The sequence below is a fragment of the Daucus carota genome, chromosome 9 (genome assembly GCF_001625215.2).
Source record: "Daucus carota subsp. sativus chromosome 9, DH1 v3.0, whole genome shotgun sequence".
NCBI classification, from domain to species: Eukaryota; Viridiplantae; Streptophyta; class Magnoliopsida; order Apiales; family Apiaceae; genus Daucus; species Daucus carota.
Window position 1 is genome coordinate 3626302 of NC_030389.2, and position 70332 is coordinate 3696633.

The 70332-nt window shown below is 34.9% G+C and overlaps 10 protein-coding genes and 1 pseudogene across 14 annotated transcripts in view; 5 read left to right on the forward strand and 6 right to left on the reverse strand.

Moving 5' to 3' along the window:
• The window catches only part of LOC108201824 (early nodule-specific protein 2), a 2681-nt gene extending 2178 nt beyond the window's left edge, over positions 1-503 (reverse strand). Inside the window, exon 1 of the mRNA XM_017370132.2 lies at positions 1-503. This exon is cut by the window's left edge and continues 1558 nt beyond it. Within this exon, the coding sequence (XP_017225621.1) occupies positions 1-356 (356 nt within the window). The 5' untranslated portion in view covers positions 357-503.
• A 3710-nt stretch (positions 504-4213) lies between these two features.
• LOC108201828 (pentatricopeptide repeat-containing protein At4g31850, chloroplastic-like) lies at positions 4214-17204 on the forward strand. Its single transcript, XM_064084499.1, has 7 exons — positions 4214-6171; positions 6399-6430; positions 8067-9993; positions 10505-11266; positions 15756-15794; positions 15893-16025; positions 16739-17204. The coding sequence occupies exons 1-3, from the start codon at positions 4324-4326 to the stop codon at positions 9973-9975; spliced, it is 3789 nt and encodes a 1262-aa protein (XP_063940569.1). The 5' UTR covers positions 4214-4323; the 3' UTR covers positions 9976-9993; positions 10505-11266; positions 15756-15794; positions 15893-16025; positions 16739-17204.
• Positions 11932-13438, reverse strand: LOC135149334 (uncharacterized). Its single transcript, XM_064084838.1, has 2 exons — positions 12293-13438; positions 11932-12214 (listed from the first exon to the last, which is right to left on the reverse strand). The coding sequence occupies exons 1-2, from the start codon at positions 12605-12607 to the stop codon at positions 12065-12067; spliced, it is 465 nt and encodes a 154-aa protein (XP_063940908.1). The 5' UTR covers positions 12608-13438; the 3' UTR covers positions 11932-12064.
• LOC135146729 (uncharacterized) lies at positions 12644-14174 on the reverse strand. The gene is made up of 2 exons (XM_064084501.1): positions 13521-14174; positions 12644-13426 (listed from the first exon to the last, which is right to left on the reverse strand). The coding sequence occupies exons 1-2, from the start codon at positions 14172-14174 to the stop codon at positions 12644-12646; spliced, it is 1437 nt and encodes a 478-aa protein (XP_063940571.1).
• On the reverse strand, positions 13526-15896 carry LOC108201832 (uncharacterized). Its single transcript, XM_064084839.1, has 2 exons — positions 14795-15896; positions 13526-14689 (listed from the first exon to the last, which is right to left on the reverse strand). The coding sequence occupies exons 1-2, from the start codon at positions 14797-14799 to the stop codon at positions 14293-14295; spliced, it is 402 nt and encodes a 133-aa protein (XP_063940909.1). The 5' UTR covers positions 14800-15896; the 3' UTR covers positions 13526-14292.
• A 1319-nt stretch (positions 17205-18523) lies between the features above and the next one.
• On the forward strand, positions 18524-26805 carry LOC108201058 (putative pentatricopeptide repeat-containing protein At1g12700, mitochondrial). Its single transcript, XM_064084502.1, has 6 exons — positions 18524-20486; positions 21371-22152; positions 22359-22450; positions 23502-23619; positions 25334-25998; positions 26455-26805. Exons 1-2 carry the CDS (start codon positions 18633-18635, stop codon positions 22124-22126), a joined length of 2610 nt encoding a protein of 869 aa, XP_063940572.1. The 5' UTR covers positions 18524-18632; the 3' UTR covers positions 22127-22152; positions 22359-22450; positions 23502-23619; positions 25334-25998; positions 26455-26805.
• A 1380-nt stretch (positions 26806-28185) lies between these two features.
• Positions 28186-39785, forward strand: LOC108201829 (pentatricopeptide repeat-containing protein At5g65560-like; annotated as a pseudogene).
• LOC108201833 (sulfate transporter 1.3-like) lies at positions 31521-32649 on the reverse strand. The gene is made up of 5 exons (XM_017370146.2): positions 32583-32649; positions 32301-32491; positions 32123-32208; positions 31929-32005; positions 31521-31813 (listed from the first exon to the last, which is right to left on the reverse strand). The coding sequence occupies exons 2-5, from the start codon at positions 32396-32398 to the stop codon at positions 31673-31675; spliced, it is 402 nt and encodes a 133-aa protein (XP_017225635.1). The 5' UTR covers positions 32399-32491; positions 32583-32649; the 3' UTR covers positions 31521-31672.
• Positions 39786-45663: 5878 nt separating the features above from the next.
• LOC108201827 (pentatricopeptide repeat-containing protein At1g63330-like) lies at positions 45664-53507 on the forward strand. 2 transcript variants are annotated; one of them, XM_017370134.2, is made up of 6 exons: positions 45664-47627; positions 48011-50007; positions 50723-50744; positions 50838-51078; positions 52681-52829; positions 53372-53507. In XM_017370134.2, exon 1 carries the CDS (start codon positions 45751-45753, stop codon positions 47599-47601), a length of 1851 nt encoding a protein of 616 aa, XP_017225623.2. In that variant the 5' UTR covers positions 45664-45750; the 3' UTR covers positions 47602-47627; positions 48011-50007; positions 50723-50744; positions 50838-51078; positions 52681-52829; positions 53372-53507. The 2 variants fall into 2 exon arrangements, with proteins under 2 accessions (XP_017225623.2, XP_063940332.1); XM_064084262.1 differs by lacking the exons at positions 50723-50744; positions 50838-51078; positions 52681-52829; positions 53372-53507 and having other exon boundaries at positions 45664-49521; positions 49892-50232.
• Positions 53508-56074: 2567 nt separating this feature from the next.
• LOC108201831 (pentatricopeptide repeat-containing protein At1g63080, mitochondrial-like) lies at positions 56075-59433 on the forward strand. Of its 2 annotated transcripts, none has more exons than XM_064084265.1 (2): positions 56075-56277; positions 57407-59433. In XM_064084265.1, exon 2 carries the CDS (start codon positions 57702-57704, stop codon positions 59289-59291), a length of 1590 nt encoding a protein of 529 aa, XP_063940335.1. In that variant the 5' UTR covers positions 56075-56277; positions 57407-57701; the 3' UTR covers positions 59292-59433. The 2 variants fall into 2 exon arrangements, with proteins under 2 accessions (XP_063940335.1, XP_063940334.1); XM_064084264.1 differs by having other exon boundaries at positions 57412-59433.
• Positions 59434-60072: 639 nt separating this feature from the next.
• Positions 60073-65235, reverse strand: LOC108200253 (sulfate transporter 1.3). Of its 3 annotated transcripts, XM_017368345.2 has the most exons (15): positions 64952-65235; positions 64653-64745; positions 63118-63463; positions 62992-63040; positions 62698-62905; positions 62372-62546; positions 62228-62293; positions 62017-62130; positions 61822-61938; positions 61592-61718; positions 61137-61423; positions 60855-61045; positions 60678-60763; positions 60484-60560; positions 60073-60368 (listed from the first exon to the last, which is right to left on the reverse strand). In XM_017368345.2, exons 3-15 carry the CDS (start codon positions 63451-63453, stop codon positions 60228-60230), a joined length of 1974 nt encoding a protein of 657 aa, XP_017223834.1. In that variant the 5' UTR covers positions 63454-63463; positions 64653-64745; positions 64952-65235; the 3' UTR covers positions 60073-60227. The 3 variants fall into 3 exon arrangements, with proteins under 3 accessions (XP_017223834.1, XP_017223835.1, XP_017223837.1); XM_017368346.2 differs by lacking the exons at positions 64653-64745; positions 64952-65235 and adding an exon at positions 63656-63757; XM_017368348.2 differs by lacking the exons at positions 64653-64745; positions 64952-65235 and adding an exon at positions 63558-63661.
• Between the last annotated feature and the right edge of the window lie 5097 nt (positions 65236-70332).

Genomic DNA, 70332 nt, shown 5'->3' on the forward strand with positions numbered 1-70332 from the left:
GCCAGAGGAGGTGAATAACCCGGTACTGATGCTTGCGGAGTCTGCTGAAATAGACAATTAGTATCCACAAAATGAAGTGACCCTGGCTGTTTTGTACCTCCTAGTAAAACATGCAGTTGTGCTTGTCCCTGATTCGGGGCTGCAGAAAATGGTTGTTGCTGATGATTCTGAATGTTAGGCATGACCCCTGTAATTTTGTTGCCAGGAGCTCCTTTCGAGTACTTTTCATTTTGGTTGGAACGGCTGTAGCCATAGCCGTTGATGCAACCACAAACCGGACATTCTACCACTTGTGCCTCATCAGACACTCTCAATTCTGAGTGGCAGAAATTACATTTCTTTGTTGTGATCGACATCTTATATATATATCAGTAGCTACAGGGGTTCGAGAGAGAGTGATAAGTTGGTAAGAGCTAGGGAGTCGAGTGGTTTGGTGAGGCTTAAGTTTGTTACTGGTGAGCATTTATAGAGAAATTGCTGGTAGTGGTTCCCCTATGGTGTACACTACTGGAGTCTGGGGAGATTTTTCAATATACTTATATACTCCATTATGTAAAATCTATAACTTTATTCCATTACTGGATAAGATTTTGGATGCTCCAAGGTAGAATCAGATTCACTTTTGAATGCAAGTACTTTCGGTGAGATAAATTCATTCAAATTTCAATCGAGATGATATGGCTTTCTGACTCATTTCGCGTATTTCATGCAGCTTCTGTTCTTTTCAGATTCTTTGTTATCAGTATATATTGGATGGTTGCTAAATATCAGAGAGCTGGCTGGCTTGTGGATAGTGTCGCCGAATATACCCTTGGAAGTTGGAAGGAACCTATATTCAGTTATCATTTCTACCTCTAAACAAGGTGATTAACTGTGATGATATCTTTTCTTGGATCAAACTAGAGTTATAGAGATGATATTGTTCCGAGCAATGCTACATGCACATAATCTGTTACAGAATTTTTATAGAGAATGACGTGGTAGAGCCCGCTCTGTCGACCACTCTAGTACACATGCTTTTTTTTTTCATCTTCTTATCTAAAAAATGAATTTGGTGTTCCGGTTCAGAGCGTCTCCAAGTGTTTGTTAGATAAAATGTTTACGTGTCCATCTATTATACATAATTCTTATCTAAACATTGAAATTGATGTTCCAGTTCACTTAGACCATCTCCAACGACATTAGACATTAAGTGTCTGTTAAGTAAAATGTCTACATGTTCATAAAAGACATTAAGTGTCTGTTAAGTAAAATGTCTACATGTTCATCTAGTATACCTGATATGTAAAATATGGACCACTCTAATGGAGGGTCCTGTTAAGTATAATTTTAGATAGCTATAAAAACGAATGCTACATTTGTAGATTGTTTTGCAATCATCTAATTTCTTTTCAAATTTAATAGCATTGCTTAGCTTAGAATTAACTTTGCTGCTTGGGTTTTAATTCCTCCCAACTTGCTTCAAGTCTCATGTTATATCTAGAATTTATTATTTTGTAATGTAATGTATTTTTACATCACTCTACAATGCATTTTTTCAAGCCTTGATCAACATCAGTTTTAGTAATTTGTTTACATCTGAGTTTACCTACACAAGCCTTGATACTCCACTATTCTATTTTGCTTAATTGCACTGAACTCCTGTGTTTTTATTTTTACTTGCATCAAGCTGACTTGCATTGTGCTGATGTTTTGTTAAATCCTGCGAGGCCATGTTTTAGTCATTGATTTTGCAAAGTGACCGTACAGGCACGAGTTTCGGGTTTCTAACAATTATTGATGTATATTTCGCTCAACATTCATCGCTTAATGTTTTTACTCCCTCGTTATTTTTTGACACGCATTCTAGACTTTTATAAAGTGTTTCATAATATTTTTTTTAAATTTTATTTTCTTGAATAAGATTTGACGCTTGAATTTATTCAATACAATCTTGAATTGGATGAAAAATAATATCAATCTGAGATAATTTGAGCGGCTTATGTTAATGTCATGCTCATGCATACATGTTTAACAATTTTGGCATAACACTATCCTTTTGTTTGGATGGTGTGATAGTATTATTGATGCATATGCTTTGTTTATCCGTTTTTTATGTAGATCTTAACTGACTTAAACTTTAAATAATTATTCATGTAATTTTGTAATATATAGATAATTAATATAATTATAAATATAATTAATTAGTATATAATAATTAGTTCATTTTTGTTTCGATTTTATTCTGAAACCAAAATGAAAGTTGGACTGGAACCAAATTTTAATAGATGATTCAATTTATCTATTTTTATTTGATTGCATTATAAACAATTTAATTTTATTATTTCGGACCTTTCATCCATCTCAAATTCTATGTAATCTGGGCTATACTATTAATATGTTTAGACTATGTTTTATTTTTGTTTTCCTGATAATATGTTTTATTATCTAAATGTCTCCGATCATCTCGCATGTTCTATAGTTGAATGATAAGATTTCTTGAATGAAAAGAACTACTCATTTAAGATCTTGTCGAGTTGAGATTTATTCACATTTTCAAAAAAAAAAAAAAAAACTTTTAGGACATTACCGATGCCCCAATTACTTTTATATATATGACCCGCTACTGGGAAAGAACTACAACAGACAGAGATACCGGTATAGTTTGAACCTAAAAAAAATGGAGAGGAAGCAACATCTCACACTACACTAAATTTTACTCTCTGTGTTTTCTTTAAAAGATCGTTTTAAAAAAACAATTTTTCTATGGTGTGCCCATGGGCACACACTAAGTGCTAAAATCTATGAATTTGGAAGCTTTTGATTGGTTTACACTCTTTAATAATGGTGGACCCTCTGCATTTACAACAACCACACCAATCAAAACCCTTCAAATACATAGATTTTAGTGCTTAGTATGTGCCCATGGGCACACACTGGACAAACTCTTAAAAAAATATTGTTTGTTTATAAATATAAATTGTTCTCTCTTTTCGAGAAGATTTGAGTTGTCAAATGACATTTATTATACTTATTTATACTATGAGTCAAGAAAAGGAAGAGAGATCATAAACATTATGTGGGGGGCAAAGATGGGGAAAAAAGCTAATAAATGTTTTTTTTATGTGATAATGAGTTTTCTTAATCCGTGGAAAAATCTTAAACAACTTATAAAAGAAAGAGCAATGCTAGGTACCCCAAAAGATTTTTCCAAAAATTGTTACCAAATGATGTGGCAAACAAGTGGAGAGTTACGATTGGGTGATGGATGAATCTACAAGGGGGCCTCATTATTTTGGGAGTAAATGCAACCAATCAAGATTAGACACCTCATTTGGGAAAAAAATTTGGGACAATTTTTTGGGGTCCCTAGCATTTTTCTAAAAGAAAACATAGGGCGTATAAATTAGGTATGACACACCAAATTATCTGTGTTAACATTAAAATTTTTAGTAATTAGTTACTAAAATTTTTAGTAAGTCATTATTAGAATTGATGAACCAAACACCTGGATCTAAATTTATGAATTAATTGCTCGTACAAGAATTAGATAAAATACTGTCTGATATTAATATATTGTTTATTATAGAACCCTCGCTCAATGAGAAAATGATTCCAATTATAAAGAATCAAACCTATGGGACTTGAGGAATATAAAAAGAGAGAGGAAAAATATTTATTAATAAAAAAAGTAAATACAGAATAATCCAGACTCTAAATGCACAAATTGAAATTTGAAAAGGATCTTTCTGATTCTCGAAGAATGAGAGAAAAAGCTTTACAATTACGAATTTTTTAGTTAATTTATTAAGGAAGAGTATATTTATTATATCTTTTCATTTTTCAATGTAGAATATATCTATGACACAATATATAATACTCACTCCGTCCCAAAATAGTCGTCACATTTGATTTTGTGCCGGTCAAATTGACTAAAGTTTGACTGAAATTTATTAATATTTTATCAATTGACAAAATAAAAAAAATATGTTATCGGAAATAACTTTTAATCTACTTTAAGATGTAATTTTCAGCTTTTTAAAATAATAAGTGATTGACGTATAATTTTTGGTCAAAAATTAGTCAATTTGACCAACAAAAATAGAATTATGACAACTATTTTGGGAATGAGGGGTAACTCATTTATTTTTTAACTTACAAAGTAATTATCAAATGTATAGATAAGTTTACATATTCTTTTGAATTGGAATCATAAATTTTAAATGCATTACCAGCAAATCAGCAACACAAAATGCAAAGGAGATGTTGTTTTAGAAGCAGCACTCTCCTTCAAGGAAACAACACTGGAGCAGAGTTTCTAAAAAAAAGGGCAAGCGCAAGACGATGAAGATGAAGATGATAATGAGGAGGGCTTTCACTAGTTGCTTCACTTCAAACACTCTCCTTCCATTCCCAAGACTAGGTAATACTATTACTTCTACTACTACTATTGCGTTGCTTCGATTGCATTCACTTTCTCAGCCATCCACTTACCCTAACCCTAATCACATACCCAATCATCTTACGAAATTTGAACAATTACTTTTGGAGAAATCTAGAGTTGGTTTTGATAAGCTCGACGATGCTCTTCGAGTGTTTGATAAAATGCTCCGGATGAAACCTCTGCCTACAGTCATCAATTTTAATGAACTCTTGGCCGCCCTTGTCAAGATGAAACATTACTCCGTGGCTGTCTCCGTCTTTTCAGATATGTGCTCTTTTAGCATTCCTGTTGACATAATTACTTATAACACCACCATCAACTGTTGTTGCCACTTAAATCGAGTTGATTATGGCTTTGCGCTCTTGGCTGCCATCTTTAAGCGAGGTTTTGTCCCGGATGTTGTTACCTACACAACTCTTCTCAGGGGACTCATTTCCCAGGACAAGTTTCTTGAGGCTGAGCTTCTCTTCAAGAACCTTCTCAAGCAAAATCAAGTTGAGCCCAATGCAGTTATCTTTAACACCATTATTAATGGCCAATGCAAAACAGGCAACACTTCCCAGGCTATGATGTTGCTTAGATACATGGAGAAGAAAGGTTGTATGCCGAACGTTGTAAATTATAGCACTATTATTGATAGTTTGTCCAAAGACAGATTAGTCGATGATGCTCTGGGTCTTCTTGCCGAAATGAGAGACAAAGGCATTCAACCAGATGTTGTAACCTACAGCTCGTTAATTCAAGGTCTGTGCAACCTTAACCGATGGGAAGATATAACACTATTGTTAAAAGATATGGACAGACACAAAATTTCTCTAAATAACCGTACCTATAATATATTGGTTGATGCACATGCCAGAGATGGAAAGGTCAAAGATGCTGAATATTTGATAGAGTTAATGATTCAAAGAGGCCAACATCCGGACGTAGTCACATATAGTACGCTAATGGATGGGTACAGCTTGCGGGGAGAATTGGATAAAGCGTTAGGTGTGCTTGAAATAATGAGAAATGAGGGGATTTTGCCAGGAGCTCATACCTATAATATATTAATCAATGGTTATTGTAAGAAAATGAAAGTAGACACAGCGATACATCTCTTAGAAGAAATGCCAAGGGCAGGTTTAACACCTACAGTTGAAACGTACAATACTATTTTGGATGGGTTATTTCGTACGCGTAGGCTTGATGAAGCACATAAGTTTTATAAGAAGATGCTAAAACAAGGTGTCAAACTAAATATAGTGACAAGCCGGATCTTGTTGTATGGACTTTGCTGGAATGGACTTCTTGTTGAAGCAATGTTCATGTTTCACAAGATGGAGTCATGTGGCTTAGTTCCTGACATATGCATTTATAATATTCTGATTAATGGGTTATTCAGGGACAACAAGGTTGACAAGGCAAGAAACCTTTATCATAATCTTCTTTTGAAGGGTTTACAGCCTACTGTCATAACCTACAACATTATGATACAAGGATATTGTCATCAAGGGTTGCTGGAAGAAGCACATAAAACACTTTTGGAAATGGAAGAAAACAATTGCTTGCCTAATGGAGTTACCTACAACACTCTTATCCGCGGCTGCTTTAAGAATAAGATGTATGATGGAGGTTGTGTGCTTATAGATGAGATGGTTGCTCATGGTTTTAAAGCAGATGCCTCTACCGCCTCCATGCTATTCGATTTGCTGCAATTAAAAGAGCAGGACCCTGCGCTCCTTGCTTTGCAGAAGAAGTTCATGCCTTGACTACATCAATGAGCGAGTTTATTAAGGTACAAAATACTTTTAAATTTCCAGAACTTTGTAATAATTTGCTATGATGTATAATGTCAATAGCAATTGTGATATTGGAGTTAATAATATGTAATTTTGTTGAATATCAAATTTCGAGATGGTGGTCATGTTGTATCTGCATCTTCTTATAAAATGAGAATTATGAAAATGCATGTGTTTTCTTTGACAAAATGCAGGAAGCTGGTTTCTCGGGAGATGCATACCACCTGTATATTACAGGACCTGCTATAAATAGGACACTGCTATGCTTGCTCTGTAAAAGTTTTTGTCATACATACTGGAATGGCACAGTGTGCAAACTTATTATTTACTTGCACTCTTGTAAGTTTCTTATCTATTCTCGTAATTAATTTGGATTGTTCTTTACTGTAAGCTTAGTTTAGAGTTGCATAAAGCAGTGTTCAGTGCCGCAAAAGTAAAGTACAAGAACCATTACAATTATTTCTTGATATATTAGTTCTTAATATATGTATTTTCCGTCATCTCTATGTAGTTTTGAACGTTCTTCTAAAGAAAGGGAATCCATCAGAACTACTATTCATATATTATTAAACTTGTTTTCTCTGCATACTTAAATATGATGATTCAGTCTGCAACATTATTATATACTTGCAGTCTCTTGTCAATTTGGTATCTTTTGTCGTAGTCCACTAGGACTTTTCATTACTGTAAGTTTAATTTAAATTTGCATAAAGTAGTGTTAAGTTCAGCAGACTTGAAGTACAATCGTTACTGTCATCACTTGATATTTTAGCTATTAATATTATGTATTCTACTCATTGACATTATGTATATTTTAACCGTTTTCTAAAAAAAGGTAAATTATCCCAACAACTATTCATTAATTATTAAACTTGTTTTATATTTCATTCGAGCTCTTTTCTCCACTGAATTTGAACCCTGATCCCAAACCCCCCCTATATTCCTCCTTCATTGACACCTCATCCGCTACCTGAACAGTTACTTTATAGGAAATAAGATCAGTTATAATAAGCTCCGTGTTGCTATTCTTGTGTTAGACAATGTGCTCCAAATGAGACCCGGTAGTCCGGTACCATGGTTATTAACCTCAATTAACTGTAATCCACCATTGTTAAAATGAAACAATAGTAGCTGTCTTTCTTTACTGTTGTGCTTTTACCGTTCCAGTTAAAGTATATGCCATTAATACTGTCATCAATTCTTCTTGTTACTTGAATAGAGTTGATTATGCTTTTTCATTGCTTTGTGGTATTGTGAAACTTTTTTTTTTGCAAATTACTGTTACCCACATCTCTCACTGTTTAGCTCCAAACACAAACCCCTTGAGGTTGAGTACTTATTTGGGAAGCTCGTCATAAATTGAACATGGTGCTTTTACATTGTCCAAATATATGGACAGGAAAGGTTGTAAACCCAATATAGTAACGTATGGAGTTACAAGTTACTATATGTGGACTTGTGACTCAATCTCTTAAGCAGAATCTCTTTTGGGGTTAGCTAAGGCTTTTTAGAGCTAAAAGTTAATGAGGTGAGAAATCTTTAAAATGATCTTTTAATGGCTTCTGGTCTAGTGTCATATATTATTCTACAACGTTATGATCTTTTTGTTGTATTTGCATAGAGTGGTCTCTAAAATGTAACTTCCTACTATTGCTCAATCGGTTCAGGGTATTTACATAGTGGCCGTACTTTTTTATCAATCAAATTAGACCCCTGTTTCTTGCCTCAACTTTGATCAAATATTTGCCACCCTGGTCAGAATCAAAAAGTGTTTCAATATAGTCACATACAATTCACTCGTGGATGGATACTGCTTGTGTGAAGAAGTTGATATAGCTTTAGCAGTGGTAGAAACCATAAAGAGTAAAAAATCACTATACTTACAACACATTTATTCGTGGCTGCTTTGAGAATAAGAAATATAATGAAGAATGTGTGGTTATAGACAAGATAGGTTCTTGTGGTTTCTCAGTGGGTGCCCCTACTACATTCATGCTGCTGCACTTACTTGAATTACTGATAGTCCTTGCTGTCATGTTATTGCATTCACTTTCTCAACCCTCCACTTACCCTAACCCTAATTACATACACACTCATCACACGGAACTTCAACAATTACTTAACGAGAAATGTAAGCTTGGTTTTGATAAGCTGGACGATGCTCTTGTTGTGTTTGATAAAATGCTCCGTATGAAGCCTCTTCCTACTTTCATCCACTTTACTCAACTCTTGTCCGCCCTTGTCAAGATGAAACATTACTCTGCGGCTGTCTCCGTCTTTTCAAAGATGTGCACTTTTAACATTGCTGTCGATATAATTACTTATAGTAGTGTCATCAACTGTTGTTGCCATTCGAAACGCGTTGATTATGGCTTTTCGCTGTTGGCTGCCATCTTTAAGCGTGGTTTTGTCCCTACTACCGTTACATACACAACTCTTGTTGGGGGACTCATTTCCCAGGACAAGTTTCTTGAGGCTGAGCTTCTCTTTAAGAACCTTCTCAAGCACAATCAAGTTGAGCCTGATGCAACTATCTTTAACACCATTATTAATGGCCAGTGCAAAACAGGCAACACTTCCCAGGCTATGATGTTGCTTAGATACATGGAGAAGAATGGTTGTATGCCGAGCCTAGTAACTTACGCCACTATTATTGATAGTTTGTCCAAAGACAGATTAGTCGATGATGCTTTGGGTCTTCTTGCGGAAATGAGTGACGGAGGCATTCAACCAGATGTTGTAACCTACAGCTCATTAATTCATGGTATGTGCAACCTTAACCGATGGGATGATATAACACAATTGTTTAAAGATATGGACAGACACAAAATTTCTCCAAATAAGCATACCTATAGTATATTGGTTGATGCACATGCAAGAGATGGAAAGGTCAAAGATGCTGAGTATCTGATAGAGTTAATGATTCGAAGAGGCCAACATCCAGATGTAGTCACATATAATTCAGTAATGGATGGATACTGCTCGCGGGAAGAATTGGATAAAGCGTTAGCGGTGCTCAGAACCATGACAAGCAAGGGGATTTTGCCCGACACTCGTACCTATACTATATTGATCAATGGTTATTGTAAGAAGAAGAAAGTAGACACAGCAACAACTCTCTTAGAAGAAATGCCCCTGAAAGGTTTAACACCTACAGTTGAAACATACAGTACTATTTTGGATGGCTTATTTCGCACGCGTAGGCTTGATGAAGCACATAAGTTTTATAGGAAGATGTTAAACCAAGGTGTCAGACTGGATATAGTGACATGTTGTACCTTGCTTCATGGACTTTGCTGGAATGGACTGGTTGTTGAAGCAATGTTCTTGTTTCACAAGATGGAGTCTTGTGGCTTAGTTCCTGATATACACATTTATAGTATTCTGATTCATGGATTGTTCAAGGACGGCAAGGTTGACAAGGCAAGGAACCTTTTTCATAATCTTCTTTTGAAGGGTTTACAGCCTAGTGTCAAAACCTACACCATTATGATCCATGGATTCTGCCAAGAAGGGTTGCTGGAAGAAGCATATAAGATACTTTTGGAAATGGAAGAACACAATTGCTTGCCTGATGAAGTTACCTACAACACTCTTATTCGTTGCTGCTTTAAGAATAAGATGTATGATGGAGGTTGTATGCTTATAGATGAGATGGTTGCTCATGGTTTCAAAGCAGATGCCTCTACCGCCTCGATGCTATTTAATTTGCTGCAATTAAAAGAGCAGGACCCTGCGCTCGTTGCTTTGCAGAAGAAGTTCATGCCTTGACTACGCGAGTTTATTAAGGTACAAAATACTTTTAAATTTCCAGAACTTTGTAATAATTTGCTACGATATATATTGCCAATAGCAATTGTGATATTGGAGTGAATAATATGTAATTTTGTTGAATATGTAATTTCCAGAACCATTACAATTATTTTTTGATATATTAGTTCTTAATATATGTTTTTTTTCTTCGTCTCTATGTAGTTTTGAACTTTCTTCCAAAGAAAGGGAATCCTTCAGAACTACTATTTATATATTATTAAACTTGTTTTCTCTGCATAAAAATTGTTTTGTCATGCATACTTAAATATGATGATTCAGTCTGCAACATTATTATTTACTTGCACTCTCTTGTCAGTTTGTTATCTTTTGTCGTAGTCCACTAGCACTTCTCTTTACTGCAAGGTTAGTTTAAATTAGTATAAAGTAGAGTTTAAGTGCAGCAGAGTTGAAGTTCAACCGTTAAAGTCATCAGTACCAAGATGCGACACTGGGGTCAGTCTATAATGTGTGCTAGTCCTTTATGTAGATTAAACTTATTGCGGCTACTTTGTGAATAAGAGAAACGACGAAGGATGTGTGCTTATAGACAAGATGGTTGCTCATGGTTGTCCTACTGCATGCCTCTAGAACCTCCATCTTGTTAGACTTGATCGAAGTAAAAGGACCGGCTCTCCTTGCTTTGCAGAAGAACTTTTTGCCCCTGAGAACGTTAAGGAGAGAGTTTGTTAAGGTACACAATACTTATAAACTGCCAACACTTCGTCAGAGTTTGCAGCAGATTTTGAAGGCAATAGAAACTTTGATATTGGAATTCATGATATGTAATGTTGTTAAATATCAAATTTTAAGATGGTGGTCATATTTTGTATTAGAGCATGTATTTTCTTTGACAATGCAGAAAAGCTGGTTCCTCAAGAGATGCAGATACCACCTCACAGGATATTGGAATTCATGATATGTAAATTGTAATGTGAAATGGATGTAGACATTGATATTATACTGGTTTCAATTTGGCAGCGGCACACATAATAATAGTAGGATAATTAGCTGGTCTGCTTTTGCAAAGGAGATCTCTTTGCAGGTTGGAGTCTTGGAGGTGCTTGTTTCCTAAAGTGATGTATCATGGAGGTTGTGTACTTATAGATGAGGTGTGTGCTCATGGTTTCAAAACAGATGCCTCTACCGCCTCCATGTTATTCGATTTGCTGCAATTGAAAGAGCAGTGCCCCGTGCTCCTTGCTTTGCAGAAGTTCATGCCTTGAGTACATCAAGGAGAGAGTTTGTTAAGGTACAAAATACTTTTAAATTGCCAAAACTTCGTAATAGTGTGCTACAAAATTTTTAATCAATAGCAATTATGATATTACAGATAATAGAATGAAATTGTTGAATATCAAATTTCGAACTGGTGGCCGTGTTGTATTTGCATTTTTTCACAAAACGAGAAGTGTGGTAGAGCATCTATTTTTCTTTAACAGAGAGCTGCTTTCTTAGGAGATGCATACCACCTGTATATTACCGGACCTTCTATTCTTGCTCTGCATGGTACATACTGGCATCTGTTGATTTGGTGTAAAAATTATTATTTACTTGCACCTTCGTGAAACTACTTTTGATATATTATTAAACTTGTTTTCAGACTGTAGTCACAAATTTGTTTTTAAAAAATGCCTCCAGTCAAGTTTGTTTATTCAGAAATATCCTATGCAACTACATATACACATATCGGCAGGGTAAAATGGCTAATTCATAACAAAGCTGCTTAAAAACTTGCAGTTTGGTCATGGAGTTAAAAAAGCTCACAGTCAACTAATGAAGTATTAAAAAACTTGCATATTAATAACTCCCGTTAACTCTGTTAATAACATAACGGAAATAAGCTCATTTTCAAATAGATCACTGGATGAAGAACAACACTGCAAATACATCATTCCAAACATAATAACCATCCACCCCCCTGCAGTTACAATAATAAAGAGAATTATCATCCCACCTTCAGTTACAGTCACAAAAAAACTAGCATATTACCAAGTTTACGGTGTCCAAAAAGCAAGATGTTCCCCACTAGCAAATTACAAATATTAAACTACAGTCCTGTTTTTCTTGGGACCTTGAATTTTCTCACAGGAAGCTTTGGCCTTCCTCTTTTGCTGGTCCCAGCCTCATGTGGTTGCAGCTTTGAAGGAGATGGAGTCCCACCTGTGCCATGTGTTGCTTGAACATTTGGTGTAAGCATCTGCATTTTAATGAAACAAACAATTAATACACTAGTTTGTGCATGAATTAAAGCAATTGAAAGGATAAAATAACTTACAAAAACCATTCTTTGGCTTCTTCTAGGTGTAGTTGGTGGTGGTGCACTAACCACATGCTCAGCCTCCAAAATCTCATCCATAAGTTCAGCTTCCCCTGTCTCCCTTTCCCTCCCAACCCTCTCACTTTCTGCAGCTCTTTCAGCTTCTTCTTCAGTCATCTGTCTCCTCTTTGGCATCCTTTTTCTGACTGGCTTCTCCACATAATCAGCAGGCTTGTTAGGGCATTTGCCTCTAGTATGCCATGTCTCTCTACAGATTGTGCAATGCATTACCCTCCCCATCCTAGAGAAGTTTAGTCTTTGGGATTGCTTCATCCTTCCTCTAGCCTCCTCCCACCCTTCCCTCCTCCTCTACCTTTTAGGCCTTCCCCTCAGCTGCTTCACAAATGGTGGTGGGAGAACTGTGTCTCCCATTGTCTCCTTCCAAAAGGGTTCCCCCCTCAGCACTTCCAAACAAAATGAGTAAGTCCTCATATATGTATCTTTCTTGAACCAATGTTCCACATAGTCAACTGGATCTTCTCTTATTTTTTGAATGGCACAAACAGAATGAGAGCAAGGTATGCCAGTTAACTCCCATACTCTACATGAACAAGTACTTTCTTTCAAATTAACACAAAAACCTACCCCCCTCCATTTCACTTGAAAGTTATCCTGACCATCCCACAACACACTGCACTCACTACTCTCCAAAACAGATCTGGCTTTAGGCACAAGCACACAATCTACATCCCTCATTGCATCTCTCTTTTTATGTATCCTCTCCATAAGCATATCATGAATTTCTGTAAGCATATCAGTTAAGGGCATGTACCTTGTCTTGAGGATCCAAGCATTGAAGCACTCAGAGATATTGTTGTCAGTGCTTGCACATTTGGAATGAGTTGCAAAGTATGCTTGAGACCATACTTTGGGATCCAGTTCATTCATCTTCTGAGCAGCCCTTTTGGAGTGCTTTTCAAGGTCCTTCATTGCAACCTTGAACTGAGCTGGATGTGTGGATGTACAAGCTCTCCAAAATGCCACTTTGACAGCTTCACCTGGATGCTTCTTAGACAAGTTGGAAGACAAATGTCTAGCACAAAATCTGTGCTCCACAAGAGGGAGAAATTCCCTCACTGCCTTATCCAAGCCCTACAACAAAGGTCATAAAACCAAAACAAAATTAGATTCACATAGAACACAAAAACAAAGCTGAAAAATTAGTTGTAAGGCAAGATATTAGCACCTTTTGTTGATCTGAAATTAGTGTATATCCAGTGCCATCTCCCAAGTCTAGATCTTCAATCAATAGGAGTAAGAACCAACTCCAAGAATCATAAGATTCAGACTCTACCACAACCATTGCAAATGGGAACATGCTGTCATTGCCATCGCTTCCAACTGCTGAAAGAAGCTGGCCACCACACACAGATTTGAGAAAGCAGCCATCCAGACCTATGATTGGTCTACATCCAGCCTTCCAACCCTTTTTCAGCTTGTCATAACAGACATAAAATCTCTGAAAATGAGGTGCATCTCCCTCATTCACCCTTGTTGTACAGATCTTCACTGTGTTGTCCTTATTTCTCCTCAAAATTTCACCCCCAAAGTTCCTAACCCAAGCATAGTGTTTTTTCATCTCTTCCTCAACTTGACTTAAGGCCCTCTGTCTCACCCTACAACACTTAGCTTCACCAACTTCAACCTTCAAAGTTGTCCTGAATTCTTCTTGCATTTCTTTAAGCTTCCAACTAGGATTTCTTCTTATCCTAGGACCATACAGATCTGCTAGGTACTTGACAGTCACAAGCTTATTTCTGTATTGGTAGATGCAGTTATGCTCATCATTAACTGTCTTCAGCTGCCAACATTTATTCTCCTTCAAGTATGAGAACCACATCTTAAAGGGACATCCTTTACTGCACACAACTTGGATCCTCTGTTGGTCATCCACACTGTACTTCAGTGGCCTCCCAGATGCAATAGAAAAGCTCCTAACTGCATCTTTGACTTGTGCTTTATCCTGCATCTTTGACTTGTGCTTCATCACCTATATCTTCTGCAGCCTCATTCTCACACAACTCATAATCTTCCCCATCCCCATTCACATGATAAAGGTGTAGCCTAATGACCCCAGCACCATAGGCTTTTGTTGCTACATGAACAATTTCCGGGATTTGATCATCACTCACAAGCAGTTTGTACCCACCCCTTAGACTAACACCATTACACAGATAATATAACTTATCAGATTCTCCAACGACAAAATCAAACATATTTCTTATATAGCTCACACTCAATTTCTCAACATCAACCCTAATCCTTTTCATTGTATCCCTACCCACATACTCTCTAACACCAGTTAAATTAGGAGTAACAAACCCACCATTATAAAACAACACAATTCGAACAGTCCTGTATACACACATAATATACATACGAATTTAGGGTTTATAGACACATGCATACAAAATATAGAGGGTTTACTGAATCAACAAGAGAATTAGAGAGGAAACTTACTCCATTATGCACGAAATCGAGAAATCGTCGCCGGTGAGTAGTTCAGTTCAATCGTCGCCTCCTCTTTCCCACTCAATCGCACTGCTGTCTGCTTAGATATGTAATAAAATGTGTTTTAAGTTTTATTATGCATATTTAGATGTAATTAGGCTTGGGTCGGGTCGGTGTAAGCTTGGGTCGGGTCGGGTTCACGGGTATTTTAGCGGAGACGTTAAAAGTCAAAGGCACTTTAACCTTTGTGTAAGTTTCTGTTAGCACGGTCGTTCGATTGAATTTTTTTTAAAACAAAGTTATGTGTTTGAGAGTTTTTTCAACTCCATGACCAAACTGCAAGTTTTTAAGCAGCTTTGTTATGAATTAGCCATTTTACCCCATATCTGCAACTATTATTGTAAAACTATAAGAACATCGTGGAGATGGTAGATTATGGCTGAAGAAAGTAGAAGACAATGAGCAAGGCTATCACTACTTCCATAAGATTAATCCACTCTCTCTTTTCTCCACTTAATCAGACCCCGATCCCGAAACCCCCTAAACTCCTTCATGGATACCTCATCCGCAACTTCAACAGTTACTTCATTAGAAAAATGGTCGGTTATATGAGTTCCGTGGTGCTATTCTTGTGTTAGACAAAATGCTCCAAGCGAGACCTCGTACTAGTGTTATCGACTTTAATTAACTGTTATCCACGATCATTACAATGAAACAATACTATGTTGCTGAATCTTTTTACTGATACTTATGCTTTTACCATTCCAGTTATTCTATATGCCAGTCATCGAAAGGTAAGCAGCTGCTACTAATCATCCATCTTCTGTCAAATTCCCCTACTTTTGCAATAGTAGTTTTGTTTTAATTTCTACATAAATTTTTTAGCGGCTTATTTATACTCCGATCATTCAGATTTGTACTGAAATATACACTGACCACTAATTTTTTTCATCCAATTTCATCATTCTAGTTTGACGATTGACGACTATGCACTCCAGCTATAGATCTGGTAAAAATAGTTACTTGTGTTACACTTACCGGCACAAGAGCGTATATGAGCATGGTTATGAACACCGTAATTATTTGTATAATATATATCAATGTCAGGCCTCACAATCACCGACGTCAAGAACCTCTTCAGGATGCCTAGCAGCTCAAGATCATCACCGAGACGATTAATGGATCCCATAAGTTTCTATCTGGAAAGGGAAGAATAAGCAGTCATTTTGTTTGATCTTTGGTGAGCTTTCTGTATAGACTTAAGTATAGCGACATGCTTTGTTTGCTGTTCATATTTTTATCATAATTCTTGTACTTTTACTCTTAATCGCCTAATGTTGTATTAAATTTACTCCAGAAAATTCATGGAAATTAAATAACATTCTTTTCACATGGATGATTGATTTTTCTCCTTCAAATGGAGGGTAGAATTTTAATGGAAATAGGGAAGAAAAAGATTAATTTTCTGTGCCATCAATTATGCTGTAGTCTGCACTTATATAACTTTGTTTCTTCAATGACTGGCTTACATTTGGAAGACGCTTTAAAATATAGTAGCCTTGTTTATTAGTATAAGTTTTTAACTAAAATTTTTCTTTCTAGTATTTATAATCTGGTAACAGGAGGAAAAGAGTCAATGTTGCTAATTGTGATAATATCTCAAACTATTTGCCGGTGGAAATCTAATATTCTTGCAGACTTCTATAACTGAAATGAGGTCTATGTAGGATACTGTCTTGGTTCCTGCTTCACCGGTGACAAATAAGAGTCTTCGGTAGTGTCTGAGGATTTATTTAGAGCACTGCAAGTTTTGGCATCAATGTTGTTTTCTATAATTATAGTAATAAATGTCGACGCCATCAATTTTTTATTTCTGTGATGCACATATTAAGTTCTGTTTCTTTTTTTGTGTTTCTTACTGTATATATTTAAACTCAACCACTTTTGCTGCAGATGGACCCTTGGCAATGGTAGCATTATAGGTCAATATTGGTAGCAGTTACATACAATTGTTTGCCTGATGAAACACTCTTATCCGCGGCTGCTTTAAGAATAAGATGTATGATGGAGGTTGTTTACTTATAGATGAGATGTGTGCCCATGGTTTCAAAGCAGATGCATCTACCACATCCATGCTATTCAATTTGCTGCAATCGAAAGAGCAGGACCCCCGCTGCTTGCTTTGCAGAAGAAGTTCATGCCTTGACTACATCAATGAGAGTTTTATTAGGGTACAGAGTACTTTAAATTGCCAAAACTTTGTACTAATTTGCTACAATATTTTATTTCAATAGCAAGTGTGATATCAGCGTTATAATATGTAATTTTGTTGTACATCAAATTCGAAATGGTGGTCGTGTTATATTCTTGTGACAGACAATATTCTCCACATGAGACTTGGTACTACGGTTAATAACTTCAATCACTACAGTGTTTGTTTCCTACTTATAAGTCCAGCTTCTGGATTATAAGTTAGGAGCACTTATTTGTACTGTTTGTGTAATAAGTCAAAAAGCACTTATAAAAAACTAGGAATGCTAGCTTTTGTTTCAGGATTTCTACTTATTTTCCAAACACTTTAATCACTTATAAGTCTTATCTTACTTCTAACTTCTACTCCACTTATTTATTTTAAGCAAGAAACACTTATTTTAAACTCACCGAAACGACCCCGTAATCTGCCATTGTTAAAATCAAACAATACTATTTTGCTGTCTTTCTTTACTGAAACTTGTGCTTTAACCATTACAACCCACCCACCCTCTCAATTTCTTACACACTCATTACAACCCTTCCGACCCTCTCAATTTCTTACACACTCAGCGACCAATTATGAAATCAAATTTAATGAAACTCTACTACAACATGAAATGACTCAACATCATCATCCCCTTCTTCATCACTCTCGTCGTTGTCATGCTCATCCTTTCCGCGGCGGCGATACAATCGCCGCTGCTCGTTGTCGGTGATGAAACTCTGATCCCGATTATCGACAGACTCCTTCGCTTTTTTCAGGACAACACGAGACAGAAGGAAAGAAGGAGAAGAGAGCGATGAGAGAGAGAGAGAAAAAAGAAATCGAGGAGATGGAGATGGAGGAGAGAGAGAAAGAGAGGGTGGGAGAAGAGAGACGGAGAGTAAATGGGTGAGAAGGATGATGAGTTTAACCAATAGAATGAAAGTATCGTATTAATGCAATTTTAATCTCTTTTTTCTCTCACTAAAATTGTAAAACTGCAACTAGTTTAATGTAGTAGTAAGTTTGCAATAGAAAGCATAAAAACCGGTATATCCGATAATTTCCCTTTAAAAAAATACATATATTAAAAAACCATTAATTATATAATATTTTTTCACTTGTATTTCTAATAAATACACGAATATAGACTCTTATACAACTCTTGTTATACAATTTTCAAGAAAGATAATTTTGAAATGCTGTTTTCTTTAAGAAGACTGTTATAGTGAGACGGAGAGTATACTCCCTCCTTCTCAATTTATAGGGTCTCTTTTGAAAAAAAAAAATTGTCCCAAAATACATGTCCCTCTCTTTTTTCAATACAAATTTATTTATATATTAATTGTGATTTTTTTGAAACTCAATATTATTCTCATTTCTGAATGCACTAAAAGTTTTATATTTATTGTGATTTTTTTTGAAAATCCTGTTGTCACCTAACAATGCATTAATTAATAATACATGAGATCAAATTATATATAACCAACTTTTTTTTTAATATACGTGTTTTTTCTAAAATGGAACGTTACTTTACAAGCAGCACTCCCCTTTAAAGAAACAGCACAGGAGCAGAGTTTCTAAACACAAAGGCAAGTGCAACTGTGCAAGATGAAGACGATGATAATGATAGTGAGGAGGGCTTTCACCACCTGCTTCAATTCAAACACTCTTCTTCCATCCCCCAGTCAAGGTACTAATACTGTTACTGCTACTACTACTATTACGTTGCTTCGATTGCATTCACTTTCTCAGCCATCCACTTACCCTAACCCTAATCACATACCCACTCATCACACGGAACTTCAACAATTACTTAACGAGAAATGTAAGCTTGGTTTTGATAAGCTGGATGATGCTCTTGTTGTGTTTGATAAAATGCTCCGTATGAAGCCTCTTCCTACTGTCATCCACTTTACTCAACTCTTGGCCGCCCTTGTCAAGACGAAACATTACTCCGCGGCTGTCTCCGTCTTTTCAAAAATGTGCTCTTGTAGCATTCCTGTTAATATAATTACTTATAACACCGCCATCAACTGTTGTTGCCACTTCAAACGAGTTGATTGTGGCTTTGCGCTGTTGGCTGCCATCTTTAAGCGTGGTTTTGTCCCGGATGTCGTTACCTACACAACGCTTCTCAGGGGACTCATTTCCCAGGACAAGTTTCTCGAGGCTGAGCTTATGTTCAAGAACCTTCTCAAGTGCAATCAGATTCAGCCTAATGCAGTTATCTTTAACACCATTATCAATGGCCAGTGCAAAACAGGCAACACTTCCCAGGCTGTGATGTTGCTTAGATACATGGAGAACAAAGGTTGTATGCCGGATGTAGTAACTTATAGCACTGTTATTGATGGTTTGTCCAAAGACAGATTAGTTGATGAAGCTCTGGGTCTTCTTGCCGAAATGAGTGACAAAAGCATTCAACCAAGTGTTGTATCCTATAACTCATTAATTCATGGTATGTGCAACCTCAGTCGGTGGGATGATATTATACAATTGTTAAATGATATGGACAGACACAAAATTTCTCCAGATGAGCATACCTACAGTATATTGGTTGATGCACATGCCAGAGATGGAAAGGTCAAAGATGCTCAATATCTGATAGAGTTGATGATTCAAAGAGGCCAAAATCCTAATGTAGTCACCTACAGTGCACTTATGGATGGATACTGCTTGAGAGGAGAATTGAATAAAGCGTTAGCAGTGCTCAGAACCATGACAAGTAAGGGGATTTTGCCCAACACTCGTACTTATAGTATATTGATTAATGGTTATTGTAAGAAGATGAAAGTAGACACAGCAATACATCTCTTAGAAGAAATGCCCCTGAAAGGTTTAACACCTACAGTTGAAACATACAGTACTATTTTGGATGGCTTATTTCGTACGCGTAGGCTTGATGAAGCACATAAGTTTTATAAGAAGATGTTAAACAAAGGTGTTAAACTGAATGTAGTGACATGCGGCATCTTGTTGCATGGACTTTGCTGGAATGGACTTGTTGGTGAAGCAATGTCCATGTTTCACAAGATGGAGTCATGTGGCTTAGTTCCTGACATATGCATTTATAATATTCTGATTAATGGGTTATTCAGGGACAACAAGGTTGACAAGGCAAGAAACCTTTATCATAATCTTCTTTTGAAGGGTTTACAGCCTACTGTCATAACCTACAACATTATGATACAAGGATTCTGTCATGAAGGGTTGCTGGAAGAAGCATATAAAACACTTTTGGAAATGGAAGAAAACAATTGCTTGGCTAATGGAGTTACATACAACACTCTTATTCGCGGCTGCTTTAAGAATAAGATGTATCATGGAGGTTGTGTGCTTATAGATGAGATGGTTGCTCATGGTTTCAAAGCAGATGCCTCTACCGCCTCCATGCTATTCGATTTGCTGCAATTAAAAGAGCAGGACCCTGCGCTCCTTGCTTTGCAGAAGAAGTTCATGCCTTGACTACATCAATGAGCGAGTTTATTAAGGTACAAAATACTTTTAAATTTCCAGAACTTTGTAATAATTTGCTATGATATATAATGTCAATAGCAATTGCGATATTGGAGTTAATAATATGTAATTTTGTTGAATATCAAATTTGGAGATGGTGGTTATTTTATATCTGCATCTTTTTACAAAATGAGAATCATGAAAAAGCATGTGTTTTCTTTGACAAAATGCAGGAAGCTGGTTTCTCGGGAGATGCATGCCACCTGTATATTACAGGACCTGCTATAAATAGGACACTGCTATGCTTGCTCTGTAAAAGTTTTTGTCATACATACTGGAATGATCCAGTGTGGGAATTTATTATTTACCTGCACTCTTGTAAGTTTCTTATCTATTCTCGTAATTAACTTGGATTGTTCTTACTGTAGGATTAGTTTAGAGTTGCATAAAGCAGTGTTCAGCGCAGAAAAAGTAAAGTACAAGAACCATTACAATTATTTCTCCATACATTAGTCCTTAATATATGTATTTTTTCGTCGTCTGTATGTAGTTTTGAACTTTCTTCTAAAGAAAGGGAATCCATCAGAACTACTTTTCATATATTATTAAACTTGTTTTCTCTGCATAAAAGTTGTTTTGTCATGCATACTTAAATATGATGATTCAATCTGCAACATTATCATTTACTTGCACTCTCTTGTCAGTTTGTTACTCCCTCCGTCCCAAAATAGTTGTCACATTTAGTTTTGTGCGGATCAAATTGACTAAAGTTTGACTGAAATTTATTAATATTTTATCAATTGACAAAATAAAAAAATGTCACCGGAAATAACTTTTAATCTACTTTAAGATGTAATTTTCAATTTTTTAAAATAATGAATTATTGACTTATAATCTTTGGTCAAAATTTAGTCAATTTGACCAACACTCGTACTTATAATATATTGATCAATGGTTATTGTAAGAAGATGAAAGTAGACACAGCAATACATCTCTTAGAAGAAATGCCGAGGGCAGGTTTAACACCTACGGTTGAAACGTACAATACTATTTTGGATGGGTTATTTCGTACGCGTAGGCTTGATGAAGCACATAAGTTTTATAAGAAGATGCTAAAGCAAGGTCTTAAACTAGATATAGTGACATGTCGTACCTTGCTACATGGACTTTGCTGGTATGGACTTGTTGTTGAAGCAATGTCCCTGTTTAACAAGATGAAATCATGTGGCTTAGTTCCTGACATACAAATTTATACTATTCTGATTCATGGATTGTTCAAGGACGGCAAGGTTGACGAGGCAAGGAACCTTTTTCATAATCTTCTTTTGAAGGGTTTACAGCCTGATGTCATATCCTACAACATTATGATACAAGGATTCTGTCAAGAAGGGTTGCTGGAAGAAGCATATAAAATACTTTTGGAAATGGAAGAACACAATTGCTTGCCTAATGAAGTTACCTACAACACTCTTATACGCGGCTGCTTGAAGAATAAGATGTATGATGGAGGTTGTGTGCTTATAGATGAGATGGTTGCTCATGGTTTCAAAGCAGATGCCTTTACCGCCTCCATGCTATTCGATTTGCTGCAATTAAAAGAGCAGGACCCTGCGCTCCTTGCTTTGCAGAAGAAGTTCATGCCTTGACTACATCAATGAGCGAGTTTATTAAGGTACAAAATACCTTTAAATTTCCAGAACTTTGTCATAATTTTCTACGATAAATAATGCCAATACCAATTGTGATATTGGAGTGAATAATATGTAATTTTGTTGAATATCAAATTTCGAGATGGTGGTCATGTTGTATCGGCATGACGGCATCTTTTTACAAAATGAGAATCATGAAAAAGCATGTGTTTTCTTTGACAAAATGCAGGAAGCTGGTTTCTCAGGAGATGCATACCACCTGTATATTACCAAAACTTCAACGAGTGCCACTTGAGTACATCAAGGAGAGAGTTTATTAAGGTACAAAATACTTTTAAATTGCCAAAACTTCGTAATAGTGTGCTACAAAATTTTAAATCAATAGCAATTATGAATTTATGATATTACAGATAATAGAATGTAATTGTTGAATATCAAATTTCGAACTGGTGGCCGTGTTGTATTTGCATCTTTTCACAAAACGGGAAGTGTGGTAGAGCATCTATTTTTCTTTAACAAAGAGCTGCTTTCTTAGGAGATGCATACCGCCTGTATATTACCGGACCTTCTATTCTTGCTCTGCGTGGTACATACTGGCATCTGTTGATTTGGTGTAAAAATTATTATTTACTTGCACCTTCGTGAAACTACTTTTGATATATTATTAAACTTGTTTTCAGACTGTAGTCACAAATTTGTTTTTAAAAAATGCCTCCAGTCAAGTTTGTTTATTCAGAAATATCCTATGCAACTACATATACACATATCTGCAACTATTATTGTAAACTATAAGAACATTGTGAGATGGTAGATTATGGTTGAAGAAAGTAGAAGACAATGAGCAAGGCTATCACTACTTCCATAAGATTAATCCACTCTCTCTTTTCTCCACTTAATCAGACCCTGATCCCGAAACCCCCTAAACTCCTTCATGGATACGTCATCCGCAACTTCAACAGTTACTTCATAAGAAAAATGGTCAGTTATATGAGTTCCGTGGTGCTATTCTTGTGTTGAACAAAATGCTCCAAGTGAGACCTCATACTAGTGTTACCGACTTCAATTAACTGTTATCCACCATCATTACAATGAAACAATACTATGTTACTGTCTTTTTACTGATACTTATGCTTTTACCATTCCAGTTATTGTATATGCCAGTCATCAAAAGGTTAGCAGCTGCTACTAATCATCCATCTTCTGACAAATTCCCCTACTTTTGCAATAGTAATTTAGCTTTAATTTCTACATCAATTTTTTAGCGGCTTATTTATACTCCGATCATTCAGATTTGTACTGAAATACACACTTACCACTAATGATGGAGGTTGTTTACTTATTGATGAGATGTGTGCCCATGGTTTCAAAGCAGATGCATCTACCACCTCCATGCTATTCAATTTGCTGCAATCAAAAGAGCAGGACCCCGCGCTCCTTGCTTTGCAGGAGAAGTTCATGCCTTGAGTACATCAATGAGAGAGTTTATTAAGGTACAAAATACTTTAAAATTGCCAGAACTTTTTAATAGTTTGCTACAAATCAATAGCAATTGTGATATCGGAGTTGATAAAATACAACATTTTGTTAAATATTTACTTCGAAGTGGTGGCCTTGTTGTATTTGCGTCATTTTACAAAACGAGAAGTATGATAAAGCATGCATTTTTTCTTCGACATAATGCTAGAAGTTGGGTTCTCAGGGGATGCATACCACCTGTATATTACAAGACCTACTCGGAACAAATTAGCAGGATCCTTCTACTCTTTCTTTGTGTAAAATGTTTTTCATGGGTACTGCAATCTGGTGATGCAAACACTCTGCAGCATTATAATTTACTTGCATTACATTGTAAGTTTGTCTTCTATATTTGGCACTTGGCAGTCTACTAAGAGTTACTTTAAGTGCTGTATGGCTAACATGTAGTTGCATAAAGGTGTCTTCAGTGCAGCAAATGTGAAGTATACCAACATTTCCATTTATTTTATTGATATATTAGTTCTTAATATTAATATTGTATTCGTTCTCTCTTTCTAAGTTTAAAATCTCTTTTAAAATACAGGAAAATGATCCAAAATACTATCCTTTGTTTCTAAATTTGTTTACAGTTTAAAATAATAAACTAGTTTTCAATTTTATTATATTCACAAAATATTATATAAATTGCCTATATTTAAGTCTGTTTATTCGGAAATACTCTATGCAACTAAGTATAAACCTATTTGTAGCTATTGTTTTAAAATATAAAACCATTCTGGAGACAATGAGAAAGGCTGTCACTACATCCTCAGTGTCTTACTCTTTACACCTTTTCTCATTTCTTCACTACCTGATCCTAGTCCCAGTATTCAATCCCCATATATTCCTTCTTCATCTATACCTCATTTGCAGCTTCAGCCGTTACTTCATTCGGAATATGAGGTTTGTTTTGATTAACTATTCTTATGTGATTTACTTCAATCAACCGTTATCCGCCATCGTTAAAACATAACAATACACTGCTGCTGTTTCTTTTTACTGGTACTTGTACTTTCTCCATTCCAGTTGATCTATGTACCATTAATACCGTCATTAATTATTGTTGTCAATTGAATAGAGTTTATTATGCTTTTTCATGAGCATCTTCTTTTGCCAAATGTTGTTACCTACACCATTCTCTATAGGGGGTTATCTCTCATGACAAATCTCTGGAGGTTGAGCACTGGTTTGAGAAGCTCAGCACAATCAGACTAACTAAAACTAGTGTTGTTCCATTATTGAAATAGGTTGAGCACTGGTTGGATTTTTCTTTACTGTAGGGTTACTTTATAAGTTATTGAACTTACTTGAATCAAGAGAGCAGGATCCCGGCGCTCCTTGAATCAATTTCACTGTTTCTAAATCGGATCATGGTGTTTATATATTAGTGGTACTTTTTTTTTTCATCGATGCATATATAAAATATTTAACCTCTGTTTCTTTCATCATCTTTAATTGAATATTAGTGACCGTTCCTGCTTCCTCGGTGACAAATAAGAATCTTCTATAGTGTCTGGGGATTTATTTAGAGCACTGCAAGTTTTTGCATCAATGTTGTTGTCTATAATTATAGTAATAAATGTTGATGCCATCAAAAGATTCTTTCGGTGATGCACATATATATTAAGTTCTGTTTCTTCTTTTGTGTTTCTTACTATATATAGTTTGGCTCAACCACTTTTGCTGCAGATGGACACTTGGAATGGTAGCATTACTGGTTAATATTTGTAGCAGTTCTGCAAAAGAAGCACAGATCTGGTGCATCATGGGGAATGTCAAGCGCAGAAAACCAAGGTGTTAAACTGGAATATAGTGACATGCAGAATCTTGTTGCCTGGACTTTGCTGAAATGGACTTGTTGTTGAAGCAATGTCCGTGTTTCACAAGATGGAGTCATGTGGCTAATTAGTTCCTGATTTACGCATTTATAATATTCTGATTCATGGATTGTTCAAGAATGGCAAAGTTGATGAAGCAAGAAATCTTTTTCAAAATATTCTTTTAAAGGGTTTGCGCCCTAGTGTCATATCTTACAACAGTATGATACAAGGATTCTGTCAAGAAGGGTTGCTGGAAGAAGCATATAAAATACTTCTGGAGATGGAAGAACAGAGTTGCTTCCCTAATTAAATTACGGGCAACACTCTTATCCCCGGCTGCTTTAGGAATAAGATTTATGATGGAGGTTGTGTGCTTATAAATGATATGTCATATGTGTGTTCATGGTTTCAAAGCAGATGTCTGTACCAGCTCCACGCTATTTGATTTGCTGCAATCAAAAGAGCAGGTCCTGCTCTTTTTGCTTTGCAGAAGAAGTTCATGCCTTAACTACATCAATGAGCAAGTTTATTAAGGTGCAAAATACTTTTAACTTGACAGCACTTCGTAATAGTTTGCTACAATATTTAAAGTCAACAGCAATTTTGTTGAAAATCAGATTTTGAGACGGTGGTCATGTTCTATTTGCATCTTTTTACAAATGAGAATCATGAAAAAGCATGTTTTCATTCTTATGTTTTTTACTCATCGACTCTACGTATTTTCAACTTTTTTTCTAGAAAAGGTAAATTATCCGAATAATTATTTATTAATTATTAAACTTGTTTTCTATTTCATTCGCTCTCTTTTCAAGTAAACATGTTGCATTTGAGGCTTAATTGCTGCTTTGAACCGGTGTTTTGTAATGTGTGTATGCTTTAAGATGAAGGTTGTAATTATGCTATGATGTGCTTGTGCTTTTGTTTACTTTTTCGGGTTTTTACGAGGTTTGATGGTTGATTTTTGTAATTTTAAGTGTTATTTGTATTTAGAGGTGGATAACGAGCTGTACGAGACGAGGCAAGTTGGAGATGAAAGGAGTTGCTTAAAATTGGATTTGGACACCGTTTTCCTCGCGTTGTCGAGGCGAGTTCAATTCTCCTTATCTACTCCGGAGACGAGTTCTCGCTATCCCAACTCGTGTACAACTTGGCGAGTTGAGCAAGTTCTATGAATTACTACAATTTTTTTTTAAATGATGTATATAGCTTACAAATATATCTTTAACTGATATAACCTACAAAAATAATGTATACACTCCCTCTGTGTGTCTAGATTGTTTAACTTAGTGGACGGGGGGCTTGACACACATTTTAAGAATCCTGTAAAGTGTAGTTTCACAAATTATTTTTTTTTTCTTCTGAATAAAAATTTAATATTTAAATATTTGTAAAAAATTAAAAATAATATGAAAATATGTCTTATATGCACCTTCAAATGCGAGTTAAACAATAAAAAATACCGTGTGGATGTCCTTGACTTTTCACAGATAGATGGATAGACTTTTAACTTTTCATCCTTCAAGCTTTGATCTTTCATATTCCAGTTACTCTAGACTTTTGACCTTTTAAATATCTTGTAACTTCTTTATCATGTTCAAACTTGTACTTAGAAACTTACTCTAATAAATACAATTCTCTTATTCACTTTCTAATATCTCTTTTATGTTTACTTTATATTTATATTATATTCATAACATTTAATTACATCTCTTCATTTTTCAACAATGTTCTAAAAGTCGGGATTAATCGTTGTTCGATCGGCCATCGTCTCGATTAAGTATTAATCGATAAAAAAAGTGTTTTTCCTGAAAAATCGATTAAAGACGGGATTAATCGGTTAGAAAAGGATATAATCGGCAAAAATCGGTAAATTTAAAAACTTTAAAAATTATTTTAAAAAATTTAAAATTAAAAAAATTAATTTTAAGACACATTGTACTATGGTCTTATGGATGAATTGACCTAAATATTTAGAAAATAGATATTTTGTGGATAAAATCATTAATTTTTTAATTTATAAAAGTATATGATTATAAATCTATTGTAAATATAAATATATTTATACTTATATTTATCTAGTTTAAAAAATAATATTAAATTGATTCCGATTAATGATCCGATTAATCCCCGATTATCCGATTGATCGCTAGACGGTACCTTTACCGACTAAGTCCAATTTCCGCTTTTTACAACACTGTTTTCCAATGCACAAGATATGGAAAATGTTATTTCCAGAGCAAGATTTTTGTTTTCGGAGCAAATTCAATGCTCTCCCCCCCTTGCATCCACATAAATCATACAACTTCAGTCCAAATTTCTGTAAATTGCTCTGGAAATTAAAAAACTGCTCTGGATATAACATTTCCCACAAGATATCTATTACACTATATTTAATAACTCTAAAAATTGCATATTTATCTTTTAACTAACAAAATAATTATCAAATGTATAGATGAATTTACATTCTCTCTCGGTCTTAAAATAAGTGTCATTTTGACAATTTGAACATAATTTAAGAGGCAAAAAAAACATGCTTCCACACACTATTTTTCAATTTTTTTTTCTGAATGAAAATATAGATGTTAAACTTTTATTCAGGAAAAAGAATATTTAAAAAATAATATATAAAAGTATGATTTTTTTTGCATCTCAAATTACGTTAAAAAAAATTCATTTGAATTGGAATCATAAATTTTAAATGCATTACCAGCAAATCAGCAATACAAAATGTAGATGATATGTTGCTTTAGAAGCAGCACTCTCCTTCACAGAAACAGCACAGGAGCAGAGTTTCTAAACACAAAGGCTTTAAAATGCAATTGTGGAAGATGAAGACGATGATAATGAAGAGGGCTTTCACCTCCTGCTTCACTTCAAACACTCTCCTTCCATTCCCAAGACTAGGTACGAATAATATTACTGCTACTACTACTATTACGTTGCTTCGATTGCATTCACTTTCTCAATCCCCCACTTGCCCTAACCCTAATCACATACCCAATCATCTTACAAAACTTCAACAATTACTGTTGGAGAAATCTAGAGTTGGTTTTGATAAGCCTGATGATGCTCTTCAAGTGTTCGATAAAATGCTCCGTATGAAACCTCTGCCTAGGGTTATCGACTTTAATCAACTCCTGGCCGCCCTTGTCAAGATGAAACATTACTCCGTGGCTGTCTCCGTCTTTTCAAAGATGTGCTCTTTTACCATTCCTGTTAATGTAGTCACTTATAGTACTGTCATCAACTGTTGCTGTCACTTAAAACGAGTTGATTATGGCTTTACGCTGTTGGCTGCCATCTTTAAACGTGGTTTTGTCCCGAATGTTGTTACCTACACAACTCTTCTTAGGGGACTCATTTCCCAGGACAAGTTTCTTGAGGCTGAGCTTCTCTTTAAGAACCTTCTCAAGCACAATCAAGTTGAGCCCAATGCAGTTATCTTTAACACCATTATCAATGGCCAATGCAAAACAGGCAACACGTCCCAGGCTATGATGTTGCTTAGATACATGGAGAAGAAAGGTTGTATGCCGGATGTGGTAACTTACAGCACTATTATTGATAGTTTGTCCAAAGACAGATTAGTCGATGATGCTTTGGGTCTTCTTGCTGAAATGAGTGACAAAGGCATTCGACCAAATGTTATAACCTACAGCTCATTAATTCAAGGTCTGTGCAACCTTAACCGATGGGATGATATAACACAATTGTTAAAAGATATGGACAAACACAAAATTTCTCCAGATAAGCATACCTATAGTATATTGGTTGATGCACATGCCAGAGATGGAAAGGTCAAAGATGCTGAGTATCTGATAGAGTTAATGATTCAAAGAGGTCAAAATCCTAATGTAGTCACCTACAGTGCACTTATGGATGGATACTGCTTGAGAGGAGAATTGGATAAAGCGTTTGCAGTGCTCAGAACCATGAGAAATAAGGGGATTTTGCCCAACACTCAGACCTATACTATATTGATCAGTGGTTATTGTAAGAAGATGAAAGTAGACACGGCAATAACTCTCTTAGAAGAAATGCCCCTGAAAGGTTTAACACCTACAGTTGAAACGTACGGTACTATTTTGGATGGCTTATTTCGTACGCGTAGGCTTGATGAAGCACATAAGTTTTATAGGAAGATGTTAAACCAAGGTCTCAGACTGGATATAGTGATATGTAGTACCTTGCTTCATGGACTTTGCTTGAATGGACTTGTTGTTGAAGCAATGTCCTTGTTTCACAAGATGGAGTCTTGTGGCTTAGTTCCTCACATAAGCATTTATAATATTCTGATTCATGGATTGTTCAAGGATGGCAAGGTTGACAAGGCAAGGGACCTTTTTCATAATCTTCTTTTGAAGGGTTTACAGCCTGATCTCAAAACCTACAACATTATGATCCATGGATTCTGTCAAGAAGGGTTGCTGGAAGAAGCATATAAAATACTTTTGGAAATGGAAGAACACAATTGCTTGCCTAATGAAGTTACATACAACACTCTTATCCGCGGCTGCTTTAAGAATAAGATGTATCATGGAGGTTGTGTGCTTATAGATGAGATGGTTGCTCATGGTTTCAAAGCAGATGCCTCTACCGCCTCCATGCTATTCGATTTGCTGCAAGTAAAAGAGCAGGACCCTGCGCTCCTTGCTTTGCAGAAGAAGTTCATGCCTTGACTACATCAATGAGCGAGTTTATTAAGGTACAAATTACTTTTAAAGTTCCAGAACTTCGTAATAATTTGCTACGATATATAATGCCAATAGCAATTGTGATACTGGAGTGAATAATATGTAATTTTGTTGAATATCAAATTTCGAGATGGTGGTCATGTTGTATCGGCATGACGGCATCTTTTTACAAAATGAGAATCATGAAAAAGCATGTGTTTTCTTTGACAAAATGCAGGAAGCTGGTTTCTCGGGAGATGCATACCACCTGTATATTACAGGACCTGCTATAAATAGGACATGGTACAGTGTGCAAACTTATTATTTACGTGCACTCTTGTAAGTTTCTTATCTATTCTCGTAATTAATTTGGATTGTTCTTTACTGTAAGCTTAGTTTAGAGTTGCATAAAGCAGTGTTCAGTGCCGCAAAAGTAAAGTACAAGAACCATTACAATTATTTCTTGATATATTAGTTCTTAATATATGTATTTTCCGTCGTCTCTATGTAGTTTTGAACGTTCTTCTAAAGAAAGGGAATCCATCAGAACTACTATTCATATATTATTAAACTTGTTTTCTCTTCATAAAAGTTGTTTTGTCATTCATACTTAAATATGATGATTCAGTCTGCAACATTATTATATACTTGCACTCTCTTGTCAATTTGGTATCTTTTGTCCTAGTCCACTAGGACTTCTCTTTACTGTAAGGTTACTTTAAATTTGCATAAAGTAGTGATAAGTGCAGCAGACTTGAAGTACAATCGTTACTGTCATCACTTGATATTTTAGCTATTAATATTATGTATTAACTTCAATCAAATGTAATCTGCATTGTTAAAATCAAACAATACTATTTTGCGATCTTTCTTCACTGATACTTGTGGTTTTACCATTCCAGTTGAAGTATAGTTCCTTTTGGTTAACAAAAGTAGCAGACACTGCTGAAGGCGTTTGTTTTGTTCCGTAAAATGCTCAAAATAAAAGCTATGGTACAGTTCCAATCCATTACAAGAGTTACACAAAGATCAGGAGCCAATCCTTGACAATGTGCCAAATTTTCTGGAAAAGCAAAGCATGAATACATCGGATCCAGCAGCTTTGTTCGAGTGCATCTAAAATTAAGCACGCTTAGTTTCCTCCTCTGATGGTTGTGCTCTCAAGCTATCACTCATGTACTCTGGCACTAGTGTTCCGATAAAGATCGGTTTCAATGAGCTCGAAGATTCGCTTGTTGTGTTTGATAAAAGGCTCTAATCAATTGTTACTGGCCCTTGTTCAAATGAGGAAGTACTCTGTAGCTGTACTTATGTTTAGAGAAATGCATGTTTTAGGCATCATTACAATTAATATATTAAACTAAAGATAAAACAAGAAACTCATGTAGAACTTGTTTCCATGGAAATATCTCAGAAGCAAATTTTTGATAGGTACAGCTTGGATCATGTATTCAGAAACTGTACAAAGGTAATGATCAACTGATGATCATATACTTACAGCATGTAGTAATGTGAAATAGATGTATACATTGATATTATACTTGTTCCAATTTGGGAGCACACATAACAATGGCGTCTGCAACTCTTAGGAAGATCTTGTCCTCTCCGACCATGTTTGCAAACTCAGATGCATGTAATTTGTCGAGTACAACTTGCCCTGGATTTGCTAGATTGAGCTGTTTATATAAACATCCAAGAAACAATCAATATTATGAAATGTTATCGAGATTTATGCACTTAAATTACGTATGGAATTCAACTTGAAGATGAAACTGGTCTGGATATGCTTACCTGAATAGACCTTTTCTGGAGACTCTTGTACAGTTCTTCCAAGGCATGAATACCACTAGTGTCTATGTCTGTCACAGCTGCAACAGAATACGGAAGAATAAATCACAATGCTTACATAGAAAACAATGTTTTTTTTCAGTTATCATCGTGTAGGCGCAAGCAGAAACAGTATCCGTAGAGCAGAAATTGCTTACGTGACATGTCCAGTACTAAATTTTGAATTTCGGGTTGTTTATGTTCAGCCAGCATTTCTTCCTCATCCAGTATCCATCTCAATATCCTGTAAAGTATCAAGTACTGGCATTAATCCTTGAAATACTAATAGAGTTATAGATAATACCACGCCCTAGTTTGGAAAATGAGAAGCTATACCTCTCCTTTATGTAGTTGGAATTGGAAAAGTAAATTGCAGAATCGACTCTGATTATTAGAACACCAGGAACTCTGGTTGCTTCTGGATATTGCTGCATGTTCCTGTAAACACTAGTCCTGGGGATTCTGCCAAGAGCTGCTGTCCGTGGCCTAGTCACTTGTAGAAGAATTTTGGCAAAGGAAATGGATACCTGTGATATAAGATGATGGCATTATAAATCTCCAAACCTGATTTATATATTTGATCTTCAAATAAACACATGGTAAATATCATTTACTTACCGCAATCAAGAGACCAACTTCAACTGAAGTAAAAACTACGCCAAAAAATGCTTTCTTCAGCTACCGGAAAAGACAGTTTTCAAACTTTCTTTTAATATATTTAACATTAAAAAAGGTAATTTATATTTTTAATATTTATAATCCAAAATTTCAGAAAATTATAAAAATAAAACGAAACTATCTGAAAAGCGCGACCTATACGTCTCTCGCTTCTCCTTTATATATATATATTGATGATTGATTGTTATGTTATTAGATCCTGACTCTATGTGTGTGTATATATATATGCTCATGATCAAATACAAACCAGTTCTTAAATAAAAACTAAAAACCAGATTAGTTTAATGATATTGTCAATACAATTTAATAGTATTCTCTTTAGAATTTAGTGATTTGTGCGGCAGAATTGACGTAAATTTCCAGGAATCAGTGAAAATCGGTGGATATGTTCTTGTACTCGATTCTGGTGGTTGTGGCGGGGGTGGAGATGATGGTGGTGGCCATGGAAAGACGGAGCAACAGTTTCAGCAGGAGTGTTTCAGCAGATCTGATATATAAATAAAATCGTAATGCCTTTAACTTGGCAGTAAAAACGGCGGAGATGAAGACAACGGAGGTGGAGGAGGTGACACAGGTGGAGTGGTACTGGAGGAGAAGGTGGAGGTGGGTGGACGTTGATGGAGGTTGCAATTGAAAGGCTTTGGTGAAGGTGAAGGAGGGGGCGGCGGCGGGGGTGGAGGTGAAGATGGAGATGGCGGTTGGCGGGGAAGATGGAGAGGGAGGTGTAGATATTAGTGATATGTGCTTTGGAATTTAGTGATATATGAGGTGGGTTTTTAGTTTGTAGAATATGGAGATTTGTATTGGAGTAAAACTCTATATGTGTGTGTGTAATAGTATAATAGTGATAATAATAAAATAGAATATATGATAATCAAATTTTGGTGGGTTTTTTTTTTGCCAAAATTTAGAACGGATTTCATTAATATCTTGAAAGAGACTCAATTGGGACAAACCCTCGATTGATCATGCAATCAGGTTGAAAAATAAATAAACGAGTTAAATGATTAGCCGCTTTATTTCCGGATTGCTTAACTAACCGAATACAAATATTCTGAAAATTAAAAATGAAGATAATGATTTCTTGAGAAATCCAACATGCATCTCTCCTAAAAACAGTAGTTTCACAGTTGACCCTTACAGTAATTTTATAGATAGTGCAACGTTCAGGAGACTCAGTTGCCAAAACTGAGTTTAGAGATCTCATGCTGTGAACAGGTATATTTTGTGAGAGGAGAGCACATGCGATTTTCACTACCGTTCCAAAAACAATCTAGCTATCTAGATGCCAGACACAGCTACAGACCTGTCGAAAGTGTTGTTGATGCGAGATCTCCAAATCTCCCAATACATCGTAAAATTCATTTTCAATACAAACACATCATAAAGCCAGACACATCGCACAAAGCGAGACATTCAAACACATAAATATGACAGAAGACAACGAAAAACTCAAATGAGTTTCCCGGATTTTGTGGAACAAAACTCGATTTTATTGAAGAAGAAACAAACAAAGAGGATTATTGATAGAAAATTAAAAAGAAGAGAAGAGGTGTTGTGTGTATGGAGAAGCGGCGGCTAAACAATTAAGATGGGATGAAAGAAGATAGGAATAGTGATGAGTAGAAGAGGTGGGGAAGGAGATGGAAGCGGCTAGGGTTAGCGGGAGATGGAGCGGTTGACTGAATCAACAATTTCAAGAGACCTTAATTCATCCGTGTTTGTTATTTTAAAATAAACTTAAATTTTGGTGGTTTAGTGACCAAATGTTGATATTTTAGTATTTAGTACTTCTGGATTTTCAATGAAATTTTTCTTATTAATAAAAGGCATTGATTTTAGAAATTTATCCGAAATCAATAAATTTCAAGCAATTTGAGTAAATATTGTTATATTTCACTCTAGAATAGGATTTTGCAAATCAAAGATTAGAGTTGTGTTATTTTATTAAAATTTAACTCGTATCAAATTTCGTTATATGTTTGTCAATATTATAAAGTTTTAGGGTTAATTATCAAATAGGTCATTTGCTTCATTTCAATGTATCAAGTGAGTCATCGACAAATTTTTGGTCTCATTTGCACCACTCATCTCAAATTGTGTTACATGTTCACAATTTTTTGTGAAGTTACGTCAAAATAAACCTTTTTTGTTAAACTATAGGACAAGAACTTATTTGGGACTTGACGTGAACTTGTACACAAAGCAACGTGATGATAAAATAATAAAAAATCAAATATTAAATTAGAAAAATTTACAAAATATAGGTCCAATTCAATTTAAAAGGAAGATTAATATATGTTTAGCTAAAAAAAAAATTGATGTATTCAGAAATCTAAAAATCCATGATTTAACCGATTAATCCCTTGCAATATTGCCGGCTGATTCGATTTTTGAAATCTGATTAATTTTATAATTTTTTCTTAATTGAATTATGTATAATAATTTATTAAAATTAAAATACTATATCATATTAACTATGAATAATTATAAAACCTATAACATAGTAAAGATATATTTATCAATAAATAACCAATTCAATCATAACTAAATATTAAATAATATTAAAATATTAATATACACCCGATTTTTAGCCCGATAAATCCTTCCGATTAATCTCTGGTTTCGATTAATCCTGAGTTCGTAGATAAAACAATTAGGTCAGATTCTCGATTTCACACGATGTAATTTGATGAAGTCACCGAAACTGTATCACGGTAAAAAGGGCGAGAAATACTGAAACAGGTAGAAAAACAAACAGCACCTGGCAGTGTCTCTTAAACAGAAGGAAGAAAAATCAGAAGACGAATACGGTGACGATGAGAATGGCTTTCACCACTTGCTTCGGTTCGAACACTCTTCTCAGATTTCCGATACACGCTACGAATACTATTACGTTGCTTCGATTGCATTCACTTTCTCAATCCTCCGCTTACCCTCACCCTAATCACATACCCAATCATCTTACGGAATTTCAACAATTACTGTTGGAGAAATCTAGAGTTGGTTTTGATAAGCTCGACGATGCTCTTCTTGTGTTCGATGAAATGCTCCGTATGAAGCCTCTTCCTACTGTCATGCAATTTAATCAGCTCTTGGCCGCCCTTGTCAAGATGAAACATTACTCTGCGGCTGTTTCCGTCTTTTCAAAGATGTGCTCTTTTAACATTGCTGTTGATATAGTTACCTATAACATCACCATCAACTGTTGTTCCCATTTGAAACGCGTTGATTATGGGTTTGTGCTGTTGGCTGCCATCTTTAAGCGTGGTTTTGTCCCGGATGTTGTCACCTACACAACTCTTGTTAGTGGACTCATTTTTCAGGACAAGTTTCTCGAGGCTGAGCTTCTCTTTAAGAACCTTCTCAAGCACAATCAAGTTGAGCCTGATGCAACTATCTTTAACACCATTATTAATGGCCTCTGCAAAACAGGCAACACTTCCTAGGCTATGAGGTTGCTTAGATACATGGAGAAGAAAGGTTGTATGCCCTGCATAGTAACTTACAACACTATTATTGATAGTTTGTCCAAAGACAGATTAGTCGATGATGCTCTGGGTCTTCTTGCCGAAATGAGTGACAGAGGCATTCAACCAGATGTTGTAACCTACAGCTCGTTAATTCAAGGTCTGTGCAACCTTAACCGATGGGATGATATAACACAATTGTTAAAAGATATGGGCAGACAAAAAATTTCTCCGGATAAGAATACCTATAGTATATTGGTTGATGCACATGCAAGAGATGGAAAGGTCAAAGATGCTGAGTATCTGATACAGTTAATGATTCGAAGAGGCCAAAGTCCTGACGTAGTCACATATAGTGCACTCATGGATGGATACTGCTTGCGGGGAGAATTGGATAAAGCGTTAGCAGTGCTCAAAACCATGACAAGTAAGGGGATTTTGCCCGACACTCAGACCTATACTATATTGATCAATGGTTATTGTAAGAAGATGAAAGTCGACACAGCAATAACTCTCTTAGAAGAAATGCCCCTGAAAGGTTTAACACCTACAGTTGAAACATACAGTACTATTTTGGATGGCTTATTTCGTACGCGTAGGCTTGATGAAGCACATAAGTTTTATAGGAAGATGTTAAACCAAGGTGTCAGACTGGATATAGTGACATGTTGTACCTTGCTTCATGGACTTTGCTGGAATGGACTGGTTGTTGAAGCAATGTTCTTGTTTCACAAGATGGAGTCTTGTGGCTTAGTTCCTGATATACACATTTATAGTATTCTGATTCATGGATTGTTCAAGGACGGCAAAGTTGATGAAGCAAGGAACCTTTTTCATAATCTTCTTTTGAAGGGTTTACAGCCTAGTGTCAAAACCTACACCATTATGATCCATGGATTCTGCCAAGAAGGGTTGCTGGAAGAAGCATATAAAATACTTTTGGAAATGGAAGAACACAATTGCTTGCCTGATGAAGTTACCTACAACACTCTTATTCGTTGCTGCTTTAAGAATAAGATGTATGATGGAGGTTGTGTGCTTATAGATGAGATGGTCGCTCATGGTTTCAAAGCAGATGCCTCTACCGCCTCGATGCTATTTGATTTGCTGCAATTAAAAGAGCAGGACCCTGCGCTCGTTGCTTTGCAGAAGAAGTTCATGCCTTGACTACAATACTACATCAATGAGCGAGTTTATTAAGGTACAAAATACTTTTAAATTTTCAGAACTTTGTAATAATTTGCTACGATATATAATGCCAATAGCAATTGTGATATTGGAGTGAATAATATGTAATTTTGTTGAATATGTAATTTCCAGAACCATTACAATTATTTTTTGATATATTAGTTCTTAATATTTGTTTTTTTTTTTGGCTAAATTTAATATATGTTTTTTTTTCGTCGTCTCTGTGTAGTTTTGAACTTTCCAAAGAAAGGGAATCCATCAGAACTACTATTTATATATTATTAAACTTGTTTTCTCTGCATAAAAATTGTTTTGTCATGCATACTCTCCAAAGATGTTGTCCTCTATACTTATCATAATAATAGTAGGATAATTAGCTGGTCTGCTTTTGCAAAGGAGAACTCTTTGCAGGTTGGAGTCTTGGAGGTGCTTGTTTCCTGAAGTGATGTATCATGGAGGTTGTGTACTTATAGATGAGGTGTGTGCTCATGGTTTCAAAACAGATGCCTCTACCGCCTCCATGTTATTCGATTTGCTGCAATTGAAAGAGCAGTACCCCATGCTCCTTGCTTTGCAGAAGTTCATGCCTTGAGTACATCAAGGAGAGAGTTTATTAAGGTACAAAATACTTTTAAATTGCCAAAACTTCGTAATAGTGTGCTACAAAATTTTAAATCAGTAGCAATTATGATATTAGAGATAATAGAATGTAATTGTTAAAATCGAATTTCGAACTGGTGACCGCGTTGTATTTGCATCTTTTCACAAAACGAGAAGTGTGGTAGAGCATCTATTTTGCTTTAACAAAGAGTTGGTTTCTTAGGAGATGCGTACCACCTGAATATTACCGGACCTATTCTTGCTCTGCATGGTACATACTGGAATCTGTTGATCCGGTGTAAAAATTATTATTTACTCGGACCTTCGTGGAACTACTTTTGATATATTATTAAACTTGTTTTCAGACTGTAGTCACAAATTTGTTTTTAAAAATGCCTCCAGTCAAGTTTGTTTATTCAGAAATATCCTGTGCAACGACATATACACATATCTGCAACTATTATTGTAAAACTCTAAGAACATTGTGGAGATGGTAGATTATGGTTGAAGAAAGTAGAAGACAATGAGCAAGGCTATCACTACTTCCATAAGATTAATCCACTCTCTCTTTTCTCCACTTAATCAGACCCTGATCCCGAAACCGCCTAAACTCCTTCATGGATACCTCATCCGCAACTTCAACAGTTACTTCATTAGAAAAATGGTCGGTTATATGAGTTCCGTGGTGCTATTCTTGTGTTAGACAAAATGCTCCAAGCGAGACCTCGTACTAGTGTTATCGACTTTAATTAACTGTTATCCACGATCATTACAATGAAACAATACTATGTTGCTGACTCTTTTTACTGATACTTATGCTTTTACCATTCCAGTTATTGTATATGCCAGTCATCGAAAGGTTAGCAGCTGCTACTAATCATCCATCTTCTGACAAATTCCCTACTTTTGCAATAGTAGTTTAGTTTTAATGTCTACATCAATTTTTTAGCGGCTTATTTATACTCCGATCATTCAGATTTGTACTGAAATACACACTGACCACTAATTTTTTTCATCCATTTTCATCATTCTAGTTTGACGATTGACGACTATGCACTCCAGCTATAAATCTGGTAAAAATAATCTCTTGTGTTACACTTACCGGCACAAGAGCGTATATGAGCATGGTTATGAACACCATAATTATTTGTATAATATAAATATCAATGTCAGGCCTCACAATCACTGACATCAAAAACCTCTTAGGGACGCCTAGCAGCTCAAGATCATCACCGAGACGATTAATGGATCCCATAAGTTTCTATCTGGAAAGGGAAGAATAAGCAGTCATTTTGTTTGATCATTGGTGAGCTTTCTGTATAGACTTAAGTATAGCAGCATGCTTTGTTTGCTGTTCATATTTATATCAAAATTCATGCACTTTTACTCTTAATCGCCTAATGTTGTACCAAATTTACTCCAGAAAATTGATGGAAATTAAATAACATTCTTTTCACATGGATGATTTATTTTTCTCCTTCGCATGGAGGGTAGAATTTTAATGGAAATAGGGAAGCAATGGTAGCATTATAGGTTAATATTGGTTGCATTTACATACAATTGTTTGCCTGATGAAGTTACATACGACACTCTTATCCGCGGCTGCTTTAAGAATAAGATGTATGATGGAGGTTGTTTACTTATAGATGAGATGTGTGCCCCTGGTTTCAAAGCAGATGCATCTACCACATCCATGCTATTCAATTTGCTGCAATCGAAAGAGCAGGACCCCCGCTCCTTGCTTTGCAGAAGAAGTTCATGCCTTGACTACATCAATGAGAGTTTTATTAGGGTACAAAGTACTTTAAATTGCCAAAACTTTGTACTAATTTGCTACAATATTTTATTTCAATAGCAAGTGTGATATCAGCGTTATAATATGTAATTTTGTTGTACATCAAATTCGAAATGGTGGTCGTGTTATGTTCTTGTGACAGACAATATTCTCCACATGAGACTTGGTACTACGGTTATTAACTTCAATCAAATGTAATCTGCCATTGTTAAAATCAAACAATACTATTTTGCTGTCTTTCTTTACTGAAACTTGTGCTTTTACCATTCCAGTTGAAGTATAGTTCATTTTGGTTAACGGAAGTAGCAGACAATGCGAAAAGCATTTGTTTTGTTCCATATAATGCTCAAAAGAAAACCCATAGTACAGCTCCAATCCATTACAAGAGTTGAACAAAGATCAGGAACCAATCCTTGACAATGTCCCAAATTTTTTGGAAAAACAAAGCATGAATACATCAGATCCAGAAGTTTATACTCACAGCATGTAGTAATGTGAGATAGATTTATACATCTTTATATTTATATAAAGGAGGTTTCTCGATGGATTACGTGGCAGCTCCCAAAATCCTTCCTCTAATATTCCTGTTTTTCTAGCCTTATCTATATAAAGGAGGTTCCTCAATGGATTGCGTGGCAGCTCCCAAAATCCTTCCTCTAATATTCCTGTTTTTCTAGCCTTTGTCTATATTTTGTTAATTTTATATTTATTCTCTATTTTTATAACTTATTATAATTACTACATCAGTTATGAAAATTTGATTTTCTATTTCGCATGTCCTTTTGCTTTTCAGGTCTCAGTGGCTTCTCTTCGAGGTACTCGGTCTCTGCAATTCTATATGCCATCTCTCTCGCTCTCCGTTTTCTTTTACAATCCGGTCTAATCTGGTTTGCTTCTTTATTTTCAGGTCTCGAGTGGCTTCTCCTTCGAGGTCTCGCGCCAGAGTTTGCAGGGTGATGGAGTGTGTTACTCTCTTTCTCTCTCCCTCCCTCCCTCCCTCCTCTCCTCTCCTCTCTCAATTTTACTTGTCTGATTTTGATGATGGCTGTGTAAGTTTCTTGGTAGATAGAGAAAACCCGGTATTTATTTGTCGTCCTCGCAGCAGAATTTACAAGGCGATGGAATGGATCATGATGAGGAAACCTCCGGTATCCAATGTATAGCTCTCTCTCTCTCAATCTCTCTCCTTTTCTCTCTCTCTCTCCCTCCCTTGCTCCCTCTCCCCTCCTCTCTCCATTTTACTTGTCTGATTTTGACGACTGTGTGAGTTTCTTGATGAATAGAGAAAACCCGGTATTTATTAAGATAATATCTCTTCTTTCCCCCCAAATATCATCACCATCTGTCTCAAATCACCTCACTAATCTTCGTGTCCTTGGCCCTAGCTTGAATCCCACTTGTCACCACTCTTTTTCTCGCTAATTTTGCTATAAAATTGAGTCTTCATATTGTTCAGTGCTTTCTTGATTGTGTTTTAGCTTAAAGATTGCACCTTTATTGTTTATGTTGATTTTTTTAGGTTAAAGAAGGAAGAATTTGAAAAGGGTCTGTTTAATTTGAAAAGCAATTTTGTTAATGAAAAGAGAAATTAGCTAATAAAGTTTAACTAAGAGGAGTGTATTCGATTGGGATTTTAATGGATTGTTTTTAGTCTATGGATTTTAATGGATTGTGTCTGATTTTTATTTTGTGCGGATTCTTGATAAAATGTCGCAGAGTTGATAGGATTTAAGTACAATGCTTCAAAATCCCATTGATTTTGATGGGATTTCAAAAAACTTAAAATACACTGAAGAATGACACAAAATCCATCATTTTATGACATGCAAAAAAAACCATCAGCATTTGAATACCATCAGATTTTAATGGATTTTAAACAATCCCAATTGAATACCATCAGATTTTAAAGCATAATTTAAAATCTCAATTGAATACCATCGGATTTTGTAGCATAATTTGAAATCCCAATTGAATACCTCAAGATTTTAATGGATTTTAAACAATCTCAATCGAATACCCTCGGATTTCATAAATGCAAAAAAATGCTTTAAAATCTCAATCCAATACACCCCTCTAAGGCTCTTAGCACACCATAGGAAGATTGATACCAGGCATAAATCACCAATTATTTGGTAGCTAGAATGTAATTCCATTTGCCGATTCCATCGCATCTTCAATTTCAGGTGCTGTGTTATTGATGATGATCTATTTCAGCTTTCTAAAGCTCCAAGGCAAAATATCTTTTCTGTTGTATCAAAGTGACAAAAGATTTAAAAGGTTTTACAGGCTTGCTCGAATTCTGTAATTTTGTTTATAAAGTTAGGTAAACTTTTTACTAATAATGGACGAAAGAGAATCGTGCATACAAATTATAAATCTTGACATTTTACTCATTATATTGTGCAGAACATCTTCGAGACCACATGGATTTTTCTCAGTATGTTGCAGCAAATTCCCCTAGCCTGAAGATCTTCAGGAGGAATCAAATAAATCACGAAACAGCTTCTCTGCTTTAAAAACTCTATGTTCTGTGATGTTTTCACTTTTCAGTGTTGAGGTATTATATTATTGTAAGTTTCGAACAATTTCTTTCTTACTTGAAAAAAAAAATGAAGTAAGATACTGAACACAGGAGATGAATTAAGTTCCTTCCTTACCTTTGGAGGGCCACTAAAATCCTATGAATCTCAAGATAATAAGGTATAGATGTACTGGCCCGAATGATTCTATATTGTGCCACCCTGACATACTGCCTTTTTTCAAGATAGATTTTCAATAAAAAATTATACTTGATTCTACTATAATTCTAAATAATATTTTTTTATATATTAATTTTTAATTATTTAAAATCTAAAAATTATATTGAAACATAGTGAAATATTTTATTCATTTTTTGATTTTTTATCATCGAATTTTTTCATATATTTTATTAATAAAATGGAAAAAGAGCTAAAATTATTAATACGTAACTATTTAGCGTGTTATATATGCCGGAAGGACGAAAGGGACTTCAGCAAAGCAATTCTTGAGCACAGGAAGGCGGCGAATCTTTGGTGTTTGATGAGGTTGTTAATGATGATAACTCAGTGGTTTCACTGGAAAAGATTTTCGTTTGCCACTCTGCATGCCTTTATTTTTTACATCTATTATCATGTGTACCTCTACCTTTTTCTAGGTTATAAAGATCATCTGTACCTCTACCTTTTTCCAGGTTATAAAGATTGATTGGTTAAACAGTTGTTGATTTGAGCAAGTAGCAGAAGATATTGATGGGTGCAGAAGGTGAAGTGAAGTGTGAAGAGGATTTGTGATAGTTGGTACTGGAATATGCGGCTTTGCTACAGCCCTCGCTCTTCACAGGTACATTCAACTTTATGCTTGTGTGTATGCTTGTAATTAAACACATGATCGCTTGCAATTCATTTGGAAATTATTGCTTTTATCTCTGCCCATGCTTATAATCTTCAAAGTGCTTAATTACCTTTAAATTTAGACATGAAAAACGCTAGAGTTTGGGAAGCTGGACTTAGGGTACCACATGCAGTTATAGTAGATACACAACCATATTCGTGGCACACTTATAGCCTGTAGCAAACATGTTTGCAAAGATAACATGTGCATTTCTGGGATGCAAATCTCCCTAAGTTAATTTCAACAGAATCACCTCCATAACATGATATTGGAGCTAACATTTATGAGCTATCCTACTTCAAAAAAATAAATTTATACTATGGCTGAATATTGCTCTAGAAGATGGGTTTTTAGTGAATCTTTGGCCTGAAATTTGGGAGTTTAAGTTAGTGGATAAAGATATGGTGTTTTAAAAAAATAATTATCATTTTATAGTATTTTGAGTCGTATAAAATCACAATGTGAACATTGGTTTATTTGGTGCAGAATAGGTATAAGATGCACAGTTTTGAAAAGATTGGAGAGTCTGAGATTTTCTGATATGGCTCTCACCATCAGCTTAATGTTGCTTCAATCCTTAGACAATTGAGCTGTTGATTATATTGGCACATTACTAATCTCAATTATAATTATATGTTCATTCTTTCCAAAACCCTCTGTCCTTTCTTGATAGGTCAACTGGAGTTTATAGAGGAAGCAAATGGTTGAGATTAAACTAGAATAGCAAATACATCTAAAGCAGCTGATAGTCATAATTATAGTGGAAGGTCAAACCTGACAAAAAAAAAAAGAAAAAAAAATTGGAAGGTCAAATAATGGTCCTACTTGCAGCAATGAGGAGGCAGAGCAAAAGTTGCGTGGATTCACTTGGTGTGAACTTATTTATGATGACAAATCTAAAATATAGAAAGAGGTGTTTGTTTTTTATTTGAGAGGAGTCCTCTCTTGTGTATATTTTTCTTCCTTAACTTATAAAATTATATGAAGTGTCGTTCTCATTTGCTCACAAAAAATTAATTAAATTATAATAAAATAAAATGTTTGATTCATCCTTACATTTTTTATAACTAAAAATATTTTTTTAAATCTCACAACAATTACAAAATAAAAGAATACGAGAATCTTTAAAAAAATTTATATTTTATAGTTTTCTCACTCGCGCGGAGCGCGTTTTTTCTACTGGTTGATATTATACTTGTTCTAATTTGGGAGCTATATAAACTTATGTATGATGAATTGATGATAAACTTGCGGTGTATGTTAGAACGCTGGAAGCTAAATAATTGACAGGTAATATCTGGAATTAGCATAGCTTAATAATTAACTATATAATAGAAAATAAAGATCAGGATGTATAGGCTACATCTTCATACAGACACAGCCATTAGAGCAAGTCCAACAATGTCTTATCAAGTGCCCTATATATATAATAAAAAATAATGTCCTAGTGATTTAAGACATCATTTTAATATAACAACTCTAACAATATGTCTTATTATTGTGCCTTAGTATATTTGAATTACCGTTGGAGGGAAGTGAAAAAGAAAGAGAAGAGAGGTGTGTTGGAATGTGAGTAAACTAATATTTTAATGATAGAAATGGTTTAGGGGTTGCATGATTGTGCCTCAAAAATAAGACATTTGTTAGATGTCCTAGTGTTTTGAGGCACCACTAGAACATTGTTGGAGCACCATTTTACTTCAAATGTCTTAAATTTTGATTTAGGACATGATTTTAGGGCATCCTTGGACTTGCTCTTACTTTCCGCATCTCTTCTAATGATGTTATCGAGCCTATACCGGACCAGAAAAAAGAGCATATTAGACGCAATGTTTTTTTTAGAATTAAAAGATAATTCACATTCTCATGGATAGAATTTAAACAACAATATAAAAAGTTGGGTTGATGTGTTTTATTGTCACTTAAAGGTATGCTAAAAAAATATATTATTAAATTTATAAAAAATATCATATCTATCTATGTTTTTAAAAATAATATAATCACAATATAATATTAATTTTATAAATTTTTCATGGAGACATACTAACAACAACTTCTTAAGTAGGGTATTGCATTCCTAGTAGTTCCAATCTTATAATAATAATGACTTTATGGACGAAAATTAATTTAGACTAATCAAAATCCACCACCTAAATTTAAAAGTTGTTGTTGGTGTGTGCACATGAACACACATTAGAAAGACCCGTATGCATAGACATTCGTGCTACTCTGCATCCCACAATAATAAGTTTTTTTTTGTAAAAAAACATATAAAAAAAATTATTAATCAAATAATATTTTTTTCACTTGTAAACCCAATAAATACAACTCTTATTATACAACTTTCAAGATTATTTTGAAATGCGATTTTTTTTTTTTAAAAAGGACTATTATAGTGAGACAGAGAGAATAGTTTTTAGGGAAATTCTCTATGGTACACTCATAGATTTGACTTTTCCCGTTGGTACACCTACTATTTTGACTTCTACGAGTAATACCCTCATTTTTTACCAATTAAGTCCGATTCCCATTTTTTACAACAAGGATACGAAATGCAAAAGAAACGTTACCTTACAAGCAGCACTCACCTTTAAAGAAACAGCACAGGAGCAGAGTTTCTAAAAAAAAGGGCAAGCGCAAGACGATGAAGATGAAGATGATAATGAGGAGGGCTTTCACAACTTGCTTCACTTCAAACACTCTCCTTCCATTCCCAAGACTAGGTAATACTATTACTTCCACTACTACTATTGCGTTGCTTCGATTGCATTCACTTTCTCAGCCATCCACTTACCCTAACCCTAATCACATACCCAATCATCTTACGAAATTTGAACAATTACTTTTGGAGAAATCTAGAGTTGGTTTTGATAAGCTCGACGATGCTCTTCGAGTGTTTGATAAAATGCTCCGGATGAAACCTCTGCCTAAAGTCATCAATTTTAATGAACTCTTGGCCGCCCTTGTCAAGATGAAACATTACTCCGTGGCTGTCTCCGTCTTTTCAGATATGTGCTCTTTTAGCATTCCTGTTGACATAATTACCTATAACACCACCATCAACTGTTGTTCCCATTTGAAACGAGTTGATTATGGCTTTACGCTGTTGGCTGCCATCTTTAAGCGAGGTTTTGTCCCGGATGTTGTTACCTACACAACTCTTCTCAGGGGACTCATTTCCCAGGACAAGTTTCTCGAGGCTGAGCTTCTCTTTAAGAACCTTCTCAAGCAAAATCAAGTTGAGCCTGATGCAACTATCTTTAACACCATTATTAATGGCCTCTGCAAAACAGGCAACACTTCCCAGGCTATGAGGTTGCTTAGATACATGGAGAAGAAAGGTTGTATGCCCTGCGTAGTAACTTACAACACTATTATTGATAGTTTGTCCAAAGACGGATTGGTCGATGATGCTTTGGGTCTTCTTGCCGAAATGAGTGACAGAGGCATTCAACCAAATGTTGTATCCTATAGCTCATTAATTCATGGTATGTGCAACCTTAACCGATGGGATGATATAACACAATTGTTAAAAGATATGGGCAGACACAAAATTTCTCCGGATAAGAATACCTATAGTATATTGGTTGATGCACATGCAAGAGATGGAAAGGTCAAAGATGCTGAGTATCTGATAGAGTTAATGATTCGAAGAGGCCAAAGTCCTGACGTAGTCACATATAGTGCACTCATGGATGGATACTGCTTGCGGGGAGAATTGGATAAAGCGTTAGCAGTGCTCAAAACCATGACAAGTAAGGGGATTTTTCCCGACAGTCAGACCTATACTATATTGATCAATGGTTATTGTAAGAAGATGAAAGTCGACACAGCAATAACTCTCTTAGAAGAAATGCCCCTGAAAGGTTTAACACCTACAGTTGAAACATACAGTACTATTTTGGATGGCTTATTTCGTACGCGTAGGCTTGATGAAGCACATAAGTTTTATAGGAAGATGTTAAACCAAGGTGTCAGACTGAATATAGTGACATGTTGTACCTTGCTTCATGGACTTTGCTGGAATGGACTGGTTGTTGAAGCAATGTTCTTGTTTCACAAGATGGAGTCTTGTGGCTTAGTTCCTGATATACACATTTATAGTATTCTGATTCATGGATTGTTCAAGGACGGCAAGGTTGACAAGGCAAGGAACCTTTTTCATAATCTTCTTTTGAAGGGTTTACAGCCTAGTGTCAAAACCTACACCATTATGATCCATGGATTCTGCCAAGAAGGGTTGCTGGAAGAAGCATATAAAATACTTTTGGAAATGGAAGAACACAATTGCTTGCCTGATGAAGTTACCTACAACACTCTTATTCGTTGCTGCTTTAAGAATAAGATGTATGATGGAGGTTGTGTGCTTATAGATGAGATGGTCGCTCATGGTTTCAAAGCAGATGCCTCTACCGCCTCGATGCTATTTAATTTGCTGCAATTAAAAGAGCAGGACCCTGCGCTCGTTGCTTTGCAGAAGAAGTTCATGCCTTGACTACATCAATGAGCGAGTTTATTAAGGTACAAAATACTTTTAAATTTCCAGAACTTTGTAATAATTTGCTACGATATATAATGCCAATAGCAATTGTGATATTGGAGTGAATAATATGTAATTTTGTTGAATATGTAATTTCCAGAACCATTACAATTATTTTTTGATATATTAGTTCTTAATATATGTTTTTTTTTTGCTAAATTTAATATATGTTTTTTTTCGTCGTCTCTGTGTAGTTTTGAACTTTCTTCCAAAGAAAGGGAATCCATCAGAACTACTATTTATATATTATTAAACTTGTTTTCTCTGCATAAAAATTGTTTTGTCATGCATACTCTCCAAAGATGTTGTCCTCTATACTTATCATAATAATAGTAGGATAATTAGCTGGTCTGCTTTTGCAAAGGAGAACTCTTTGCAGGTTGGAGTCTTGGAGGTGCTTGTTTCCTGAAGTGATGTATCATGGAGGTTGTGTACTTATAGATGAGGTGTGTGCTCATGGTTTCAAAACAGATGCCTCTACCGCCTCCATGTTATTCGATTTGCTGCAATTGAAAGAGCAGTACCCCATGCTCCTTGCTTTGCAGAAGTTCATGCCTTGAGTACATCAAGGAGAGAGTTTATTAAGGTACAAAATACTTTTAAATTGCCAAAACTTCGTAATAGTGTGCTACAAAATTTTAAATCAGTAGCAATTATGATATTAGAGATAATAGAATGTAATTGTTAAAATCGAATTTCGAACTGGTGACCGTGTTGTATTTGCATCTTTTCACAAAACGAGAAGTGTGGTAGAGCATCTATTTTGCTTTAACAAAGAGTTGGTTTCTTAGGAGATGCGTACCACCTGAATATTACCGGACCTATTCTTGCTCTGCATGGTACATACTGGAATCTGTTGATCCGGTGTAAAAATTATTATTTACTCGGACCTTCGTGGAACTACTTTTGATATATTATTAAACTTGTTTTCAGACTGTAGTCACAAATTTGTTTTTAAAAATGCCTCCAGTCAAGTATGTATATTCAGAAATATCCTGTGCAACTACATGTACACATATCTGCAACTATTATTGTAAAACTCTAAGAACATTGTGGAGATGGTAGATTATGGTTGAAGAAAGTAGAAGATAATGAGCAAGGCTATCACTACTTCCATAAGATTAATCCACTCTCTCTTTTCTCCACTTAATCAGACCCTGATCCCGAAACCGCCTAAACTCCTTCATGGATACCTCATCCGCAACTTCAACAGTTACTTCATTAGAAAAATGGTCGGTTATATGAGTTCCGTGGTGCTATTCTTGTGTTAGACAAAATGCTCCAAGCGAGACCTCGTACTAGTGTTATCGACTTTAATTAACTGTTATCCACGATCATTACAATGAAACAATACTATGTTGCTGACTCTTTTTACTGATACTTATGCTTTTACCATTCCAGTTATTGTATATGCCAGTCATCGAAAGGTTAGCAGCTGCTACTAATCATCCATCTTCTGACAAATTCCCCTACTTTTGCAATAGTAGTTTAGTTTTAATGTCTACATCAATTTTTTAGCGGCTTATTTATACTCCGATCATTCAGATTTGTACTGAAATACACACTGACCACTAATTTTTTTCATCCAATTTCATCATTCTAGTTTGACGATTGACGACTATGCACTCCAGCTATAAATCTGGTAAAAATAATCTCTTGTGTTACACTTACCGGCACAAGAGCGTATATGAGCATGGTTATGAACACCATAATTATTTGTATAATATATATATCAATGTCAGGCCTCACAATCACTGACATCAAAAACCTCTTAGGGACGCCTAGCAGCTCAAGATCATCACCGAGACGATTAATGGATCCCATAAGTTTCTATCTGGAAAGGGAAGAATAAGCAGTCATTTTGTTTGATCATTGGTGAGCTTTCTGTATAGACTTAAGTATAGCAGCATGCTTTGTTTGCTGTTCATATTTATATCAAAATTCATGCACTTTTACTCTTAATCGCCTAATGTTGTACCAAATTTACTCCAGAAAATTGATGGAAATTAAATAACATTCTTTTCACATGGATGATTTATTTTTCTCCTTCGCATGGAGGGTAGAATTTTAATGGAAATAGGGAAGCAATGGTAGCATTATAGGTTAATATTGGTTGCATTTACATACAATTGTTTGCCTGATGAAGTTACATACGACACTCTTATCCGCGGCTGCTTTAAGAATAAGATGTATGATGGAGGTTGTTTACTTATAGATGAGATGTGTGCCCCTGGTTTCAAAGCAGATGCATCTACCACATCCATGCTATTCAATTTGCTGCAATCGAAAGAGCAGGACCCCCGCTCCTTGCTTTGCAGAAGAAGTTCATGCCTTGACTACATCAATGAGAGTTTTATTAGGGTACAAAGTACTTTAAATTGCCAAAACTTTGTACTAATTTGCTACAATATTTTATTTCAATAGCAAGTGTGATATCAGCGTTATAATATGTAATTTTGTTGTACATCAAATTCGAAATGGTGGTCGTGTTATATTCTTGTGACAGACGATATTCTCCACATGAGACTTGGTACTACGGTTATTAACTTCAATCAAATGTAATCTGCCATTGTTAAAATCAAACAATACTATTTTGCTGTCTTTCTTTACTGAAACTTGTGCTTTTACCATTCCAGTTGAAGTATAGTTCATTTTGGTTAACGGAAGTAGCAGACAATGCGAAAAGCAAAGCATGAATACAAAGCAATGTTTTTGGAAAAACAAAGCATGAATACATCAGATCCAGAAGTATATACTCACAGCATGTAGTAATGTGAAATAGATTTATGCATCTTTATTTTTATATGAAGGAGGTTTCTCGATATGGATTACGTGGCAGCTCCCAAAATCCTTCCTCTAATATTCCTGTTTTTCTAGCCTATTTATATAAAGGAGGTTCCTCAATGGATTACGTGGCAGCTCCCAAAATCCTTCCTCTAATATTCCTGTTTTTCTAGCCTTTGTCTATATTTTGTTAATTTTATATTTATTCTCTATTTTTATAACTTATTATGAGGATTACTACATCAGTTATGAAACTTTGATTTTCTATTTCGCATGTCCTTTTGCTTTTCAGGTCTCAGTGGCTTCTCTTCGAGGTACTCGGTCTCTGCAATTCTATATGCCATCTCTCTCGCTCTCCGTTTTTTTTTTACAATCCGGTCTAATCTGGTTTGCTTCTTTATTTTCAGGTCTCGAGTGGCTTCTCCTTCGAGGTCTCGTGCCAGAGTTTGCAGGGCGATGGAGTGTGTTACTCTCTTTCTCTCTCTCTCCCTCCCTCCTCTCCTCTCTCAATTTTACTTGTCTGATTTTGATGATGGCTGTGTAAGTTTCTTGGTAGATAGAGAAAACTTGGTATTTATTTGTCGTCCTCGCAGCATAATTTACAAGGCCATGGAATGGATCATGATGAGGAAACCTCCGGTATCCAATGTATAGCTCTCTCTCTCTCTCTCTATCTCTCTCCTCCTCTCTCTCTCCCTCCCTTGCTCCCTCTCCCCTCCTCTCTCCATTTTACTTGTCTGATTTTGTCGAATGTGTGAGTTTCTTGATGAATAGAGAAAACCCGGTATTTATTATGATAATATCTCTTCTTTCCCCCCAAATTTCATCACCATCTGTCTCAAATCACCTCACTAATCTTCGTGTCCTTGGCCCTAGCTTGAATCCCACTTGTCACCACTCTTTTTCTCGCTAATTTTGCTATAAAATTGAGCCTTCATATTGTTCGGTGCTTTCTTGATTGTGTTTTAGCTTAAAGATTGCACCTTTACTGTTTATGTTGATTTTAGGTTAAAGAAGGAAGAATTTGAAAAGGGTCTGTTTAATCTGAAAAGCAATTTTGTTAATGAAAAGAGAAATTAGCTAATAAAGTTTAACTAAGGCTCTTAGCACACCATAGGAAGATTGATACCAGGCATAAATCACCAATTATTTGGTAGCTAGAATGTAATTCCATTTGCCGGTTCCATCGCATCTTCAATTTCAGGCGCTGTGTTATTGATGATGATCTATTTCAGCTTTCTAAGCTCCAAGGCAAAATATTTTTTCTGTTGTATCAAAGTGACAAAAGATTTAAAAGGCTTTCCAGGCTTGCTCGAATTCCGTAATTTTGTTTATAAAGTTAGGTAAACTTTTTACTAATAATGGACGAAAGAGAATCGTGCATAAAAATTATAAATCTTGACATTTTACTCATTATATTGTGAAAAACATCTTCGAGACCACATGGATTTTTCTCAGTATGTTGCAGCAAATTCCCCTAGCCTGAAAGATCTTCAGGAGGAATCAAATAAATCACGAAACAGCTTCTCTGCTTTAAAAGCTCTATGTTCTGTGATGTTTTCAGTGTTGAGGTATTATATTATTGTAAGTTTCAAACAATTACTTTCTTACTTGAAAAAAAAATGAAGTAAGATACTGAACACAGGAGATGAATTAAGTTCCTTCCTTACCTTTGGAGGGCCACTAAAATCCTATGAATCTCAAGATAATAAGGTATAGATGTACTGGCCCGAATGATTCTATATTGTGCCAGCCTGACATACTGCCTTTTTTCAAGATAGATTTTCAATAAAAAAATATACTTTTTTTTTGACAGAATAAAAAAATATACTTCATTCTACTATAATTCTAAATAATATTTTTTATATTTTAATTTTTAATTATTTAAAATCTAAATTATATTGAAACATAGTGAAATATTTTATTCATATTTTGATTTTTTATCATCGAATTTTTTCATATATTTTATTAATAAAATGGAAAAAGAGCTAAAATTATTAATACGTAACTATTTAGCGTGTTATATATGCTGGAATGACGAAAGGGACTTCAGCAAAGCGATTCTTGAGCACAGGAAGGCGGCGAATCTTTGGTGTTTGATGAGGTTGTTAATGATGATAATTCGGTGGTTTCACTAGAAAAGATTTTCGTTTGCCACTCTGCATGCCTTTATTTTTTACATCTATTATCATGTGTACCTCTACCTTTTTCTAGGTTATAAAGATCATGTGTACCTCTACATTTTTCCAGGTTATAAAGATTGATTGGTTAAACAGCTGTTGGTTTGAGCAAGTAGCAGAAGATACTGATGGGTGCAGAAGGTGAAGTGAAGTGTGAAGAGAATTTGTGATAGTTGGTACTGGAATATGCGGCTTTGCTACAGCTCTCGCTCTTCACAGGTACATTCAACTTTATGCTTGTGTGTATGCTTGTAATTAAACACATGATCGCTTGCAATTCATTTGGAAATTATTGCTTTTATCTCTGCCCATGCTTTCAATTTTCAAAGTGCTTAATTACCTTTAAATTTAGACATGAAAAACGCTAGAGTTTGGGAAGCTGGACTTAGGGTATCACATGCAGTTATAGTAGATACACATCCATATTAGTGGCACACTTATAGCCTGTAGCAAACATGTTTGCAAAGATAACATGTGCATTTCAGGGATGCAAATCTCCCTAAGTTAAGTTAATTTCAACAGAATCACCTCCATAACATGATATTGGAGCTAACATTTATGAGCTATTCTACTTCAAAAAAATAAATTTATACTATGGCTGAATATTGCTCTAGAAGATGGGTTTTTAGTGAATCTTTGGCCTGAAATTTGGGAGTTTAAGTTAGTGGATAAAGATATGGTGTTTTAAAAAAATAATTATCATTTTATAGTATTTTGAGTCGTATAAAATAACAATCTGAACATTGGTTTATTTGGTGCAGAATGGGTATAAGATGCACAGTTTTGGAAAGATTGGAGAGTTTGAGATTTTCTGATATGGCTCTCACCATTATGCCAAATGGATGACGAGCATTACATCAGCTTAATGTTGCTTCAATCCTTAGACAATTTCAAGGCATTCAAGCGTACACTCAGGTTGTGTTCACTTCATAGAATGGAATGAGGGGAGAATGGAATGAAATTTATATTATAAATTGGGAATGATTAGTGAAATTGTTTATGATTTTCATTCCTTCAATCATTCCATTCTAACTATTTTAACTAAAAATCTGACCCACATGTTATGAAAGGAATGTTCATTCCATTTGTTCATCATCTTTTCCTATCATCTTTTTCATGAAAATTTTTAATTTTTAACTCTCTCATATTTAATCATTATTGCCTCATACTTTCTCCAATATCCATAAACTTGTTCATATAGTTTCATTCCATTTTCCCCTCATTCCACTCCATGAAGTGAACACAACCTCAGTAATTGAGCTGTTGATTATATTGGCACATTACTAATCTCAATTATAATTATATGTTCATTCTTTCCAAAACCCTCTGTCCTTTCTTGATAGGTCAACTGGAGTTTATAGAGGAAGCAAATGGTTGAGATTAAACTAGAAGAGCAAATACATCTAAAGCAGCAGATAGTCATAATTATAGTGGAAGGTCAAACCTGACAAAAAAAAAAGAAAAAAAAAAGTGGAAGGTCAAAGAATGGTCCTACTTGCAGCAATGAGGAGGCAGAGCAAAAGTTGCGTGGATTCACTTGGTGTGAACTTATTTATGATGACAAATCTAAAGTATAGAAAGAGGTGTATGTTTTTTGATTTGAGAGGAGTCCTCTCTTATGTATATTTTTCTTCCTTAACTTATAAAATTATATGAAGTGTCGTTCTCATTTGCTCACAAAAAATTAATTAAATTATAATAAAATAAAATGTTTGATTCATCCTTACATTTTTTATAACTAAAAATATATTTTTAAATCTCACAACAATACAAAATAAAAGAATACGAGAATCTTTAAAAAAAAAAATATATTTTTTAGTTTTCTCACTCGCGCGGAGTTCGTTTTTTCTATTGGTTGATATTATACTTGTTCTAATTTGGGAGCTATATAAACTTATGTATGATGAATTGATGATAAACTTGCGGTGTATGTTAGAACGCTGGAAGCTAAATAATTGACAGGTAATATCTGGAATTAACATAGCTTAATAGTTAACTATATAATAGAAAATAAAGATCAGGATGTATAGGCTACATCTTCATACAGACACAGCCATTAGAGCAAGTCCAACAATGTCTTAACAAATGCCCTATATATATAATAAAAAATAATGTTCTAGTGATTTAAGACATCATTTTAATATAACAACTCCAACAATATGTCTTATTATTGTGTCTTAGTATATTTGAATTACCGTTGGAGGGAAGTGAAAAAGAAAGAGAAGAGAGGTGTGTTGAAATGTGAGTAAGCTAATATTTTATTGATAGAAATGGTTTAGGGATTGCATGATTGTGCCTCAAAAATAAGACATTTGTTAGATGTCCTAGTGTTTTGAGGCACCACTAGAACATTGTTGGAGCACCATTTTACTTCAAATGTCTTAAATTTTGATTTAGGACATGATTTTAGGGCATCCTTGGAATTGCTCTTACTTTCCGCATCTCTTCTAATGATGTTATCGAGCCTATACCGGACCGGAAAAAAGAGCATATTAGACGCAATGTTTTTTTTAGAATTAAAAGATAATTCACATTCTCATGGATAGAATTTAAACAACAATATAAAAAGTTGGGTTGATGTGTTTTATTGTCACTTAAAGGTATGCTAAAAAAATATATTATTAAATTTATAAAAAAATCATATCTATCTATGTTTTTAAAAATAATATAATCACAATATAATATTAATTTTATAAATTTTTCATGGAGACATACTAACAACAACTTTTTAAGTAGGGTATTGCATTCCTATTAGTTCCAATCTTATAATAATAATGACTTTATGGACGAAAATTAATTTAGACTAATCAAAATCCACCACCCAAATTTAAAAGTTGTTGTTGGTGTGTGCACATGAACACACATTAGAAAGATCCGTATGCATAGACATTCGTGCTACTCCGCATCCCACAACAATAAGCTTTTTTTGAAAAAAAACATATAAAAAAATTATTAATCAAATAATATTTTTTTCACTTGTAAACCCAATAAATACAACTCTTGTTATACAACTTACAAGATTATTTTGAAATGCGATTTTTTTTTTTTAAAAAGGACTATTATAGTGAGACAGAGAGAATAGTTTTTAGAGAAATTCTCTATGGTACACTCATAGATTTGGCTTTTCCCGTTGGTACACCTACTATTTTGACTTCTACGAGTAATACCCTCATGGTATGATATTTATTACCATGAGGGTATTACTTGTAGAAGTCAAAATAGTAGGTGTACCAACGGAAAAAGCCAAATCTATGAGTGTACCATAGAGAATTTCCCTAGTTTTTGAATACATTACCAACGAATCTGTTCTAAAAGTCGGTGATTAATCATGATTAATCACCAATTAATCTCAGTTCCATAACTTGCCGAACTGATTAAATATCCGATTAATCCTCAATTAATCCGATTAATCACCGATCAATTCAATTAATCTCTGATCAATCCTTGTTCCGTGACTTCACCGATTAAGTCCGATTCCCGTTTTTTACTACAACGGTACGAAATGCAAAAGAAACGTTACTTTACAAGCAGCACTCACCTTTAAAGATACAGCACAGGAGCAGAGTTTCTAAAAAAAAGGGCAAGCGCAAGACGATGAAGATGATGATGAGGAGGGCTTTCACCACCTGCTTCACTTCAAACACTCTTCTTCCATTCCCAAGACTAGGTAATACTATTACTTCTACTACTACTATTGCGTTGCTTCGATTGCATTCACTTTCTCAGCCATCCACTTACCCTAACCCTAATCACATACCCAATCATCTTACGAAATTTGAACAATTACTTTTGGAGAAATCTAGAGTTGGTTTTGATAAGCTCGACGATGCCTTAAATTTTGATTTAGGACATGATTTTAGGGCATCTTTGGACTTGCTCTTACTTTCCGCATCTCTTCTAATGATGTTATCGAGCCTATACCGGACCGGAAAAAAGAGCATATTAGACGCAATGTTTTCTTTAAAATTAAAAGATAATTCACATTCTCGTGGATAGAATTTAAACAACAATATAAAAAGTTGGGTTGATGTGTTTTATTGTCACTTAAAGGTATGCTAAAAAAATATATTATTAAATTTATAAAAAAATATCATATCTATGTATGTTTTTAAAATAATATAATCACAATATAATATTAATTTTATGAATTTTTCATGGAGACATACTAACAACAACTTTTTAAGTAGGGTATTGCATTCCTATTAGTTCCAATCTTATAATAATAATGACTTTATGGACGAAAATTAATTTAGACTAATCAAAATCCTCCACTCAAGTTTAAAAGTTGTTGTTGGTGTGTGCACATGGACACACATCAGAAAGACCCGTATGCATAGACATTCGTGCTACTCCGTATCCCACAATAATAAGTTTTTTTTTGAAAAAAAAAACATATATAAAAAAATTATTAATCAAATAATATTTTTTTCACTTGTAAACCCAATAAATACAACTCTTGTTATACAACTTTCAAGAAAGATTATTTTGAAATGCGATTTTTTTAAAAAAAGGACTGTTATATTGAAATAGAGAGAATAGTTTTTAAATACATTACCAACGAATCTGTTCTAAAAGTCGGAATCACCGATTAATCTCAGTTCCATAACTCGCCGAACTGATTAAATATCCGATTAATCCCCAATTAATCTGATTAATCACCGATCAATTCAATTAATCTCTGATTAATCCTTGTTCCGTGACTTCACCGATTAATTCCGATTCCCATTTTTTACGAAACGATACGAAATGCAAAAGAAACGTTACTTTACAAGCAGCACTCACCTTTAAAGAAACAGCACAGGGGCAGAGTTTCTAAAAAAAAGGGCAAGCGCAAGACGATGAAGATGATGATGAGGAGGGCTTTCACCACCTGCTTCACTTCAAACACTCTTCTTCCATCCCCAAGACTAGGTACGAATACTATTACTACGACTCCTTGCTCTCGTGTTATTGCATTCACTTTCTCAATCCCCCACTTGCCCTAACCCTAATCACATACCCAATCATCTTACAAAGCTTCAACAATTACTGTTGGAGAAATCTAGAGTTGGTTTTGATAAGCCTGATGATGCTCTTCTATTGTTTGATAAAATGCTCCGTATGAGACCTCTTCCTACAGTCATCAACTTTACTCAACTCTTGTCCGCCCTTGTCAAGATGAAACATTACTCCGTGGCTGTCTCCGTCTTTTCAAAGATGTGCACTTTTAACATTGCGGTTGATATAGTTACTTATAGTACTGTCATCAACTGTTGTTGCCATTTGAAGCACGTTGATTATGCCTTTGCGCTGTTGGCTGCCATCTTTAAGCGTGGTTTTGTCCCGAATGTTGTTACCTACACAACTCTTCTCAGGGGACTCATTTCCCAGGACAAGTTTCTCGAGGCTGAGCTTATGTTCAAGAACCTTCTCAAGCACAATCAGATTCAGCCTGATGCAGCTATCTTTAACACCATTATTAATGGCCAGTGCAAAACAGGCAACACTTCCCAGGCTATGATGTTGCTTAGATACATGGAGAAGAAAGGTTGTATGCCGGATGTAGTAACTTACAACACTGTTATTGATAGTTTGTCCAAAGACAGATTAGTTGATGAAGCTCTGGGTCTTCTTGCCGAAATGAGTAACAAAAGCATTCAACCAAGTGTTGTATCCTATAACTCATTAATTCATGGTATGTGCAACCTTAACCGATGGGAAGATATAACACTATTGTTAAAAGATATGGACAAACACAAAATTTCTCCAAATAAGCATACTTATAATATATTGGCTGATGCACATGCCAGAGATGGAAATGTCAAAGATGCTCAAGTTCTGATAGACTTAATGATTCGAAGAGGCCAAACTCCGGATGTAGTCACATATAATACGGTAATGGATGGATATTGCTTGAGAGGAGAATTGGGTAAAGCGTTAGCAGTGCTCAGAACCATGACAAGTAAGGGGATTTTGCCCAACACTCGTACTTATAATATATTGATTAATGGTTATTGTAAGAAGATGAAAGTAGACACAGCAATACATATCTTAGAAGAAATGCCAAGGGCAGGGTTAACACCTACAGTTGAAACGTACAATACTATTTTGGATGGGTTATTTCGTACGCGTAGGCTTGATGAAGCACATAAGTTTTATAAGAAGATGTTAAACCAAGGTGTCAAACTGAATGTAGTGACATGCAGGATCTTGTTGCGTGGACTTTGCTGGAATGGACTTGTTGATGAAGCAATGACCATGTTTCACAATATGGAGTCATGTGGCTTAGTTCCTGACATATGCGCTTATAACATTCTGATTCATGGATTGTTCAAGGACGGCAAAGTTGATGAAGCAAGAAACCTTTATCATAATCTTCTTTTGAAGGGTTTACAGCCTGATGTCATATCCTACAACATTATGATACAAGGATTCTGTCATGAAGGGTTGCTGGAAGAAGCATATAAAACACTTTTGGAAATGGAAGAGCACAATTGCTTGCCTAATGAGGTTACCTACAACACTCTTATCCGCGGCTGCTTTAAGAATAAGATGTATGATGGAGGTTGTGTGCTTATAGATGAGATGGTTGCTCATGGTTTTAAAGCAGATACCTCTACCGCCTCCATGCTATTCGATTTGCTGCAATTAAAAGAGCAGGACCCTGCGCTCCTTGCTTTGCAGAAGAAGTTCATGCCTTGACTACATCAATGAGAGTTTTATTAGGGTACAAAATACTTTAAATTGCCAAAACGTTGTACTAATTTGCTGCAATATTTTATTTCAATAGCAATTGTGATATCGGAGTTAATATATGTAATTTTATTGTCCATCAAATTCGAAATGGTGGTCGTGTTATTTTCTTGTGACAGACGATATTCTCCAAATGAGACCTGGTACTACGGTTATTAACTTCAATCAAATGTAATCTGATTGTGATATCAGAGTTATTATATGTAATTTTGCGATCTTTCTTTACTGAAACTTGTGGTTTTACCATTCCAGTTGAAGTATAGTTCCTTTTGGTTAACAAAAGTAGCAGACACTGCTGAAGGCATTTGTTTTGTTCCGTAAAATGCTCAAAATAAAAGCTATAGTACAGTTCCAATCCATTACGAGAGTTAAACAAAGATGAGGGACCAATCCTTGACAATGTGCCAAATTTTCTGGAAAAGCAAAGCATGAATACATCGGATCCAGAAGCTTTGTTTGAGTGCATCTAAAATTAAGCACGCTTAGTTTCCTCCTCTGATGGTTGTGCTCTCAAGCTATCACTCATGTACTCTGGCACTAGTGTTCCGATAAAGATCGGTTTCAATGAGCTCGAAGATTCGCTTGTTGTGTTTGATAAAAGGCTCTAATCAATTGTTACTGGCCCTTGTTCAAATGAGGAAGTACTCTGTAGCTGTACTTATGTTTAGAGAAATGCATGTTTTAGGCATCATTACAATTAATATATTAAACTAAAGATAAAACAAGAAACTCATGTAGAACTTGTTTCCATGGAAATATCTCAGAAGCAAATTTTTGATAGGTACAGCTTGGATCATGTATTCAGAAACTGTACAAAGGTAATGATCAACTGATGATCATGTACTTACAGCATGTAGTAATGTGAAATAGATGTATACATTGATATTATACTTGTTCCAATTTGGGAGCACACATAACAATGGCGTCTGCAACTCTTAGGAAGATCTTGTCCTCTCCGACCATGTTTGCAAACTCAGATGCATGTAATTTGTCAAGTACAACTTGCCCTGGATTCGCTAGATTGAGCTGTTTATATAAACATCCAAGAAACAATCTATATTATGAAATGTTATCGAGATTTATGCACTTGGATTACGTATGTAGTTTAACTTGAAGATGAAATTGGTCAGAATATGCTTACCTGAATAGACCTTTTCTGGAGACTCTTGTACAGTTCTTCCAAGGCGTGAATACCACTAGTGTCTATGTCTGTCACAGCTGCAACAGAATACGGAAGAATAAATCACAATGCTTACATAGAAAACAATGTTTTTTTTCAGTTATCATCGTGTAGGCTCAAGCAGAAACAGTATCCGTAGAGCAGAAATTCCTTACGTGACATGTCCAGTACTAAATTTTGAATTTCGGGTTGTTTATGTTCAGCCAGCATTTCTTCCTCGTCCAGTATCCATCTCAATATCCTGTAAAAAATCAAGTACTGGCATTAATCCTTGAAATACTAATAGAGTTATAGATAATACCAAGCCTAAAATGCACAAAAAGAAGCTATACCTCTCCTTTATGTAGTTGGAATTGGAAAAGTAAATTGCAGAATCGACTCTGATAATTAGAACACCAGGAACTCTGGTTGCTTCTGGATATTGCTGCATGTTCCTGTAAACACTAGTCCTGGGGATCCTGCCAAGAGCTGCTGTCCGTGGCCTAGTCACTTGTAGAAGAATTTTGGCAAAGGAAATGGATACCTGTGATATAAGATGATGGCAATATAAATCTCCATACCTGATTTATAAATTTGATCTTCAAATAAACACCTGGTTAATATCATTTACTTACCGCAATCAAGAGACCAACTTCAACTGAAGCAAAAACTACGCCAAAAAATGCTCCCATGCAAGCAACAAAATCAAACTTATCAATCTTCCAAATTAGAATTACAGCATCCAAGTCTATGAGTCCTAGAACGGCGGATATAATGATGGAGGCAAGTATGGCATTCGGAGTGTAGTAAAACAATGGTGTTATCACTACCAAAGTTAGCAGTACAACAGCTGACATCACAATGTTAGAGACTGCTGAGCAACAGCCTGCCATGTAGTTTACTGCTGAGCGAGAGAAGGAACCTGCAAAAATTATAGAAGCAAATATAAATTAAAAAAAAAATAAAGGCCTTCAGGTCTATGATTTTTGATGCCCTTTACATATTTTGGTATAAAGAACTGAAAAATCAGAAATATAAAGAAGAGATTCTATGTCAGCATACAACAAGGCATTAAAAAGTTTTAACCCACCAGTAGCAACATAACATGATGTCATTGAGCCAACAATATTCATTGTTCCTAGTGCTACCATTTCTTTGTTTCCATCTATCTGATAATCTTTCATAGCTGCAAATGTTCTTCCAATTGCAACGGCTTCCTGTAATCCAGAAGATCGTGTCAATATTCTACTATTGCTCTTTGCAGTAAACTGAATGAGATAATAATCGAGGCAAGGATATTTTTATTTTTATTTTACATACTGTTAGAGCAATCATGCCTGCCACAACGCCAATCTTAAAACCTTTGACAAGATAGTCCCCAGTAAAAAATATCTGATCTATAGATGATGGATTAACGCCTTTCTTGATGCGCCTTACCTTCAAGAGGAAGGAAATATTAGTGTGGCGCAACATAATTTACACTGTACAAGCAGATCGGTGATATATACTACATACAATCTGAACACCATCTTTTTCGGCATGGGTGATGTACACAAAGAATGTAGAGATGATCACAGAAAGCAGTGGGGCAATTGCAGGCACCCAAAATAGCTTTTTGTTCTTTTTTCCCTGATACAATGAAACAGATAAGTGAGAAAGAATGAACATGAATTGAGAGGAAAATATCAAATGATTTGAGGAAAATAGATGAGCACAGAAGACTTACAATGTACTTGGCAAACAAAAGGAACAGTAAGAAGGATACTCCAATGAGTATAGTCTGCCAGTTCCACTATTTACAAAACAAAGCATAAAATTATAAGATACAGCAAAATTTAACAAGAGTTGTTTAACAGGCAAAAACACTTACTCCATGATGCATCGCGGTAAACACTGATTTCATAACAGATATGATATCGGTCTTTGTAGTAAATTTCTTTATTCCAAGCAAACCTTTAAGTTGTTGGAGGGCAATAGTGATGGCAGCTCCAGCCATAAATCCCACGACAGCAGCATGAGATAAGAAGTCTATCAGAAAACCCAATCTACAAAAGAAGGCAAATCCTCTAATAATGGGAAGAAATAGTTTGCATGTAATATAGTGATAGACAATTGTTTGTGGGGAGGGGGGTAATATGGGGAAGATCTTAGTGCCTTTCTGATTAAATCGTTTTATATTGTTAGATTTTCTTGTACCTGAAAAAACCAAGTGTAGCTTGAGTGACACCAGCAAAGAATGTTGCAGTAAATGCAAGGCGTTGATATTCAAGTTTGTTTGTTTCAGGATCAAGTTCATTTTGTAGCAATGTGCCCAGCAAAAGAGAGACCACTGCCACTGGTCCTATGGCGATGTCTCTTGAACTACCCATGAAGGCATATATAAGAGGTGGAATGAAGCTACTATCTGTGATTTCGCATAACCACATATATTAGTATGATAGAAGCTTTTTAAATTAAGCCAAGTAATGTCGACTATAGAATAAAACATACATAACCCAAATTGAGGATCCAGATGTGCAAGTTTTGAGTAGCCGATATCCTGTATAGACAAATTTCCAAATTGTTTAGAGAGTCCAACCATGGACAAATTCAAAATCAACATGCATGGTTAATTACCTGAGGAATACAGAGACTTGCAATGGTGAGGCCAGCAATAAGGTCTCCTTTAAACTTGGAGAGATTGTAATCTCTTCCCCATTCAAGAATAGGGAATAGAGCTTGAAGCCCGAGGACCAACTTCCTCCTTCGTGGTTGTTTCTTAAATGGGCGCCACGGATCATCTGGCAAGAACGTTTCTTTCAATGTATCTGCTATTTCCTTCAACAATCTCGGCTTTGGGGGCACTCCCACCTTGTGAATATACTGTGAATCCTCTGCTTCATGAGGTAATGAGTGCAAACTTGAGTTCTGTGTATTCTCTGCTCCCATATCGTTACTAATACGATTACTCATTGGAACAGAACTTCAGAAAGAAAAAAAAAAATAGTTAACCTCTGCACAAAACTATAATAATACAAAATATATTTCCAAGTGCCACTAAATTTAAACCAGCTTACAAATATATGCATAGTGATTTTTCATTACTTAGCAAAGTTCATAAAGAGCTCAAAAGGTGCACATATTGACAAAAAGATAAATCACAATCAGCGAGTACCAGGCAAACTACACAAACTCAAATGTAGACCAGGGATATGAAGAGGAAGGAATACATAAGCTCTTTCTTATAGAGGTTTATCAGAAATTGCAGAAGTCAACCTAATAAAAATAAGGGGAAAGGCAAATCATCGCAGAGAAAGTCAAATGAACCTAGATCCAAATCATACCACATTCATAACGCAAGCAGGGGGGACTTGGATAAGGGATTATCCATACGACGATTGTTATTTTCAAATACTCAATCATTGCAGGAGATGGCAGTATAATAAGAGGGATACCTGATCTAATCTCAGCTACAACCAATACAAAACTAGTGATGCCTTATTGGCTGAGGAACTCATAAGTTGACTAAATGTATCTAGGTTTTTCTATTCAATCATGTAGCTCATGACTCTACACTAACAAACACTGTTTTATAAATTTTCAGAAACTGCACTAAATGAGGAAGAACTAATGCAGAGTCTGTTCACCATGCAGAACCATTCAAAGTGCAATAATTCTTTATCAGAACGGACCGCAAGCCAAATGAAATCCATCAAATCCAAAAAAGTGTGAATCAGAATCATATGCTAATGGTTGTGACTTGTGAGGCCTTGATCATATGCAAGTATCTGATGTTAACTAAAAGGAGGAATCTGCAGTTACTCTTTCTTAACCATACAATTGTAGTCAGAATACATATTACCAAACCAAACATAATCAGTATATCTCACACAGAACGACCTCCCGAAAAATATTGTCTAATCATCCATAGGAACCCCTGTCACTTTTCTGAAAAATCAAACATTTGGGGCAACTAAAACTACATCAAACAGTGCAAAATCATGTAACAACTCTAACTGAAAAAATTTTCAAGAAAAAACATATAAATTCTTGCAGGGACCCCTAAAATGATGATCATGAATAAAAAAAAATCAAACAAGTCTGTCTTTTCATAACCCTTAAAGGTCGAATCATGATAATAAAAAAGAAGTCTGCCAACTCCTATTACTCACCATTGTTTGATTTGTTTCTCCACCTCTATTGGTCAATGCAGGCTTTTTTATTTGCTATCCAGAGTGCCACATTCAAATTCCCACCTTTTGGAACTGCAAAAAGTGCAAATCTTTTGTGAAACAACCCAGATTAAATAAATAAAAATAAATTCATGGGATTTATCCACACATATATGTATGTGTATGTGTGACAACTTTTCTGCAGAAAGCTTTTCAGAAAAGTAGGAGTGCAATAAAAACAGGGCTCATAGTACTATATATAAACAAAAAAATTATAATATAGGGGTTGAGAAAATTACCCAGTTTAGATTTTGTGATGAAATTGAAATTTATATATGTGAAAAAAAATAGAGGAAAAATAGGAGAATTAAGAAGCCAAAATGAGTCCAGGTTCTTTGAACCAGGGGAGGGTTGGAAAGGTTCAAGATTGCACTTTTGCCTCTGTTTTAAAGAATCTGAAAGCTGAAATGATGTCTAGGAACATTTAAGATTAATGTTGTTGATGGTATTATTACAACTGTTCTTGTTTGAATCGATCACAATAAATACATGCAGTGCAGGACTTGGCGTTTACAAGTCAATGTTGTTGTCTTTTTGGACCTGTGGTGCACAAGAAACTTTGAACAAGATTAGAAATTTGAGCACAAGAACAAGAACGCCGTAGGAAATTGGAATATATATTTATTTTGGGATATTCTAGATTGTTTATTGTGATTTTTGTAACAATATTCTCTCTATTTTAAAATATAAGTTTTTCTTGATTGTATCATTAAAATTTTGTTTTTTGAATAATTATTTCAATCATATATATTTATTCGAAAAAGAAATTTTTTAAAATAATGATTTTAAATGTGCAGTTAAAATATTTAGAAGTGCGTGTCAAAAGTTAAACAAACTTTTATTTCAAAATAGATGGAGTATGTCTTTTCAAAATTATAGTATTAGCCCAGCATGACACTCATTTTTCGCCAATTGCAAATTATTATGTAATTAAATATAATTTCCAAACAGATTTTTCAAAATTGAATTTGTAGTTGCATATATTGTTACTGAAATTTGCAGATATGGTTGCAAATGCAGCTTTCATATTTTTACAAATAGTTTTTCAAAAATAATATTTTTGTAATTTGTTTAAAAGATGAGTTGTGTTTTTATAAAAAGAAATTTTAGATTTGAGTATTTATGAAAAACGGCCTAAAAAAAAATAGTATCACCTCACATAATTTAACATCATGTTGTGTCTTTTGTTTTATTATTGGAGTGGCCTTTTATGTGCTTAGAGCATCTCCAACATCAAAACCCCTTAACTAAAATTGTCTGTGTGGCATCTAGAATGCACTTATAGACATTATCAAAAATTATGCAACTTCAATCCTCCACCGCTTAGCAGAAAAATATAACCAACCATCTTTGTTGGTTATATTTGTCGAATCAAATAAGGCTTTAGGTATAATTTTATACAAACATAATTATAGATAATCCCATTAGAGCATATACATGTCTCCTTCATAAATAATACATAATCCGTTTAACCAACCATTGTACATGTTCCGCTTGGAGATGTTCTTACTCGTCAACAAACGAACAATCACAAAGAGTTTTTAAATTTTTGCATATTAAAAAACAACTCAATTTATATAATTATATATTATAAAATTTTATATAATTTATACTAAAATACTAATTTGATGGTTTGAAATAATAATAATTCATTTATAATTTATAATTGTGAAAAACATGTGTACTTTTATATACAATAATTCCATTTATTTTTTATGAATGAACAAGAAAAAAAACTCTTAAAAAATTGTACTCGTCGTAACGAGTAAAGAAGACTACATGGACACAAACACATGTGTTTAGATATTTTTAAACCCAGCTTCAGGCGTTTGTAAATTAAAAATAACTTAGTTATATTATTTGCTAAATAATTTATAAGTAAACTTATAAATTAGAATCTACATTTATAAATTAAGAATAATTTATTTATATTATTTCTGTAAATAATTTATGAGTCATTTTTTTTAAATTATAAACCAGAATCAAAAAGTTGAAAATCCTAAATCTTTTTAATAATTTATTGATAACTTCTAACCTATAACATTAAACACTTATTTTAAATTAAGCGTAACCATCATAAATAGAACTCAAATCATGATTGGATGGCTCTCTTGGATTCAACTGAAAGATCGACACGATGTCTAGTATTAAGCACAATAATAAGCATTTAATTAATCATATAATTGCCGTTTATAAAAGATGCTTTCCGTAAATAATGCATTTAATAATTATATAATTAAAACCAAACGAAACGAGCTGTATAGGTATCACATGTTTGTATTTTTATGATATGTCAAGCTCAGCTCAATTGATCTCACATTAAGACAGTGGGTGTAAGTCTGGATTCTGGAATTAAAAGTTAGAAGTAATTATTTATACCGTTTGTGTAAAAAGTCAAGAAACACTTATAAAATGTTACGAATATTAATTTTTGTTTCATGATTTTTACTTATTTTCCAAACACTTTTATCACTTATAAGTCCTAATTTGCTTCTAACTTCTACTTAACTTTTTTTATTTTAAGCAAAAAGTACTTATTTTAAGCTCACCCAAACTGCCCTAATTTAATGTGGACTTATTATTACATTTTTAATATCAAATACTCCTTCTGTCCCATTTAATTGTATACGTTTCATTTCAACTGCTCGACACGCATTTCAATGCTCTTATAAAATATAGTTCCGTAACTTATTTTTGAAATTTTCTTTTTCTGAATAAAAATATAACATCCAAATTTTAATTCAGAAAAAAAATTAAAAATAAATTACACAACAACACTTTACAGGAGAATTAAAGTCCGTGTCGCGTCACCGTCCCCCAACGTATACTATTCGGGAGACGGAGGGAGTTAATTAATATACAGTCCCCCAAGTTACTGGTCCTCGAGTAAGCATCACAAATTTAAGAACTCCTTGTAGGGATGGCAGTTTTACCCAACCCGATGGATATCCGACCCGTTCCGACCCGATTGGGTCTACCCGAACCCGATTTTTTTGGATCTGGATCCGGATCTGGATCTTATTTTTAGACCCGAAAGAGTTTGAGTCTGGATCTGGATCTCAGGTATTCCGAACCGAGACCCGACCCGAAACCCGAAATTCGATTTAAACCCGATCCGAACCCGAAACCCGATAAAAACCCGATACAAAATATTATATATATATATATATATATATATATATATATATATATTATGTGTTTAATGTAAAGTATGCGTATTGAAATATTATGAATTATTAGGTATGAATATTAACATTTTACTTAATTTTATATGCCCAATACAGAATTTATATTCATTTTATCAATATTTTTCTCAGTTATTGCGCATTAAAAATCTAAATATAATAAAAATATAAAATATAAATGATAAGTTGAATGATTGTATAAAGTTAAGTTAACATGTTTCACGTGTTTAGTGCATTAGACGAAACTTGTAAAACCCTTTTTATGTTCCTAAATTTTTAAAAAAATCAATCGTCACATTTTTCTACAGATATATAATTTTTAATTTTTATTTAATTTTATTTTTTAAATACCCGAATTAGACCCGAACCCGAACCGAAACCCGAAAAAACCCGACGGATCGGATCTGGATCTTCACTTTTCAGACCCGGAACCGAACCCAAACCGATCCGAAATATAATGGATCGGGTCTGGATCTCAAGAAACCCGACCCGACCCGACCCGTTGCCATCCCTAACTCCTTGTGACCTGGCAAAGGCTCTGATTGATAATTAGCGTCACCAGTGATAAGCTAAATATTGTTAACAATGTCCTGATCAATGACGATAGCTTTAAATAGGTGAGAAATTGTTTCATAAATATAAAATTAATTTTTCAAATTATAATTTTTAATACAACATTTGTTTATTAAAAACATTTTTTAAAATTTTTTATGAAATTGTTATAGATTTTACTATCGAATCTCATCAAAAATATTATTTTCGTTATTTTTTTTACCAAGTCAGTTAACAGCACTAATAAATCTTACTATGAAATGTATTAGCATCAATATCATGGAACGAGGATTTAGTACATATAAGAATTGAATGAACTACAATCAAAATCCGCGGAAAAATAAAAAATTGAACCGTTTAGAATCGATCTAAATTAAAATTTTGAAAGTGTTGTAATTCAGGATTTAACACAAAACCCAACACAAAAAAAAAAAAGAACAAAATCGATAATATATACTGTTGAGCAGCATAACAATTATTAAGGTGGCATTTATACAAAGCTCATCATGTGCATGGACCACTCCATTCTCCTCCGCCAATTTTGTTATTTCCGCCCTTTTTAACATCTTTGATTGTTTTATTTTGTACTAGAATAGGGTTGTAATTCGAGCCGAGCCGGACGAGTTTCGAACCGAAGCTAATTCGGGCCAAGTTTAATCAAGTCGAGCCGAGCCGAGCCGGCTCGGTTAACTAATCGAGCCTAAATCTTTGCCCGAACTCGACTCGGTTAATTTCACGAGTCGAGTCGAGCCGGCTCGTTTAGGTAAACGAGCCGGTTTTAACGAGTCGAGCGAGCCAGCTCATATAATTTTACACTTAATCGAGCCCAAACCTCTACCCGAACTCGGCTCGTTTAATTTCACGAGTCGAGTCGAGTCGGCTCGTTTAATTAAACGAGCCGAAACCTTTGCCCGAACTCGGCTCGTTTAACGAGTCGAGTCGAGTCGAGCTGATCCCACTTAAACGAGTTCGAGCCGGGCGAGCTCGCGAGCCGCCCGACTCGAATTACAGCCCTAACTAAATCATGAGGGTAAATCTGTCTTGTTCCTTATAGTTTTTTAGCCTATGCTTTAATTGTCCAACATAACAGCTAATTAAATGTGTCTTAATTGGGGCCCTAAATTGTCTCTTTATTAAGTGCTAATTTTTCTCTCTTAATTGAGAGTTTGACTTTTTTAATTGTTCCTTATTTGATGGCTTTATTGTCTCATTAATGAGTTATCAGGATTGTGAGAATTTGTTGACTTGCTGTGTATTTTTAATTAATTGTCATTTATTATGTGTTTTGTTTTAAAATTTTATATTATTTTTTACGATCATTTAACGTCTACAATTATTTTGCAGGTTCAGCATTAAAATATTGTAGTTTACGAAATTTTGAAGATAGCCGATTGAAAAAGATATAAGTGTACACATCACTGGATGCTAATTAGGCGATAATTGTACCTTAATTAAGAATATTAAATATTCTTAATTAATGGTTTTTGTACCATTTATGGCGACCATGATTGGGGCATTTATGGCCCATAGAGGCATTTAAGTGCCATAATGTTGGCTCATTTATGTCTTTATTTTAATTTTTTCAAATTCGCTCACTTTCCTTCATTCGGTTTTGTCTTATTTTCAGGATGGTTGAAAGAGATGTAAAGAATTTACTAACAAGACGCGAACCTTGGTTTCCCAGACAATTGAGCTACAAAAATTGATAAGAGGAATAAAGAAGACATCAGTTTTAGTTTGTTTTGTAATCGATGTAATTTTTGTAGGGCACTCTTTTCCCCCTTGAGTTTTTTTCCCACAGGGTTTTACTCTTGAGGGGTTTTAACGAGGCCTTTTTTTGAGGGTTATCTCTTCTGACTTGAAAGGCTATGTTATCTAAGCTT

Excerpts from the sequence above, each read along its gene's own strand:
- LOC108201828 (XM_064084499.1), top strand. The coding sequence starts at position 4,324 with ATGAAGATGAAGATGATAATGAGGAGGGCTTTCACTAGTTGCTTCACT. Across the intron at positions 6,172-6,398 it reads TGCAGAAGAAGTTCATGCCT|GAAGCTGGTTTCTCGGGAGA; the intron begins TGACTACATCAA and ends GACAAAATGCAG. Across the intron at positions 6,431-8,066 it reads TCGGGAGATGCATACCACCT|AGTAAAAAATCACTATACTT; the intron begins GTATATTACAGG and ends GAAACCATAAAG.
- LOC135149334 (XM_064084838.1), bottom strand. The coding sequence starts at position 12,607 with ATGAAGCAATCCCAAAGACTAAACTTCTCTAGGATGGGGAGGGTAATG. Across the intron at positions 12,215-12,292 it reads GAAGCCAAAGAATGGTTTTT|ATGCTTACACCAAATGTTCA; the intron begins GTAAGTTATTTT and ends ATTAAAATGCAG.
- LOC135146729 (XM_064084501.1), bottom strand. The coding sequence starts at position 14,174 with ATGTGGTTCTCATACTTGAAGGAGAATAAATGTTGGCAGCTGAAGACA. Across the intron at positions 13,427-13,520 it reads TAATTTCAGATCAACAAAAG|GGCTTGGATAAGGCAGTGAG; the intron begins GTGCTAATATCT and ends CCTTTGTTGTAG.
- LOC108201058 (XM_064084502.1), top strand. The coding sequence starts at position 18,633 with ATGAAGACGATGATAATGATAGTGAGGAGGGCTTTCACCACCTGCTTC. Across the intron at positions 20,487-21,370 it reads TGCAGAAGAAGTTCATGCCT|ATAATCTTTGGTCAAAATTT; the intron begins TGACTACATCAA and ends AATTATTGACTT.
- LOC108201833 (XM_017370146.2), bottom strand. The coding sequence starts at position 32,398 with ATGCAGCAATATCCAGAAGCAACCAGAGTTCCTGGTGTTCTAATAATC. Across the intron at positions 32,006-32,122 it reads TTTAGTACTGGACATGTCAC|CTGTGACAGACATAGACACT; the intron begins GTAAGCAATTTC and ends ATTCTGTTGCAG. Across the intron at positions 31,814-31,928 it reads TCCAGAAAAGGTCTATTCAG|CTCAATCTAGCAAATCCAGG; the intron begins GTAAGCATATCC and ends TTATATAAACAG.
- LOC108201827 (XM_017370134.2), top strand. The coding sequence starts at position 45,751 with ATGAAGATGAAGATGATAATGAGGAGGGCTTTCACAACTTGCTTCACT.
- LOC108201831 (XM_064084265.1), top strand. The coding sequence starts at position 57,702 with ATGCTCCGTATGAGACCTCTTCCTACAGTCATCAACTTTACTCAACTC.
- LOC108200253 (XM_017368345.2), bottom strand. The coding sequence starts at position 63,453 with ATGAGTAATCGTATTAGTAACGATATGGGAGCAGAGAATACACAGAAC. Across the intron at positions 60,561-60,677 it reads TTTAGTACTGGACATGTCAC|CTGTGACAGACATAGACACT; the intron begins GTAAGGAATTTC and ends ATTCTGTTGCAG. Across the intron at positions 60,369-60,483 it reads TCCAGAAAAGGTCTATTCAG|CTCAATCTAGCGAATCCAGG; the intron begins GTAAGCATATTC and ends TTATATAAACAG.